This window comes from Aulonocara sp. 'chitande type north' Nkhata Bay, linkage group LG15 (genome assembly GCF_057382095.1).
Source record: "Aulonocara sp. 'chitande type north' Nkhata Bay isolate Kocher_YH1m ecotype deep benthic linkage group LG15, A_spYH_male_GT1.1, whole genome shotgun sequence".
In the NCBI taxonomy this organism is placed as follows: domain Eukaryota; kingdom Metazoa; phylum Chordata; class Actinopteri; order Cichliformes; family Cichlidae; genus Aulonocara; species Aulonocara sp. 'chitande type north' Nkhata Bay.
This window is the reverse complement of record NC_141358.1, coordinates 43,121,284-43,181,509: the sequence shown is the minus strand read 5'-3', so window position 1 is coordinate 43,181,509 and position 60,226 is coordinate 43,121,284. Positions and strand designations below refer to the sequence as shown.

The window sequence follows — 60,226 nt, the reverse complement described above, 5'->3', positions numbered from 1 at the left end:
GAGCCTGGTTCTGCTGGAGGTTTATTCCTGTTAAAAGGGAGTTTTCCCTTCCCACTGTTGCCAAAGTGCTTGCTCATAGGGGGTCATATGATTGTTGGGTTTTTCTCTGTATTTATTATTGTGCGATCTACTGTACAATATTTAGCGCCTTGAGGCGACTTTTGTTGTGATTTGGCGCTGTAGAAATAAAATTGAATTGAATTTAATTGATTTGAATACCATTACATTATATTTACTGTGCTCATGCAAAAAAAAATAATGGCGGATCAAAATGAATGTTGGTGCCAATCTTTGGCCCATCTAAAGTTCTAATTATAATAGCACCCAAATATTACTTCAAATGTATTTTATGGAAAGTTTTATGGAAGTTTTTTGTTTTTTTCGGCTAAAAAAAACAGTGCGCTCATGTAAAGAAACTGGGATTTAAAGGGTTAAAACACTGAAAATATAATTAATACTTGATATGAATATTTTAGGCAGAACTAGTTTTAAAAGACTGACTCATTTAAGGTGGAAAATATATTAAATATTAATATATAACATTTTTTAGCACTTTTTGGGGCGTGGCCATTTTTTGGCCTTAGGATCAAAGATGTGTTTTAAAGCAGCGGTCCCCAACCCCCAGACCGGTACCGGTCCGTGAGTCGTTTGGTACCGGGCCGCGAGAGTTAAGGCTCAGGTGTGAAATGTATGGTTTTCACGGTTTTTATCGGTTTTTCTGTCACGGTTCTGGGTCCGTTGGACCCAGTATTTTGAGTTTATTGTGTTTTGATTTAAGTTTGCATCAGGGATTGTGTTCTTGTTCTCTTGTCGTGTTATGGTAATGTTTATGTCTATTATTAGAGTTCCATGTTTCTGTTTATCTGGGTTTAAGATGTGGGTTTAGTTTCATATGTCATTTCAAGTCTGTCTCTGTCTAGTCTGTGTCTTAGTAAAGTGTGTTTTGTTTCCTGTTTTATTGTGAAGGTCTGCGTCTCATGTGAGTGTGTTCAGTTTTACCTTTGTCTCGTCTTGTTGATTATTCCCAGCTGTGTCCACCACCTGTGTGTAATTCCCCTGTGGTTCTCTGTGTATTTAAGTCATGTCTTCCGTCATTGTTGTTGCTGGTCCGTCTGTGTATTCCACCCTGCCTCATCTGCGTTTCTACCATGTCTCACCCGTGTGTTCTCCCTGCTGTCCGCCGTTAGTCTCTTCTGGTCGTTCTCGTTAAGGTTTGGGCTCTGTAGTTTAGTTGATTCCAGTATAGTTTAGTTCTAGCTCCATTTGCCGTTTGTATTTACTTTCATGTTCAATAAACCACCTTTACACCTTCACGACTGCCTGCATTTGGATCCTCCTTCATTTCCTCCACACGGCTCACCTCACTCACCGTGACAGTTTCAGCGTTATTTTGTTATCGTTTTTATCCTTAACTCGGTTTTTCCGGGTTTTTTCACGTGTGTTATGAAGAAATCTTCTTTTTTTCGGTACCGGTACTAGTTTTATTTTGATGTATTTATCCGTGACACCTTAAAGGCCGGTCCGTGACAATATTGTCGGGCATAAACCGGTCCGTGGCGCAAAAAAGGTTGGGGACCGCTGTCTTAGGGTTTCAAGAGGCAGTCAGACTGGATGCTGCTGGGCTGACCAGCAAGATTATTGGCTGTTTAGAAAAACATGGGCTGGACTACAGACAGAACCTTGTTGGCCAAGGGTATGATGGAGCATCTGTGATGAGTTGGTCACATTCTGGTGTACAAGCTAGGATAAAGGAGGTGGCAAAGTATGCTTTCTACATTCACTGTAGTGCCCACTGCTTAAACCTTGTCATAGTAGATGCAGTCCAAAGTGTGCCTGATGCAGGAAATTTCTTTTCTTTGCTCGAACGATTATACACATTCATATCTGGATCTTACGTCCATCAGAAATGGCTGACAGTGCAGCAGGAAATGTTTCATGGGGTACCAAGAGAACTGCAGTGCCTTAGTGAGACACGTTGGTCTTCTAGACATATAGCATGTCGCAATATCGTGAACAGGTTGCCTGCAATTTTGCGTGTACTAGAAGAGATCTCATCAGAGAACAATGCACAGAGAGCTGTAGAAGCAAAGGGCATTCTGGTTCAAATGGATCTGAATTTTGTTGGTTGCCTTGCACTCTTCAGAAAAGTATTGAGTGATTCTATTATGGTTTATTACCGAACTGAATCCTTTTTTGATGACCTGTGGACTGATATTGTAGAAACGTGAAAAAAGTGGCATTTCAACCCAACACATCCCAAAACGATCAATACAGAAAGCAAGAAAACTTCATGATTCTCTCGTTAATTCTACCCTTGGACAGCATGCAGACCCAGACAGCAAACAAATGTTCAGAATCCAAGTATTCTACCCAGTTATAGATTGTATGATGGGAGAAATGGAAAGACGCTTTTCTAGGCTGAACTGTAATATTATGAAAGGTGTTCAGGCATTAAATCCATCAAGTGGCACATTTTTGAGAGAGGAGGATGTACTACTTCTTGCCCGTGCTTATGACTCCAATACTGACGATCTGAAGCATGAAGTACCTCAGATTAGGCGAGTCTTAGAAAGACTTGCAAAGAGTGATGAAACAGTTCCTACCACTCTCCTACAGTTTGTGAGTTTCTTGGAGTCATATAATGATGTGTTTTTTGAACTGTTCCGGCTGTGCAAAATAGCTGTAGTGTAGCCTGTCAGCAGTGCATCTTGTGAAAGGACCTTTCTCTGCTTTGAGGATAATTAAAAACTATTTACGATCAACTATGACAGAGGAAACACTGTCCAATCTGTCTATACTCAGTATTGAATCCAAACACACAAAAGCATTGGATTTGGATGAGTTTGTCAGACGGTTTGCTAATCAACATGGAAATCGCCGCATTCAGTTGTTGTAGACACAGTATTCTTCAACGTGGCCTAATGTAATGAAAAATAAACTTTAATTCAATTCAATTCAATTCAATTCAATTTTATTTATATAGCGCCAAATCACAACATAAGTTGCCTCAAGGCGCTTCATAGATACAGAGAAAAACCCAACAATCATATGACCCCTATGAGCAAGCACTTTGGCAACAGTGGGAAGGGAAAACTCCCTTTTAACAGGAAGAAACCTCCAGCAAAACCAGGCTCAGGGAGGGGCGGGGCCATCTGCTGTGACCGGTTGGGGTGAGAGAAGGAAGACAGGATAAAAGACATGCTGTGGAAGAGGGACAGAGGTTAATAACAGATATGATTCAATGCAGAGAGGTCTGTTAATACATAGTGAGTGAGAAAGGTGACTGGAAAGGAAAAACTCAATGCATCATGGGAATCCCCCGGCAGCCTACGTCTATTGCAGCATAACTAAGGGAGGATTCAGGGTCACCTGGTCCAGCCCTAACTATATGCTTTAGCAAAAAGGAAAGTTTGAAGCCTAATCTTGAAAGTAGAGATAGTGTCTGTCTCCTGAATCCAAACTGGAAGCTGGTTCCACAGAAGAGGGGCCTGAAAACTGAAGGCTCTGCCTCCCATTCTACTTTTAAATACTCTAGGAACAACAAGTAGGCCTGCAGAGCGAGAGCGGAGCGCTCTAATAGGGTGATATGGTACTACAAGGTCATCAAGATAAGATGGGGCCTGATTATTTAAGACCTTGTATGTGAGGAGCAGGATTTTGAATTCAATTCTGGATTTAACAGGAAGCCAATGAAGGTAAGCCAAAAAGGGAGAAATATGCTCTCTCTTTCTAATCCCTGTCAGGACTCTTGCTGCAGCATTTTGGATTAACTCAAGGCTTTTCAGTGAGTTTTTTGGACTTCCTGATAATAATGAATTACAGTCGTCCAGCCTGGAAGTAATAAATGCATGAACTAGTTTTTCAGCTTCACTCTGAGACAGGATATTTCTAATTTTAGAGATGTTGCGCAAATGGAAGAACGCAGTCTTACATATTTGTTTAATATGTGCGTTGAAGGACATGTCCTGGTCAAAAATGACTCCAAGGTTCCTCACAGCGTTACTGGAGGCCAAGGTAATGCCATCCAGAGGCCATAAGAAGATCATTTGTAACCTTCACTAAAGCTGTTTCTGTGCTGTGATGAGCTCTGAAACCTGACTGAAACTCTTCAAATAAACCATTCCTCTGCAGATGATCTGTTAGCTGTTTGACAACTACTCTTTCAAGGATTTTTGATATGAAAGGAAGGTTGGAGATTGGCCTATAATTAGCTGAGACTGCTGGGTCTAGAGATGCTTTTTGAGTAAAGGTTTAACTACAGCCAGCTTGAAGGCCTGTGGTACATAGCCGATCATTAGAGATAGGTTGATCATATTTAAGATCGAAGAATTAATTAATGGCAGGACTTCTTTGAGCAGTTTTGTAGGAATGGGGTCTAAAAGACACGTTGATGGTTTGGAGGAAGTAATTATTGAAGTTAACTCAGAAAGATCAATTGGAGAAAAAGAGTCTAACTTAACATCAATGGTACTAAGAGTAGCTGTAGATAATATTACATCTGTGGGAAGATTATTGGTAATTTTTTCTCTAATGATTAAAATTTTATTTGTGAAGAAGTTCATGAAGTCATTACTAGTTAACGTTAAAGGGATTGTTGGCTCACAAGAGCTCTGACTGTTTGTCAGCCTGGCTACAGAGCTGAAGAGAAACCTGGGGTTGTTCTTATTTTCTTCAATCAGTGATGAATAGTAAGATGTTCTGGCTTTGCGGAGGGCTTTCTTATAAAGCAGCAAACAATTTCTCCAGGCTAAATGATGATCCTCTAAATTTGTGACACGCCATTTCCTCTCCAGATTACGAGTCATCTGCTTTAGGCTACGTGTTTGAGAATTATACCACGGAGTCAGGTACTTCTGATTAGAGACCTTAGTTTTCACCGGAGCTACAGTATCCAGAGTCGTACGTAGTGAGGAGGTGAAATTATTAACAAGATAATCGACCTCTGTTGGGGTAGCGTTCAGATAGCTGCTCTGCTCTATGTTGGTACAGGGCATTGAAGATGATAACAGTGGGTGGATTATATTCTTAAACTTAGTTACAGCGCTTTCAGAAAGACATCTACTTTGATAAAGTCTACTCTCCACTGCTGTGTAATCAATTATTGTAAATGTAAATGTTATCAGGAAATGATCAGACAGGAGAGGGTTTTCAGGAAACACTGTTAAAAGTTCAGTTTCTATGCCATATGTTAAAACATGATCTAGAGTGTGATTAAAGTGGTGGGTGGGTTCTTTTACATTTTGAGAGAAACCAATTGAGTCTAATAACAGATTAAATGCCATGTTGAGGCTGTCATTTTTAGCATCTACATGGATGTTAAAATCACCCAAAATAATTATTTTATCTGAGCTCAGAACTAAATTAGATATAAAGTCTGAGAAATCAGACAGAAACTCTGTGTAAGGCCCAGGTGGACGATAGATGATAACAAGTAAGACTGGTTTCTGAGTTTTACAGCTGGGGTGGACGAGGCTAAGCATCAGGCTTTCAAATGAATTAAAAGTCTGTCTTGGTCTTTCATTAATTAATAGGCTGGTGTGAAAAATTGCTGCCACACCGCCCCCTCGGCCTGTGCTTCGAGGTTTCTGGTAGTTAGAATGACTCGGGGGTGTTGATTCATTTAAACTAACATAATCATCCTGCTGCAACCAGGTTTCTGTAAGGCAGAGTAAATCGATTTGTTGATCAATTATTAAGTCATGTACTAACAGAGACTTGGAGGAGAGAGACCTAATATTTAATAATCCATATTTCACTGTTTTACTCTTTGGTTCAGATGTGGATACTTTATTGTTCTTTCTTTGTAATTGTTTATGTTATAATAAAGTTTATAATAAAGTTCTATCTTATCTTATCTTATGTTTAAGTTGTTTATTGCTGGTTTTTAGTTTGTTTTTTGTCTGTTTGGGAGCTGACACAGTCTCTATGGAGATGTGTTTTTGGGGGGGGGGGGTAGCAGGAGGAGAGAAGCTGCAGAGAGGCATGTAAGACTGCAACTCTGTGGACGCGGAGCATTTTCCGACAAAAACGCCATTTTCAAATTTAAGTACTTGACTAGTGAATCCTGATGGTGAAAACTGTTTTTTTCATATATTTTGTTCAGTGTTTTCTGTTAAGTGCAGATTTCTGACCTTTTGGTGTAAATGTAAGGATGTAATACACTTTTGAATGTATTTCCAACATAAAAAGAGTTTGAAACTTAATTAAAAATACAAGTCCAACTTAATCCACCTTGTATTGTGTAGGTTTCTGGATTTTGTACTTATTGGGATATATGCTTATTTGTTGTATAGGCTATGAACTGAAATATTTAGTTATTTCGGCTAATGCCAAAAAGAATGTTAGACTACGCTATATTAAACAAAAATTGATGTATTTTGACTATATATGGCATGTATTAGAAAACGTAGCACCTGCAAATGTGTAAAGAAATGGCTTCGACTTTGCCACCCTATCTGATCTCCATGCCACCCCAAAAATTTTTCTCTAGATCCGCCCCTGCCAGGATGAGGCGTACGAGTCCTGCGTCCATCTCCTGGTGGAGCGTTTGGTCAACAGCGAAAATGCAACCGTTTTTTGTTACGGGCAGACTGGATCAGGCAAGACGTACACACTGGGTGGAAGGAGCCAGCGAGTTCTCACTCGCTTTTGCGCATGCACAGGACTGGAATGTAAGCATTTTCGGCCGTTTCAATGTGGACGCACAACTCTGTGAAAACGACTGAAAATGCTAGTGTGGACGCGGAGCATTTTCCGACAAAAACGCCATTTTCAAATCTATCTGGGCTAGTGTGGACATAGCCTGAGGCTCATCGAAGGCACCATCTCACCTGAAAACAGTCTATCAGAGGGTCAGCACATCTGATGGACTGGTACAGGAAACCCACAGCACTGGGACCACCTTGGAACCAGCACGAGTGCTTTGGGTTTACTGGGCATTCTGGGTTTTGGAAAAAGCTTTGAGTGGTCAAAAAACCCACACACAAAAACAGGATTAAATTTATTACATTTTACCTATGTAGCACCAAATCACAACAACAGTCCCTTTACATTGTAAGGTAGAGGCCCTGCAATAATACAGAGGAATCCCACAATCCTGTTAAAAGGGAGCTTTTCCTTCCCACTGTCATAGGGGTCCTGTGGAAGAAAGGGGGGGGTCATTTGCTCCTGATGGAGGGAGCCTCTGTTTACTACACAATAATAATATGTAGGGCTAGTGTTACATCAGGGTTTTCTGGGTTAAACATTTCCATCTTTTTTCCTGTGAAGTTTGTTAAAACTACACGACTGATCGACGAGAAACAGTTGGGCTGATGACTGATGACAGTAGGAGGTGTGTAAGTGTGCATTACAGCAACACTTCAGAAGAAGTGAGCGTGCTCCACACTGGTTCTGTGTGAACCTATGGGAATCTGTAAATCTGCTCCTTAACGTGATTAGTTGTGGCTATCTTCTCGAGGTACACATTGGATATTTGTTGTTTCGTCCTGGTTAGTGGCTCTGACACTCACTAGTCCTTGGCCTCCTTCCTTCTTATAACCCACCACAAGGTTCAGTACTTAGTCCTTTACTTTTTATACTGTATTTAAACTAATTAGAATGTCTTGATTTAAATACCACTGTGTTTGTCAGTGAGGAAATCCTGGATCAGCTCCTGGGTACTGTAAAGGTATAAAAACTGTTTCTTATAAATGGGTTATTATAAAATTTAAGAACATCCACTATCCATTTGGAAATCAACCAATAAATCATAATAGTAAATTCAGCATAAACAATGTTGAAACTGATGATGGATCCAAAACTAAAGTTCATAGGTGTATTGTTAGATTGTAAATGAAGTTGCCCCCCACCCCCACCCCATGAAACACATCTTAACAGTTTTTTTTCTAAGAAAAAAACTTTATTACACAAAGAGGACTTGTAAATATGGATTGTCTTTAAAAACTGTACTGTATTGTATGTAGCTCCATACTTGCTCTACTGGGTCAACAGGGGGGGATTAACATAAAACAATGACAAACTCAGTATGTTTAAAAGAAAGCAGTAAGAATAGTGTACAAAGCAAGGAGTGGCGATCCCAGCACCCCACTGTTCATTCTTTAATAACATTTTATGAATCAAAAGATTTTAAAATGATACGATGATGTTATTACCATAGAGAGGGATTTGAGGGTCTCTCTGGTTACAGTGTTACTTCAGAACTCCAATAATTTGGATAAAAGGCAGACGATGGATGCCACTGTGGAGTGTCCATGCTTTGGTTTTAGGCTGCTTCTCCACAGACGTCACACATTTACTGCTTATGTCCAGAGTGGGTTTGCAGATGGTTTATTAAGTATCTTTTATGAGTAAAGGACTTTCCACACTGACCACAGCTGAACTGTTTAACCCCACTGTGGGTGAGCTGATGTCTCCGTAGGTTAGTAATCAGCGTAAAGGCCTTTCCACACTGACCACAGCTGAATGGTTTAATTCCACTGTGGAGGAGCTGGTGATTTTTTAAATCACCTTTCTGACTAAAACACTTTCCACACTGATCGCAGCTGAATGGTTTAACCCCACTGTGGGTAAACTGGTGTCTTTTCAATTCACCCATCTCAGTAAAGGCCTTTCCACACTCCCCACAGATGAATGCTTTAACCCCACTGTGGATGAGCTGATGTCTTTTTAAGCTCCTGTGGCTAACAAAACCTTTTCCACACTCCTCACAGCTGAAAGGCTTAATGTCACTGTGGGTGAACTGGTGTGTTTTTAAATCATCCCTGCGAGTGAAACACTTTCCACACTGATCACACTTGAATGGTTTAACCCCACTGTGGATCAGCTGGTGTTTCTTTAAGATCCCACTGAAAGCAAAACCCTTTCCACACTGCTCACAGGTGAATGCTGTAATTCCACTGTGGATGAGCTTATGTGTTTTTAATTTACTCGGGCAAGTAAAAGACTTTCCACACTGCTCACAGGTGAATGGTTTAACCCCACTGTGGACAAACTGGTGTCTTTTCAAATCACCCTTCTCTGTAAAAGCCTTTCCACACTCGCCGCAGACAAATGCTTTAATTCCACTGTGGGTGACCTGGTGTCGTTTTAATTTACTAATGCAAGTGAACGCCTTTCCACACTGATCACAGATGTATGGTTTAACTCCACTGTGAGTGAGCTGATGACTGTTTAAATCACTCATCTCATTAAAACTCCTTCCACACTGACCACAGCAGAATGGTTTAACCCCACTGTGGATGAGCTGGTGTCTCTGTAACTTACTAACGCAGGTAAAACCCCTTCCACAGTGGTCACAGCTGAATGGCTTAACCCCACTGTGGACGAAGTGATGCTGTTTTAAATCACTCTTCCGAATAAAACACCTCCCACACTGCTCACAGCTGAATGGTTTAACCCCACTGTGGATGAGCTGGTGCTTTTTTAAATCACTCGACTGAGTAAAACCCTTTCCACACTGCTCACAGATGAAGGGTCTGTCCCCACTGTGGATGCGTTGGTGTCTTCTGAGGTGGTCCATCTTGGCGAAAGCCTTTCCACAGACGACACAACGATGCACTCTGTTTCCCTTTGCGGCTGGTGGGTGAGCTTTGTCAGGCCCACTGCAGTGCTGAGGTCTCTGGCCATTTTTTCCTCTTTGTTCCTGTAGTGACAGAAACTAATCTGTGAACCTGCAGTCCTGAGACAATGTCACTGAATTCATGTTAGCATGTGTATGAACCTGTCTCCTCACCGCTTGTGGAGAATCAATTTCTAAACTCTTCCTTTGCTCCTCCATCTCCTCCTGTTGGGATGGAAAAGATCATCATTGATAATCAAACACAATCCAAACACTTGCTGGCAGTTACCTTTAGACCATAAAGATATTGAACTCTGAAGCTGCATATTTTTATTTAATATGGATGCATTACTCATTGGTATTGATCAATTGTCAATTTGCATATCAGCAAGCCTGTTGTTAGGCAGTGGTGTGTTGATCTCCAGGGCCAGCAACAAGTCTGGTTCAGTCATTTGGCAGGTGTTGATAAACTGTGTGGGAGGAAGGATGAAAGACCCAAATGCAGGACTCACGGGAAACCAAGGCTACGTCTACACTAATCTGGACAAATTTGAAAACTGAAAACGTCCACACTATTGTTTTCAATCAGTTTTGAACAGTTGTGCATCCACACTAAAACGACTAAAAACAATTACTTTGCTGTACTGCGCATGCGTGAAACGTAAGATGATTCGACCTGCGTTATTTCTGTCTGCCGTTTATTTACTTTCCGGCTCTTTGAAATGTCTAGGAAAAGCATCAAGTTTTTTAAATGGACTAACAATGAGGTGGAGTTGCTGCAAGTAACACAAAAGTACAAAGTTGCAAAAGTGAGTGAGAATTAAAGAATTTGAAGAAAAGCTATCTGGAGCATGTCCGAACTGATATTAATCTTTGATATGGCTGTCAAAATTGAGAGCAAACAAAATAACTGCTGTACAATGCCGTCCGCCATCTTGGTTGAATTGGTCACATGAATGCATCACATGACTAAAATTCGTCATCGTTTTCAAAAGGCCTGCGTTTTCGCAGGGCACACTGCGATGCAAAACCAGCGTTTTCAAATGTATCCACTTTGGAAAGCGTTTTCAAAAAGGTCAGTTTTCCTTGACCAAAAACACTGTCTCAGTGTAGACGGAAGGCCAAAATGGAGAGAAAAGACACGTTTTCAAACGAAAAGGCATTAGTGTGCACATGGCCCAAGGAGTAACTAAGGGAGGCAGCTTTAGTGGCTGTACGAAACCCGAACATTAACACGAGAAAACTGACCAAAAACTAGAAACAATGAACTACAGCAGAAACTGGGAAACTCGAACTGGGAATCACAAGATGCACGGAGTAAACCCACAGCACTATGAGGGAACATGATGGTGCGATGCGACAGACAGACAGATGAAAACACAGGAACGGAACCAGAAAGAAAAACAAATAGTCCAGAAGGCCGCGGCAGTGCAGATACAGTTCAGGGGCCGACCGCGTAGAAAGTGGTAGGGGCGAAGGCGAAGTGGGTCTGGAGGCCAACCTTGCGGAAAGCAGCGGCGGCGTACTGGAAGCAGCTCCGGAGGTCGACCGCGTGGGAAGAGGCGACAACGCCACAGTTCAGGAGGCCACCTTTGATGGCGAAGATCCTTGGCCAATAGATCCTGAGTACGACGATGGCAAAGGAGGGCCTTTTCTGGAACCCAATGAAGAAGATGACGGAGACAAAGAGCTTCAGGTGACTTGGATGGCAGCCATCGTTGGTGTGGTTTGGAGGATTGTGGGCATCAATGTAGTTTGGTGGATGGCCAAAATCGGTGTGATTTGGCGGATGGACGAGGATGTGCTGGCCTAATCCGACGTGGACGTATCCAGAGAACAACACTAAACACTGGTCACCAACCCAGGACCATGACAGGTACAGCAAAATCAAAATGAACCGACCCAAAATGCCTCGAGGAGCTCCAATGTATGCCCAGTCGAGTGCTGTTGTGTTATCATTGTTTTTGTTTAAAACTGCGGGCTGCGTGGGCCTGATGTGGTTACACTTTATATTCACACGCTACTCCTAAATGCATTTCTATTGCAGGTCTGTTTGTAGTCGCACATGTGGGTGAAACACGTTTACATCATTTAATGCTACAGAGCCATCCATTAAGATAAGATAAGATGACCTTTATTAGTCCCACAGGTGGGAAATTTGTTTTGTTACAGCAAAAGTGCAAAGTTATGTAGCAGAAATTAGAAAACACTGGAATGCAATAAAATACAATAGAATAAAATATAAATACAAATACTATATACAACTGAGTGGGAAAATACAAAAATACAACTTCGTCAGAAGAAGAATTGCACATATAGTAGTCTTATTGCACATGTGAGGGTTTGATCAGCTGCAAAAGTCTTTATTGTGGAGTCTGACAGCAGTGGGGAGGAAAGACCTGTGAAATCTCTCCGTCCCACACCGTGGGTGCCGCAGTCTCCCACTGAAGGAGCTGCTCAGTGCTGTCAGAGTCTCCTGCATCCTAGAACAGAGCTGGCCCTTCTGATCAGCCTGTTCAGTCTCTTCCTGTCCCCAGCAGAGATGCTGCTTCCCCAGCAGACCACACCATAGAAGATGGCTGAGGCCATCACAGAGTCATAGAAGGTCTTCAGGGGTGGGCCCTCTACTCCAAACGACCTGAGTCTCCACAGCAGGTACAGCCTGCTCTGCCCTTTCCTGTAGAGGGCGTCTGAGTTATGAGTCCAGTCCAGTTTGTTAAATGAAGCATCAAAGAATTTCTGTGGAGAATTTTTGTACTCCACTTATTCGAAGTACTCAATGAATCGTTGCAGCCCTAATCCAATCTCTCTGTTCACATGAGATCCAGCGATATAGCTACACCTTATCATCCACTCCATCTCGCTTTGAGTGCTCAGATAGAGTAGAAAAGCACTATATAAGAACCAATCCATTTACCATTTACCATCTCCAACCTTTCATCCCGGTTGAACTAAGGCAAAGGTTATTTCATTTCATGTCTTCATGTCATTTTAGCACAATCCGCTTTAAACCAGTTAGAGGAACACTTTCTCAGTAATTTACTCAGTACAACTGTTTTATGAAATCATACATTTTTAAAGTCAGACATCAGCGTGACCTGTGTGTCCGAAATGTTTCTCCCACGGAAAATGTCCAGATGAACAGAATCAACTCTCTGAGGTCAGCTGAGATGAAGGTGGCTCACATTATATCACAGACTGTTTCCCTCCCCAGGACTGCTTTGAGACAACTGACTGGCAGATATTTGAGAATGCCGCTCATAGCAACATCAATGAACTCACAGACTCTGTCATTGGATATATTGATAAATCTATAGACGATATCATCACCAAAACCACCGTCTGCAAATATACAAATCAGAAAGTCTAGGTAATTAAAGACAATCATACTAAGGTCAAGGCGTGAACCTCTGTCTTTACCTCAGGGAATCCTGACGCATATAAAGACAACAAGGAGCAGATCCTCTACCCTCAGGAGGACAGTGAGGCTATAACTGCATCCCAGGCTGGGTTCTCAGGGCGTGCGCCGACCAGCTGGCAGGGGTGTTCACCAACATCTTCAACCTCTCCCTGAGACAGTCAGTGGTCCTCACATCCTTCAAAACATCCACTGTCATTCTTGTCCCAAAGAAATCAGCGGTCTCCTGTCTGAATGACTACCGCCCTGTTGCACTGACATTGTCATTATGAAGTCCCTCGAGCGGCTAGTCAAAGGTCACATCTGCTTCTCCCTCCCTGACAGGCTGGACCCTCTTCAGTTCGCCTAACTACAGAGGATGCCATCGCCCTAACAACGCACACCAACCTCACTCACCTGGAAAAAAAAAAACATGTTCAAGAATGCTCTTCATCGACTACAGCTCGGCTTTTAACACCATCATCCCCTCAAAACTTGCCTCGAAGCTCGTCGACCTTGGGCTGGGAACACCCATCTGCAGATGGATTCTGAACTTCCTCACGAACAGGCCCCAGGTCGTGAGAGCAGGTAAGCACACCTCCTCATCACATCCTAAACACAGGAATGCCACAGGGATGTGTGCTTAGCTCCCTCCTTTATTCCCTGTTCACACACACGATTGCGTTGCTAAACATAAGTCCAACACCATTATCAAGGTTGCGGATGACACAACCAGGCCTCATCACAGGCAACGATGAGATGGCCTATCGAGAGGAGGTGATAGCGCTGTACAAATGGTGTCTGGAAAATAACCTGACTCTCAACATCAGCAAAACAAGGGAAATGATAGTGGACTACCAGAAACGACCAGTCAGGGAACACCAGTCCATCAACATCAACAGTGTCGAGGTCGAAAGTGTCACCAACTTTAAATTCCTTGGAGTCTACATCACTGAGGATCTCTCCTGGACCCTTCACACAGACATTGCTATCAGGAAAGCTCACAAGCGACTCTACTTTCTGAAAATCACTACAGAGGGTGGTGAAGGCAGCAGAGCACATCACTGGCATGAGACTTCCTGCCATTCAGGCAGGGCTCGCAAAATCGCTAGCCCAACATCCCGGGGCTAGCGATTTTTCCAGTCGGGCTACCAAAATCTATCTCTGCCCTGCCCGTCGGCCTATCGTAGGAAGGAAAAATATATGTCAATGCTTTTGCATTCTTTCGGAAATGTAGCTGGGTAATTATGTCATTGGCATCGGTGAGCCACTGTCAATATGTGACATATTGAAATCGCGTTTGAATTTGCGCTTGTTTTTTGCTTTCACTTTGCAATCGCGCGAACTGTGTATAGAGAGCGACAGCACTGATTGGTGAGTGATCATAGCAGCATTATATTAATGCTGCTATCCTGTATATATTGTACATACTATTGTTTGAGTACTTACGATTGGTTTTTTTTGTTTGTTTTTTTGTTTTTTTCTGCGGGATTTGATTCCCTGCCGTTGTAGTGTGTTACTGATGGTGACCTTTGTTACTTTGGTCCCAGCTCTCTGCAGGTCATTCACCAGGTCCCCCCGTGTGGTTCTGGGATCTTTGCTCACCGTTCTCATGATCATTTTGACCCCACGGGATGAGATCTTGCGTGGAGCCCCAGATCGAGGGAGATTATCAGTGGTCTTGTATGTCTTCCATTTTCTGATGATTGCTCCCACAGTTGATTTTTTCACACCAAGCTGCTTGCCTATTGTAGATTCACTCTTCCCAGTCTGGTGCAGGTCTACAATACTTTTCCTGGTGTCCTTCGAAAGCTCTTTGGTCTTGGCCATGGCGGAGTTTGGAGTCTGACTGTTTGAGGCTGTGGACAGGTGTCTTTTATACAGATGATGAGTTCAAACAGGTGCCATTCATACAGGTAACGAGTGGGGGACAGAAAAGCTTCTTACAGAAGATGTTACAGGTCTGTGAGAGCCAGAGATTTTCCTTGTTTGAGGTGACCAAATACTTATTTTCCACCCTAATTTACAAATAAATTCTTTACAAATCCGACCATGTGAATTCATGGATTTTTTTTTCACATTCTGTCTCTCACAGTTGAAGTGTACCTCTGGTGCAAATTACTGACCTCTGTCATCATTTTAAGTGGGGGAACTTGCACAATCGGTGGCTGACTAAATACTTTTTTGCCCCACTGTAAGATTTTCTGGAGGACAGACATTTGTTTAGAACTCTTAAAGATGTCGAAGAAGCTCCTTTAAGCAATTACTGTGATGTTCCTCCACCTCCAAAGAAATGTCAGAAGGAGTCCGAACCACAAAAGAAGCACGTATTCTCGGACAAGTAGTTGCAGGAGGTGAGCTGGCTTCAAACAAATGATGAACGCACAGAGACGTGGTGCAGGATGTGCCGTGAAAATCCCACTCTAGCGGACAAAAACACTGCCTTTTATATGGCCGCAAACGCACGTTGCAACTTCTTATCTGGTGCGCGTCTTTTATTTTGACAGCGAATGCGCACATGCGGACCACTTATGTGCACCCGTGTAAATAACATAATGTTCTGCCGGATGTGTTGTTGGTTTTCCCTCGATTTCTGAGTCGACAAGCGCCTTTGTTACTGGGACCAGTCATTTTAAGAAAGGCCCCCATTAGAACCCATGAGAAATGCAAGAAATGCATTATTGCTCAGTCTGCAATATCTTTCCCAGAACAAACACCAATTGCAAAAGGAACAGCGTACTATGTTGCAAAGAGTGAACTACCACTGGGAAAATTTATCAGTCTTTGCAAACTTCAAAAAGCAAACGTCCTCGATCTTGGTTCCACTTGCCTCTTACCCGTGACTTCAGTGGAAATTTCAAATTCAGGATCTGACAGAGACTGATTTATGTCCTACACAGTTTTTACAAGTTCATAGAAATGTCTGTTCAATTAGAACCAAGTATTTAAGTTGATGATTGTAATTTTTATACAATGTTGTAATTTGTGTTTCAACAATTGTTTTGATTAATGTTTTGTTTCCTTTACAATCTTATACTTTAATGTATAATATTGTAAAGGAAACAAAACGGGAAACAAAACATCAATCAAAAAATTGCTACCTTTTTTATTCGGGCTACTTAAATTTATTTTGGGCTACCAAAAACTGAAGAGTCCCTGCCCGAAGGGCTACCAGGGATTTTGAAATTTTGCGAGACCTGCATTCAGGACATTTATCTCCAGCGGTGCCACCATAAAGCACACAGCATCATCAAGGACCACAGCCACCCAGCACATCAGCAGTTCTCCTTGTTACCATCTGGCAGACGTTACAGGAGTCTGTCTGCTTAGACTACAAGACTTAAAAACTGTTTTTACCACCAAGCCATACGACACCTGAACCACATCTCACACACTACACACCACAGGATGCACACAGAAGCTGTCCTAAAGTTGCTCAAGTACATTCTACATTCTGCACTGGTCACTCACTTTATCAGTAATCACAAAAAAAAACAAAACCTCATTCTCCGTACTGTACTGTACTAACTGCCACTTTTAATCTTGTACTGCTCAAATCTGTACTGCTGCTCACTCCTGACACTTTATCTTATGTGCAATTATATTGTTTCCACACTTGAAGAGGGAATGCCAGGAATCGTGAACCTTGTAAACAGGTTCTATTTATGGTAAAATGGTAAATGGCCTGTATTTATATAGCGCTTTACTAGTCCCTAAGGACCCCAAAGCGCTTTACATATCCAGTCATCCACCCATTCACACACTGATGATGGCAGCTACAGTGTAGCCACAGCCACCCTGAGGCGCACTGACATAAATAGAAAAAAAATCAGCTCTGTAGCAAATCTAAAAACAAAATGGAAACTATAAGTCATCCCAACATCCTCAGACACACAAACATAATCAGATAAATCACATTACGTAACAAATGCCTATTATTAAAATATAATTATGAGTTATAATTGCCTATTTCAAATATCCCAGCTCGTCCAACATCAACATGGTTTAATTCTCTGGGTTGATTAATAAAAATTATGTTTTCCTGCCACAAATGAAATTGAAAACACTACAAAATCCCACAAAGTCTTAAAGGACCTTAGAGCTACTTCCTGACCAACCTATCGGCCCCACAGAGCAAACTCAGCCCTGGACAGACATTGAACAACAAGCATGCAAACAGCAAGATCACCACAATAAAACTCCATGTTTCACCAACATTACACACCCTCAGCTCTAACAGCTTGGACCAATGACTCAGTGTTACAGCGCCTCAGGAGAACAGCACCAACATCAACACCGACACTGGTTGAGAACTTACTGAACCTCGTAATAATCAGGACAGAAACACAGATCAAACAATAACCTTTCCAGAATTATTAGAAACCACAGAGCTTGGATGAATCTTTAATGAATCAGTACAAAGTAAGTCGACAGTGAGACAGCTGCAACCTGTGTGTTTTACAAAGTAAGAGGCAAACACAAACATGTGACTGAGGTCATGTAAAAGAAGAGTGTGTGCGCCACGTGGGTGAACATGTGGTCACTGGGAACAAAGAGCATGTTCAGTGGGAGCCTTCAGTCACGCTGAGGGTGAATTAAACAAACGCTGTTCAGCTTCCAGGAAGGTTATCAGTTAGCATGCAGGACCAAACGTTAGCCACTGACTGTGAAATACACCAACCCGCACACTGCGGTCATCAGGGTTAAAGGTCACATTCACACCGAGTCGTGCGTGCATATATTAGACCTGTGCTATTTGTGCTGCGGTGATGTGTTACCATCTGTCTGCAGAGCTGGATCCTGTCAGTTGGTACAGGAAGCCCACAGTCCTTTGTTAGCAGAGGGAGCACTGTGTGCTAACGGGTGGTGCTGCTGGTGTTCACTGCTGTGCAGCTGAGAGCAGACTCCATCAGCTCTGCAGGCTGTGCATGAAGCTGTAGGAGCCACAGCAGTGCTGTCACCTCAGAGACTGGACAGTAGTGATTAGTGATGCGCGAATCATGAACAAATCGTTCAATACTCGAGAATCACTTTACTGACTCATGAATCATGATTCACAGGCCCAACTGACTCACTGACTCATCCCTGTTGCTGTTAGCAGCAATGTATCTAGCTTATAATTAAAATTGTGGAGTATAACACAACATCCAGTATCTTAACAAAAAAAAATCTGCTCTGAACTGGAAGAAAAAACCCTGAGTAGAAGCTCACATCAAGAAAATAGCTTCTCGGTTCACAGTAGCATCGCTCTGCTAACATGCTAACAGCACATTTGAGCTACTTACCCCCTCCCTTCCTGTGCTGAATCATAAGCGTAAGCGAATCACTCAGGACTCACTAACCCCCTCCCTCCTGGCTCACAGCTTCTTCTTCTTCTTGGTTGGCAACCAATGTTAAGGCGCATTACCGCCCTCTGGCTCACAGCTCAGTGGACATTTAGATGAGAAAATATATATTTAACACATTTAAGGAAAATGCTAATAAAATAAAAATAAACCTCTGTCGCCTCTGTCAGTGCGCCCCAGAGTGGCTGTGGCTACAATGTAGCTGCCATCACCAGTGTGTGAATGTGTGTGTGAATGGGTGGATGACTGGATATGTAAAGTGCTTTGGGGTCCTTAGGGACTAGTAAAGCGCTATATAAATACAGGCCATTTACCATTTACCATAAACAAAAGAAATGTTTATTAAGCAATTTTAATAGGAAATTGCTTAATTTTAGAAATGTTTTTGCTCTTTTTTGCTCTATAAAATAGTTGTTTTTTTTTTTTTTAGAATCATTCATCTTAGCAGTAGGATTTACATGAAAAGAGAAAGAAATTAAGTTTGAGTGAAAATGTAAATTTTTTGCACTCTCTGGTCAACTGACTCTGTGAAACAATGGACTCAAAAACCCGATTCACTTTGGTGAGTGACTCATTAAATCCGATTCAGTAACAAGAATCAAATTTACCATCACTAGTAGTGATGTGTCGATCGCAAACGAAATGGCTCGTGAACGACACAAGCCGGCTCCTTATCGCAAGCCATGTTTTGTTTTTTTCCTTTCTCTCACCCTCTCTCCACTTTTTTTCCGCTTCACTCCACATGCTAGCCTTGTGCTTTGCGCTGGGAAGAGGGGGGAGGGACAGTAGTTACCAGTGTTGCCAGCTTAGAGACTTTGTCGCTATATTTAGCGACTTTTCAGACCCCCTTAGCGACGTTTTTTCTAATAAGCGACTAGTGACAAATCTGGCGACTTTTTCTGGTGTTATTGGAGACTTATTTATGACATCTTTTTGACGTGAAAGCACGTATCGCTCTTACTCTCAACAAGCAGCGGGTGCTGCCGTGGGCACCTCGCCCGTGCCAAAGCGCTCACAGGCGGAGGATAGTCCTCCCCCAGCTGCTATCAGGGCAGGAGATGTTCACACCTGTGCATCCGAACTGCAAACGAATCGCACATGAGCGAAGCTGCTGCTCCCGCACTGACTGTAACGCAGTCAGTTCTTCTTTTACTGTTATGCTGTTTTGTGGATCTGGGGCCCGTTCTTCGTACCTCGCTAAGTAAGTTAGCCGGATTTGACTGTTGACGATTTCGCGTGATCCTGGATCGTTCGGTTCTTCGAAGCCCATCCGGGACTTGCTGTCATAGCAACAGAGCCGTAAGCGTAAACCTGCTCGGGAGCAGGTTTACTTTATGTAAACAGGATTAGATCGCGGCCACTCAGGTATTTCCGCTTCATGTATACGAAAGCAACAGCGATATTTTACCACTGTTGTACCATAAATAAATAACATCAATGTAACTAAAGATAATGCAGCACTTGATCCTTTTATTGATGTCACACAGATACATACAGGTCATTTCCTAAAAAAGGGAAATGTACTATTAACATTCTATTACATGTATGTGATTATTACAGATGTAATTCAGATTTCAGAGTAGTAATTGCAATTTACTTCGTGTAATCAAGATGAGAGACCACGGCTATAAAAGCGAAGGTGGATTTGGGAAGCCTGTTGCAGCCATGTCCTGTCCGTTTACGCGAGCCACCCATTGCAGAAGGTGCAAGATTGATAAGGAGAGTCCTCAGAATTCAGCGTATATTGCGGGACAGACAGGATCCTTTAGCTCAGCGCGACAGTGTGCTCATAGAGAGATATCGATTTTCCCGTGAGGGTATTATTTACTTAACCAACTTGTTGACGAGGGGGTGCAGGACCACCACCTGTCTTTTTTTGCGCTGCCCCTTTTCTTGGTTGCTGTTATGAACAAACAAACAGATTATTCCAGGGTCTCTTTCCAAGAGACTAAAAGCAATATAAGTGATCAATATTCCCATTCTGTAGAATATTCTTATATTTCACTTTTACTTGTTCCCATGTTCTAGTGGGTCCTGTTGTGGCTCTAATGTGAAAGGGAATATAATATAACATAATGTAATATAATATAATGTAATATAATATTGGATAATATAGTGTGATATGATAAATCTACCCTACCACCTACTGGTGTTGGCCAGAGGGGCCGATGGCGCAATATGGCAGCCTGGCTTCTGTCAGTCTGCCCCAGGGCAGCTGTGACAGCTACCAGTGTGTGAATGTGAGAGTGACTGAATAGTGGCATTGTAAAACGCTTTGGGTGCCTTGAAGAGCGCTATATAGATCCACTCCATTATTATTGTTATTATTAAATTACTTACGAGTTTAATTTGTCAGCAACTTTCTGCCAGCCCTCTCTCCTTGCTTTTGCAGCCTTTGCAGTGTTCCCTTGCGTTTTAATTAGACTCTGAAACTCCTAAAATCCCTCACTCAAGAGTTCTTGCTCTGCTGCCGAAGAATACCGAGCGCGCTCCTTCGACATTTTCGCCGACCAATCAAAGGGTTGCCGATCAATGTTTCTACTATCGATGCGTAGCCCCTGTTGGGCCACCCAGTGATCTCACATTACTTCATCCAGCTATACTAATCGTCAACAACAGGTGTGTTCGGGGAACCGGAATAGCGAGCTCAGAGTTAGCGCGATGATTTGATCTTGGATGTGTCATTTGATCTTGGATGTAGTAAGCGACGTACGAAGAACGGGCCCCAGGTTTAAAACTACTTATAAACACACACACACACAAAGTAACTCCACCAGAGTGCCTATTTCAGGTCACTTTTGCCGGTCCAAGCCCAGATAAAGGAGCAGGGTTGCAATTGTGACATTACAAAAAACAATAATTGCTAAAATAAATTTAATTCGTAGTTCTAAATAAATTCTAAATGCATTTAGGACGTTTTTTACTCACTTTATGTTTCTTCCACGATGTTATTTCTCTCTCCAACAACGTAGGTTACAATTATATTAGCATGACCAAGTATGCAAATTAGGCGATGACGTCATTTAGCGACTTCTAGCGACTTTTCGGACAGCCAATAGCGATTTTCCTTACTGAGGAGTTGGCAACCCTGGTAGTTACACTCTCAGTAGCACAGGAACAGAGCGGGAGGGAGAGACAGAGAAAGAGAGCCAGGGACAACAACGTCACATTAGAAAGGTATCCGGTTCTTAAGTCTGACGTCACTAGCCATGTCTGGGACTTAACTCCGCTGCAGATCCATATATCAAATGATCACTATGGCATTACTGAGAGTTGAAAAACTGTCTAAAGTCTTTCATCTTTAATAAATGATCAGTGTTCTGCTCTACCAGGTGTAACAATTGAGTTTAACATCCAGGTATCCATGAAAACGGAATTTATGACATTTAACGGAGTTAGAAGTTAGCAGGAAGTTAGCCCACTATCTTCTATCTAAATACAATATAGCATGTCCTGACTGCGGGGTTTTGGAAACAATTTAAAACGTACAGCTCTGTTATCACTTCCAACGTAAATGAAGACAGAAAACTAAACAGCAGTGACGTTTGCAGGGTTACTGAAGTATATAATGTTGTGCTACGTTATTGCTAGCAACACAGCTATGTTAGCATAACATTAGCACAGTGAAGCTGGAGGATGAACACCAACTTTTTTTCCACTTTATAAAAGTTAACGTGAGGGATTCTGGTGGTCAGGGACAAATGCAATTGCATAGCAGGATGCTGTACACGGGGCAAACTTCAGTCAGGAGAACAACTGAGATTATTCATTCACAATACGAGGTTAGTTATTAATATACTGCAACAACATGGGAACAGAACAGCTGCGAGAGAATTCAACATTAAGGAATCAATGTTACAGAAGTGGAGGAAGCGCAGTTTTTGGCTTTCCCCATATTTCAACAGTGCTTCATCTCCTTGCTACGACTGTCGCCCGGCATAATTTGCAGATGATAATGGTTGTAGCCGCTCCGATGCTTTCGACCAATGACTGTATAAAAGATGGACGACGCGACACCGCCTCCTCCCATTGTGCAAAAATGAAGCCAAAATATCCCGCTTGTGGAGGCTGCCATCTTGCAAATTAGGAGCCAGAGTCTGCGTAGTGAGTTGAGGTGGAGCGACTGTGTAACGCTCCCGCCCACACACCTGCTGGACGTGACCGCAAACACGCCCCTCTACACTTTTTACGTAGCCCGAGTTTTTTGCTGGTTTACTGCAACTGACGACTCGTTTAATTAAGGTAAATACAACCATGTCACTGTTATAAAAAAAAAAAAACACAGCTTATCAGCTTATAGTTTGTTTGTTTTTTTTGCCTGTCCCGTTTGGCTCTTTTGCCATCAGAATTGTTGTCTAAAGGCAAAGAAAGATGCCCAACGGATTTACTTTACCAAATTGACCATCCCAGCCTTGCCGTAATGGTCCATTTGATTCACCTTTTATTGTTTATTTTATTTTCACTTACTGAACATGGGACAGACTTGACTGGGGGAAAGAAGGGGAGAAAGAAAGAGGGAAAGAGAAACAGCTGAGAAGAGGGACGGGGGAGAAGGGCAAAAACCAAAAACCAACAGAATGAGCAGAAAAAGAAAAAAAAAGAAGAAAAAAAGAAAAAAAATGCATCTATCAATCACCTGGGTCACCTGCTGAGAAAACAAGCAGAAGAGAACATCCTCATGGGCCGCGTACTTAAAGACCGCTAAGGCCGGAAATGCGAAGCTTGTGAAATGGGACGGTCTAGCCTCCGTTGCGCTGCCCAGGTTGCCTAGCAACCATGATACTAACAGCTGGAAACGTGTCATACAGCTTTGTTTGACAGAAATGAAGGAGAACATATTTTGTTCATTTGTTTGTTTCTTTCTACATGAGCTTTGATCATTCTCTGTAGGATTAAGCTCAGCTATTGAACGGCGAATATTTTAAAGTAAAGGCTTTAAAACAAAGTTAGTACAAACGTCACCAATGTCACATAACTTTGCCGACATGTGGCCAACAGTAATGTTTTAATGTTCTTCGTTATTAAACATTTGCACATAAATAAGTGACATAATATTCAGTACTTACTTTTCACAGTTTCGCATTTCGAGCAGCCTTTGAATTGGGACAGCCTTCGGCGCGCCGCTGTGACGTAATCGGCCTTGAAATGCGTACTTTAAGGCTGCAGACCCTGAATTGGGATACAGCCCATGGCTACTTCACCTGTCCCTCCTGCACTTTCTTGCTCATTGTGTCAGATGTTTAGTTACTCCTCGGCCTCCTTTAGCAGTAATGATATCTGTAACAAATGTAGCATATTTGCAGCTCTGGAGGCCAGGATTACTGAATTGGAGACTCGGCTTCGCACCCTTCATTCACCCGTAGCTAGCCAGGCCCCTATAGCTGGTGCAGCTGAAGATAGCGTAGGCCCCGCTAGCTGTTCCCCGGCAGACCCCAAGCAGCTGGGGAAAGAGGGCAGCTGGGTGACGGTGAGGAGGAAGCATAGTCCTTTTCTTCTTTTTTTTGGTTTTCTTCTTTTTTTTGGGTTGTATGGAAGCCCCAAACGCAATTTCATTGTTCTTGACAATGACAATAAATAAATAAATACTAAATACTAAATACTAAACAGAAGCCCCAGGTACACCACCAACCCGTTCATGTGTCTAACCGTTTTTCCCCACTCGCCGACACACCTGCCGGGGGTCAAACTCTGGTAATTGGGGATTCTGTTCTCAGACATGTGAAGCTAGAGACACCGGCAACCATAGTCAATTGTCTTCCAGGGGCCAGAGCAGGCGACATTGAGGGAAATTTAAAACTGCTGGCTAAGGGTAAACGTAAATTCAGTAAAATCATAATTCACGTCGGCAGTAATGACACCCGGTTACGCCAGTCAGAGGTCACTAAAATCAATATTGAATCGGTGCGCAACTTTGCCAAAACAATGTGGGACTCTGTAGTTTTCTCTGGTCCCCTCCCCAATCAGACCAGGAGTGACATGTTTAGCTGCATGTTCTCCTTAAATTGCTGGCTGTCTGAGTGGTGTCCCAGAAACGATGTGGGCTTCATAGATAATTGGCAAACCTTCTGGAGGAAACCTGGTCTTTTTAGGAGAGACGGCATCCATCCCACTTTGGATGGAGCAGCTCTCATTTCTAGAAATATGGACAAATTTATTAAACCCCCCAAAAAATGACTATCCAGAGTTGGGACCAGGAAGCAGAGTTGCAGTCTTACACGCCTCTCTGCAGCTTCTCTCCTCCTGCTACCCCCCCAAAAACCCATCTCCATAAAGACTGTGTCAGCTCCCAAACAGACAAAAAACAAACTAAAAACCAGCAACAAACAACTTAAACATAAACAATTACAAAGAAAGAACAATACAGTATCCACATCTGAACCAAAGAGTAAAACAGTGAAATGTGGATTATTAAATATTAGGTCTCTCTCCTCCAAGTCTCTGTTAGTACATGACTTAATAATTGATCAACAAATTGATTTACTCTGCCTTACAGAAACCTGGTTGCAGCAGGATGATTATGTTAGTTTAAATGAATCAACACCCCCGAGTCATTCTAACTACCAGAAATCTCGAAGCACAGGCCGAGGGGGCGGTGTGGCAGCAATTTTTCACACCAGCCTATTAATTAATGAAAGACCAAGACAGACTTTTAATTCATTTGAAAGCCTGATGCTTAGCCTCGTCCACCCCAGCTGTGAAACTCAGAAACCAGTCATCTATCGTCCACCTGGGCCTTACACAGAGTTTCTGTCTGATTTCTCAGACTTTATATCTAATTTAGTTCTGAGCTCAGATAAAATAATTATTGTGGGTGATTTTAACATCCATGTAGATGCTAAGAATGACAGCCTCAACATGGCATTTAATCTGTTATTAGACTCAATTGGTTTCTCTCAAAATGTAAAAGAACCCACCCACCACTTTAATCACACTCTAGATCTTGTTTTAACATATGGCATAGAAACTGAACATTTAACAGTGTTTCCTGAAAACCCTCTGCTGTCTGATCATTTCCTGATAACATTTACATTTACAATAATTGATTACACAGCGGTGGAGAGTAGACTTTATCACAGTAGATGTCTTTCTGAAAGTGCTGTAACTAAGTTTAAGAATATAATCCACCCACTGTTATCATCTTCAATGCCCTGTACCAACACAGAGCAGAGCAGCTATCTGAACGCTACCCCAACAGAGGTCGATTATCTTGTTAATAATTTCACCTCCTCACTACGTACGACTCTGGATACTGTAGCTCCTGTGAAAACTAAGGTCTCTAATCTAAAGTCCTCTGCTTTCCTAACGATATGGTCAACAATCTGAAGGAGAGAATTCTTCAAATTGCAGAGGAATATCCAACTGTGACAAACATTGTTCTGCATACAGGGTCAAACGATGTGTCCAAACAACAGTCGGAGGTTCTGAAACAGGACTTTACTGGATTATTAAATACTGCAAACTCTCTGAATGCAGCTGTATTCATCAGTGGACCTGTACTGCCGATCAGAGGAGGAGACGAGAGATTCAGCAGGTTGTTTACACTGAATAAATGGCTTATATCAGCATGTGCTGACCACTCAGTGCATTTTATCAACAACTTTAATATTTTTTGGGAACGCAGGCATCTGTTTAAAGCAAATGGATTTAATTTTAACAAGTCAGGGGTGAAACTGTTCACCTCCAACTTGTTTTATTCCATACGTCATCCATCTGTGCTTGGTGCCAAGGCTGAGATAAACGAGGAGTTATCTCATAAAGAGGAACAAACAGTACTCCAAGAACAGACAAAGCCCAGCAGAAACCTTGAGGAGGAGCTCCATTTGCCCCCACCCGGGAAGAGCCTCAGAAAGGAGAGACATCTAAGGCAAGAAGAGGGGTCCCTATTTGCCTCCAACTCTCTCAACAACACCAACGACCAGGACCAGGGACCACGATCTTCCCCAGTCCCCCAAACCCCTGACAGGCCATCACCCCCATCACCCTCCTCCCCCTCCCTTTCTCCCTCCTCCCCACACCTGAAATTCACTGAGGAGATGATGGAGCGGATCAATGCTGGGCTCAGATCTACCCCCCGGCCCAATCCCTTTTTGTCCCCCATAAACCCCCCACCAGAGCGGCAAAAGGTTCGCCATCGAGCCCCACCCTCAACAGAGCAATCGAAGTCACATTGCTCAGCCTCGCCCCCCTTAGTTTCTCCTTACCACCTTCATGCTCTGTCTCCGAAGTCTGATGTGTGATGTGTGGAGGGTCCGGGCTGTGAGGATTATGGCAGTGGTGACTTTTCCCAGGAGAAGCTGGGACCCTGTTTACTAGAAGGTTTTAAAATCTCTGTACTTTTAGGTGACAGGAGACATGTGGCCTGGTCAAAACACAGAGAAATGCACTCTAAAAGATCTTTAAATATATTAAACATATCTTGTGTGCCACAGACTGCTCCCAAACACGAGGGGACAAGTAATACCTCTAAAACACTTAAGGTGGCTTTATTAAATGTTATATCTTTAGCTGGGAAAACATTTTTAATTAATGGTAAATGGCCTGTATTTATATAGCGCTTTACTAGTCCCTAAGGACCCCAAAGCGCTTTACATATCCAGTCATCCACCCATTCACACACACATTCACACACTGGTGATGGCAAGCTACATTGTAGCCACAGCCACCCTGGGGCGCACTGACAGAGGCGAGGCTGCCGGACACTGGCGCCACCGGGCCCTCTGACCACCACCAGTAGGCAACGGGTGAAGTGTCTTGCCCAAGGACACAACGACCGAGACTGTCCAAGCCGGGGCTCGAACCGGCAACCTTCCGATTACAAGGCAAACTCCCAACTCTTGAGCCACGATCACCCACAATTAATGATGTGTCAGTCTGTGTTCCTCCGTGTCAGTCTGTGTAACTCCGTGTCAGTCTGTTACCCTGCGTTCCACGGTGTCCTGTTCCTCGTCTGCGTCTCTCTGCTATTCATCATCCGTTGTCATATGCTCCCAGGTCTGTTATTTTTAGTTCTCCCAGTTTAGGTGTCTTTAGTTATTTGTTATGCCCCACTGTTTGTTTGCCACTACACCTCTGTAAATAAAGCCACCAGTATCTCATCCACTGCCTGCATCTTGGGTCCTCCTTCTAAATCCACACGGCTCGCCTCGGCAGCCGTGACAAGGAGTCCTGATAGGGACTAGAAAGAGAGAGCAGATTTCTCCTGTTTTGGCTTCCCTTCATTGGCTTCCTGTTAAATCCAGAATTGAATTCAAAATCCTGCTCCTCACATACAAGGTCTTAACTCATTCACTGCCAGCCATTGGCAGTGAATGAGTTAAACCCATTGACTCATGCACTGCAATTGACGGCTATAGACGTCAATGGCAGTGAATGAGTTAAATAATCAAGCCCCATCTTATCTTAATGACCCTGTAGTACCATATCACCCTATTAGAGCACTTCGCTCTCGCTCTGCAGGCCTACTTGTTGTTCCTAGAGTATTTAAAAGTAGAATGGGAGGCAGAGCCTTCAGTTTTCAGGCCCCTCTTCTGTGGAACCAGCTTCCAGTTTGGATTCAGGAGACAGACACTATCTCTACTTTCAAGATTAGGCTTCAAACTTTCCTTTTTGCTAAAGCATATAGTTAGGGCTGGACCAGGTGACCCTGAATCCTCCCTTAGTTATGCTGCAATAGACGTAGGCTGCCGGGGGATTCCCATGATGCATTGAGTTTTTCCTTTCCAGTCACCTTTCTCACTCACTATGTATTAACAGACCTCTCTGCATTGAATCATATCTGTTATTAACCTCTGTCTCTCTTCCACAGCATGTCTTTATCCTGTCTTCCTTCTCTCACCCCAACCGGTCGCAGCAGATGGCCCCGCCCCTCCCTGAGCCTGGTTCTGCCGGAGGTTTCTTCCTGTTAAAAGGGAGTTTTTCCTTCCCACTGTTGTCAAAGTGCTTGCTCATAGGGGGTCATATGATTGTTGGGTTTTTCTCTGTATCTATGAAGCGCCTTGAGGCGACTTATGTTGTGATTTGGCGCTATATAAATAAAATGAATTGAATTGAATTGAATTGAATTGAATTGAATGTGGTTAGATGTTCCAAAGCAATAATTTAAGCCACTGAAACTGTATCTATAATAAAATGTTTATTTTTCAAACGATTGATCGTGGTGATTGATTCTGACATCAGATGAATATTTAAATGATCCTCGGACTCGGCCCCATCAATCAGTTTAAACCATATCACTGACATCACTGTCTTTTAGCTGCTTTGCTTTGGTCCGCTCTGAGCACGTGCAGACTCCTTAGGCTGAACCAGGACTGGAGCAGCAGCAGGACTGGGACCAGGACCCAGACTCCATTAAATAAGACCAGGTAGACCCATAGGTAGAGCAAGGAGGATGTGTTCAGGTGAGGGCTGCCCATCAGCCAATCGGGACAGAAGGTCATCCAGCCGCCGTATAGCTCGCACACACTCAGAGCGATCTGCAGGAAGTGTCTGACAGATTGGTTCACCATTAACATCAGTACCAAGCAGTACCAGCAACACAGTAACTGCAGTACAGGAAGTGTTACCTGTAGTACTTGTCCTTCAGTACTGCGTGTATAAGCAGGAGAGCTAGCAGCGAGTCGAGGACGACGGTCAGGATCTCGATGGAGACGATCGTCGGATCAGAAACCAGCCAGCGACTGTCGGCTTTCCCGTACTCCTTCCCTACAGGTAAGACAGGTGAGAAGAAGTCAAACATCCCAAATGACGTACCAAATAGTGTGTTTTTACAGTATCTGTGAGTAAAAGTACTTCATTACTTTGTTCTCATACTGGACTTCAGATCAAACTAACACTGCCTGGAAATACTGCAGTGTATTTACAAAATACTCACAGAGCTCAGCCAGTGGCCCTTCAGAAGCCTCCACTGTCCCAACCAGAGACATGTAAACAAACGGACCCTCCTAAAAAAACAAAAATCAGAGACATGGAAACAAATGGATCTTCCTAAAAACCTTTAGGTTTAGAATAAAAAATAAACAAGAATAAACAAAAACTAAGTGTTTATGAAATGAGTCTAATTTTGAAGATGAGCTGAAACTTGAATAACGTTTTTTGTCATCATGATGAAGATGGGAATAACTAAGAATAAAGCACCGCCTACCAGCGTCAGATGGACAATGACATCATAAAAGAGCCACAACAAGATCCACCAGTTCTGTGTAGAGCTCCGCCCACAATACCTGCGTGTTAGCAGGACAGCTGCCAACAGCTGGCCACTGCATGCTAACAGAGACAAGACGGAGACCAGAGAGAGGCCAGGAGGCGCCGATGAGTCCATCTGCAACCACAGAAGAAAAAGGAAGAGAAGGAACAGCATATAGAAGAGGTACCAGTACTACAGACTGTACTTCAAATATGCCACAGTAAAATTATTTTAGGATTAGTGTAGTAATATTGCAGAAATGCTGTATGCAGTCGTTCTGTGTAGGCTCACCACTGCTCTGTGTGAAAATGGACGTCTCAGGCTCCGCCCCCTGGCATTCCCTATTGAACTGCTGTTTCTAAATCCCGCCCCACACTCTCCCATTCACTGGTGAGGAGAACACTCCACTCCCTGTTCCCGCCTCCTCCCTCACAAACGGCTGAGGTCAAAGGTCAGCAGCAGATGAACATCATGTTTATCTGAAGCTAAACGTTAACATTCATTCTGACCACAGAAGAAGAAAATGAGGAGCTCAGTGTTTAAAACAAGCAAACAAACAAACAGGGGAATAAAACCCAAATCTCATTAAAAAAATACAAACAGTACTTCAGCAGTTCTTTGGTACATCCAATTCAATTTTATTGATATAGCGCCAAATCACAACAACAGTCGCCTCAAGGCGCTTTATATTGTACAGTAGATAAAAGCCCAACAATCATATGAACCCCTATGCGCAGCGGTGGGTTTTTTTCTGTTCTCAAACTGATCTCCCTGTTGGAGCGCAGTCTGGGGGGAGTTCTTTTTTTCCTCATTGTCTTTCCTGATGTTTTGTATTTTCAATTGTTCGGTTCTGGGTCGCTGTTCGTGCGGCTGACCTGCCAGCTACGTAGCCTGACCTGTCTCCCCAATATGATGTTTGTATATTGTATGTACGGTCGGCAAGGTCAGTATCTCAATTGCCCCTCGGGGATAAATAAAGTCTTCTGAATCTGAATCTGAATGAGCAAGCACTTTGGCAACAGTGGGAAGGAAAAAATCCCTTTTAGCAGGAAGAAACCTCCGGCAGAACCAGGCTCAGGGAGGGGCGGGGCCATCTGCTGCGATTGGTTGGGTTGAGAGAAGGAAAACAGAATAAAGACATGCTGTGGAAGAGAGACAGAGATTAATAACAAATATGATTCAATGCAGAGAGATCTATTAACAGACCTTCCCAAAGTGTGGGGCCCGCCCCCTAGGGGGGGCACAGAGCCATTGCAGGGGGAGCGCGGTATGAAAAGGGAAAAAAACACAAAGAACGCTTGGACACTGCTAGCACGGTGCGCCCACACAAACGCAAAGCAGGAGATGAAGCACCGCTGACTATGTTTCCAAACCAACTTCATTCTAAGCCAAAGACTAGAAAATATGGTGAAGCAAATCTTCCCTTTGTTTCACCTGCACAAGTGCCGAGGTAGGTCTCTGTGACAGAATTAGTTTCCCCTGCGTTGGGAGCAGCGCTGGGCTCTCCAAATTACGGACAAACAGTATCCCACATTCTTGATTTTTAGTTCACAAACACTTGTTGTAATGACTAACTACTCCTGACATTTTGGAGATGTTAGCTCTTTATACAGTAAAGTTACAGTGGGATACAAATAACATCAGGCTGATCCTGCCACAATTTGCCTGGTTCAAATCACTGACAAACAGTATCCCATCGTTGATTATGTTTTTAAACCCATTTTGCACAGAGAGGCATTTTTTGAAAAATGTAAAGTAATAATGTAAACAGAATTGGTCCTAGAACTGAACCCTGTGGAACTCCATAATTGGCCTTAGTGTGTGAAGAGGACTCTTCATTTACATGCACAAACTGGAGTCTATTAGATAGATGTGATACAAACCACTGCAGCACAGTACCTGTAATACCTACAGCATGTTCTAATCGCTCTAATAGGATATTAAAAAAAATCCAAGATGGCGGCAGTCAATTGTTGTCTGCCGCCATGAAGAGGAGGTAGACTTCCACCGTAACCTCCGTGCGGATCTGTGATATTTTGCTCGGCTAAAAGTTATCAAGGCTGACGAAAGCTTGGTTTTGCATTTGCTGGATATTGATCTGAAAACTCTTTTCTTGCTGCGTCACGACTGACTTTTTAGCTAACGTAAGCTAAAGTGGCAGTGTCTGTTTTTGTTTTTGACGCTGTCGCCGGTACGAGATTCCGGAATGGCACCACTTACCTCAACATCCAGCTGTGAAAGCTGCATCAACCTGAGCCAAAAAGTGATCGAGCTGGAACAATGGATATCCACGCTATACCAAATCCAGGGGGCTGAATGCGAACTTGACACGATCCTCCTTGGCAAAGCTCAAACCACCGCTACTAGCGCTGAGCTAGCCGACACAGTGCACCATCCAGCTGCTGTGTCCCAAGATCCCGCCAACAGTCAACACAGGCTCTCAACTTGCGTCGCTGGTGCTTCTGCCAAGGACGAGAACTCCTGGTTTCAGCTAGGGGCCAGACCCAAGGCTCTGGTCAGCTCTACTCCACTCCAACCAGCGCCATGGACCATGGTTGAGACGCGTGGTGGCTGCAGAGGGGGCAGGAGGATCTGTCTCTCGCACCCTCACCCCTCCGGTGCGGTAGTATTGGAGAATAAATTCAATGTCCTGGATCCTGTGGACTTTCCTCCTCTGACCGCTAGCCCTCGCCATCCCGCTGTGTCGCTGAGGTCTGCGCCATCTCCACCACTACGCCCCCGGAGCCGCGGCGGGCAACCCGACGCTGTGGTGCAAACTCACCGCGGAGAGCTGTGCTTTACCCCGGCTCCTCGGAGAAGAGGACCCACGGCGCGGCTACCTGGGAGTCACTCACGCAGTCCGGCTGGCGCATCTCCATCTGAACACCCCCGGTGTCACGGCGCGGGCGTCTCAGATGGCCAACAGCCCTCGGTGGCACCTCCTCTCTCCACGCTGGTCCTCGGGGATTCCATCGTCAGGAACGTGCGGATGAGGGGGGCGCTCACGCTGTCGTTCCCGGGAGCCACTGTTGTTGACATAGTGGACAGAATTCCCAACATTCTGGCATCCCACCCACAGGTTAACCGGCTCATCATCCACATCGGCACCAATGACATCCCCAAACAGCAATCTGAGCTGCTGAAGTTGGACTTCCTCGAACTCTTCAGCCTCCTTGGTCAGTTGCAGGTGAGTGCTTTTATCTCTGGGCCCACCCCCACCTGTGGCAGAGGGATAGGCCGTTTCAGCCGGCTGCTCAGCCTTAACACCTGGCTTTCCTCTGCCTGTATCTCCCACGGCGTGGGTTTTATTAACAACTTTGATGCCTTCTGGGAGAGGAGGCATCTTTTTGGGGCAGACGGGCTCCACCTCAACGCCTGGGGACGCCGTTTGCTGTCCGCCAATTTGGCATTTGGCGTACAGCACTCCCGCACATCGCCACTGTCTGCCACTGACTGATGTTCCCCTGGTCCCAGCTCCTATATTTGTTCCACTTTTAACAGTAATACACAAAACTCTGGACTAGGACCTTTCTCTCCCACAGTCAACACAATACCCGTCATAATCACAAACAGAGAGCAACAGAATTATCATAAATCCAGTAACTCCAAAAACATTTATAACCTCCGGCCTCTTCAAAAATATCAACATCCATTCAACTCTATTGTCAATAATCCACCAGTCTCAATCAGTATGGCACTTTTAAATGTACGCTCTCTGTCGAACAAGTCTTTTATTATTAATGATTTAATTTTAGATAATAAACTTGACTGTTTATTTTTAACTGAAACATGGCTGGGCTCGGATGCACCAGTTGTTCTCACTGAGGCCTCCCCACCAAATTTTAATTTCTCTTTTTCTATTAGAAGTGGTGAGAGAGGTGGTGGGACTGCATCTTTAGCCAACAACACACTCACCACCAAACACATTTTATTTGATCATTTTACCACTTTTGAATTCCATGCTATTGTTTTCAGCAGCCCTCCAGTTTTATCTGTCACAATTTATAGACCACCTAAAGACAGCGCTGCTTTTATCAAGGAATTCTCAGAATTTTTAACAAACATACATTCAAAATACACTCAACAAAAATATAAACGCAACACTTTTGTTACTGCTCCCATTCCCCATGGGATGGACGTAGAGACCTAAAATTCATTCCAGATACACAATATAACCATCCCTCCCAAACAGTGGTCACAAATCAGTCCAAATGTGTGGTAGTGGGCACATCTGCCATATTGAGATAATCCATCCCACCTCACAGGTGTGCCACATCAGGATGCTGATCTGACATCATGAGTAGTGCACAGGTGTACCTCAGACTGCCCACAACAAAAGGCCACCCTGGAATGTGCAGTTTTGTCTCACAGCAAAATGCCACAGATGCCACAAGCAATGAGGGAGCGTGCAATTGGCATGCTGACAGCAGGAATGTCAACCAGATCTGTCGCCCGTGCATTGAATGTTCATTTCTCAACCATAAGCCGTCTCCACAGGCGTTTCAGAGAATATGGCAGCACATCCAACCGGCCTCACAACCGCAGACCTCGTGTAACCACACCAGCCCAGGACCTCCACATCCAGCAGGTTCACCTCCAAGATCGTCTGAGACCAGCCACCCAGACAGCTGCTGGAACAATTGGTTTGCACAACCAAACAATTTCTGCACAAACTGTCAGAAACCGTCTCAGGGACGCTCAACTGCATGCCCGTCGTCCTCATCGGGGTCTTGACCTGACTCCAGCTCGTCGCCGTAACAGACTTGTGTGGGCAAATGCTCACATTCGATGGCGTCTGGCACGTTGGAGAGGTGTGCGCTTCACGGATGAATCATGGTTCACATTGTTCAGGGCAGATGGCAGCTGAGAATGTCCCAGTTCTTGCATGGCCAGCATACTCACCGGACATGTCACCCATTGAGCATGTTCGGGATGTGCTTGACCGGTGTATACGACAGCGTGTACCAGTTCCCACGAATATCCAACAACCTCGCACAGCCATTGAAGTGGAGTGGACCAACATTCCACAGGCCACAATTGACAATCTGATAGACTCCATGCGACGATGTGTTGCACTGCATGAGGCAAATGGTGGTCACACCAGATACTGACCGGTTCTGGGTCCCCAGACCCCCAATAGCGCAAAAAACTGCACATTCCAGGGTGGCCTTTTGTTGTGGGCAGTCTGAGGTACACCTGTGCACTACTCATGATGTCAGATCAGCATCCTGATGTGGCACACCTGTGAGGTGGGATGGATTATCTCAATATGGCAGATGTGCCCACTACCACACATTTGGACTGATTTGTGACCACTGTTTGGGAGGGATGGTTATATTGTGTATCTGGAATGAATTTTAGGTCTCTACGTCCATCCCATGGGGAATGGGAGCAGTAACAAAGGTGTTGCGTTTATATTTTTGTTGAGTGTATAATATGATAATTTTAACCGGTGACTTTAACCTGCACATAGATAATCCTTCTGACCCTGCAACAAAAGAATTCTTAAACATTCTTCACTGTTTGGATTTTATCCAGCACGTCACGCAGCCGACTCACAACAGAGGACACACCCTGGACCTGGTCATCACCCATGGGCTGTCCACCAGCGTGTCCTCTGTTGTTGACTTGGCTGTCTCTGACCACTACTGTGTGTTTTTTAACATCACCGGTTTTATTCAGCGGGAGACCTCGGTGCAAACTGTGAGGAGGCACTATCTAACCTCTGAAGTGGCTGCAAATTTTACCAGGGTTTTAGTCAAATGCCCCCCTGTGATTTTACCTGCACCCTGCGATTTGATTTTTAGTTATTTTAACAGCAAACTGAAGAAAAGCCTTGACTCCGTTGCTCCACTCACCACCAAAAAGATTAACGTAAAACATGCATCACCCTGGCGAAACGAAGAAGTCAAAAAACTCAAAAGAAATTGCAGGGCAGCAGAAAGGAGATGGAGGAAAAATAAAAATAATATCAACCATCAAATATTTTCCGAGCAACTTAAAATGTACAATAATACATTAAGGAACTCAAGAAACTCATACTTCGCCAAAATAATCAGTAATAACAAAAATAATCCCAAGGTCCTCTTTTCCACCATAGATCATTTATTTAACCCTGATTTTAAAAGCTCCAAAAGAACCCCCACAGACTCGCTCTGTGAGCAGTTTGCAGACCACTTCAGGGGAAAGATCAGCGCCATCAGATCTGATATTTTATCTAATCGCGATATGATTGTAAACACATCTGAGGGCTCGATTGTACCTGAGGAGACACTGGACAGCTTTGTCCTGGTTAATGCTGAGAACTTTCAGAAGGTTTTCTCCACAGTGAGACCCACCACATGTCTTTTAGATCCAATTCCTTCTTCACTCTTTAAAACACTTTATGGATTTTTTGAGGCTGAGCTTTTATACATGATGAATTGCTCTCTTCAGTTGGGTGTCTTCCCTGCTGCCTTTAAAACGGCGGTGGTGAGGCCCCTTCTGAAGAAGAGCAATTTGGATTGTAATGATTTTAATAACTACAGACCTGTATCCAACTTACCATTTTTAAGTAAAGTCTTAGAAAAACTTGTTTTTACTCAGATTACTGATTTTCTCAATGATAGACAGATCCTGGAGATATTCCAGTCTGGATTTAGGGTGAACCACAGCACAGAGACGGCTCTCCTAAAGGTTTTAAATGATCTTAGATGTAACTGGGACGCCCAAAAGCTCTCAGTCCTGGTGCTACTGGATCTAAGCGCAGCCTTTGATACAGTAGACCACGCTATTCTTTTAAACAGACTGAAACACATGGTGGGCCTCTCTGGTGCTGTACACAACTGGTTCACTTCCTGTCTCTCTGACAGATCTTTTATGGTGAGTATGGATACATGCTCCTCTAAGATCCATAAAATGACATGTGGTGTGCCTCAAGGGTCTGTTCTAGGCCCTGTACTTTTTAATTTGTATATGCTCCCTCTCGGCGGTGTCATCAGGAGGCATGGAGTGAACTTCCACAGTTACGCTGATGACACGCAGCTGTACATCTCCGTGTCTCCTGATGACACCAGACCAATGGATGCCCTTTTTAACTGTATCTTGGATATAAGATCTTGGATGGCAGAAAACTTTTTACAGCTTAACCAGGACAAGACTGAAGTTTTAATTGTCGGTCCTGAGGCTCAGAGAGAGAAACTCTTGTCTAAATTAGAGGCATTTTCACTATGTCCTTCGCTACAAGTGAAAAACCTGGGTGTTATTTTTGACTCTGAGCTTGGTTTTATCCCACATGTTAAACATGTAACTAAAATTGGATTTTATCATCTAAAAAATATAGCCAGAGTCACCCTATTCTCTCTCGGGCCAACACGGAGATGCTGATGCATGCTTTTATTACCAGTCGCATTGATTACTGTAATGCCCTGCTCTCTGGTCTTCCTAAGAAGAATATTTCAACTTTACAACTCTTGCAAAACTCGGCAGCTCGTGTGCTGACGAAGACCAGAGGGCGGGCCCACATTACACCGGTTTTAGAATCGCTGCACTGGCTCCCCGTGTGTTTCAGGATCGATTTTAAAGTTCTTTTATTGGTTTTTAAATGTCTTAATGGTCTTGGGCCTTCTTATCTCTCAGATCTGCTTTTACCATACGAACCCTCGCGGACCCTGAGGTCCTCTGGTACTGGCCTTTTGATTGTCCCTAAAGTCAGGACACATACTCACGGAGAGGCAGCTTTTCAGTGGTATGGTCCTCGTCTGTGGAACAGCCTGCCGGAGGAGCTCAGGGCCGCAGAGAACGTACATGTTTTTAAGAACAGGCTCAAGACCACCTTTTTAATTTAGCTTTTACTTAGCGTTTATTTATTTTTTATGCTTATTTATTCTATCCTGTTATTCTATTATTAATTTAGGATTTACCTAATATTTCTTGATTTTATTCTTATTCATTTTTTAATCTTCTTACTCTATTTATATTTATATTTATATTGTATCCTGTTCTTATTTATTTTATCATTTTACCCTGTATACATCGTATTGCGTCATATCTCCAGTGTTTCCTCGGAGGGCACCGGGGCTGTTATTGACCGTGGCTGCTGGGTCTCTGGGGTCCTCTCAGCCTGGTTGGGGGGCTCCTTTGCCTCCCTCCGGCTGTGTGCCCAGCCCGGAGGCTGCAGTCTGTGACCGGCTCCCGGTGCAGACGGCTCTCTGTTATAATGTTTCCTCACTTGGCTCATGCGAGCCCAGCCCAATTTTTACTCTTTAAGTGTGCGCGTGTGTGTATGTGTGTGTGGGGGTGGGGGGATATATGTGTATTGAGAGTGTGGGGAGTGAGTTGGAGGGTGGGGTGGGCTGCTTTTAACTATATAAAGCACTTTGTGCTACATTTTTTCTGTATGAAAAGTGCTTTATAAATAAAGATTGATTGATTGATTGATTGATTGATTGATTGATTGATTGATTGATTGATTGATTGATTGATATTATGGTCGACAGTATCGAACGCTGCACTGAGGTCTAGCAGGACAAGCACAGAGATGAGTCCACTGTCAGAGGCCATAAGAAGATCATTTGTAACCTTCACTAAAGCTGTTTCTGTGCTGTGATGAGCTCTGAAACCTGACTGAAACTCTTCAAATAAACCATTCCTCTGCAGATGATCTGTTAGCTGTTTGACAACTACTCTTTCAAGGATGTTTGATATGAAAGGAAGGTTGGAGATTGGCCTATAATTAGCTAAGACTGCTGGGTCTAGAGATGCTTTTTGAGTAAAGGTTTAACTACAGCCAGCTTGAAGGGCTGTGGTACATAGCCGATCATTAGAGATAGGTTGATCATATTTAAGATCGAAGCATTAATTAATGGTAGGACTTCTTTGAGCAGTTTTGTAGGAATGGGGTCTAAAAGACACGTTGAAGGTTTGGAGGAAGTAATTATTGAAGTTAACTCAGAAAGATCAATTAGAGAAAAAGAGTCTAACTTAACATCAATGGTACTAAGAGTAGCTGTAGATAATATTACATCTGTGGGATGATTACTGGTAATTTTTTCTCTAATGATAAAAATGTTATTTGTGAAGAAGTTCATGAAGTCATTACTAGTTAACGTTAAAGGGATTGTTGGCTCAACAGAGCTCTGACTGTTTGTCAGCCTGGCTACAGAGCTGAAGAGAAACCTGGGGTTGTTCTTATTTTCTTCAATCAGTGATGAATAGTAAGATGTTCTGGCTTTGCGGAGGGCTTTCTTATAAAGCAGCAAACTATTTCTCCAGGCTAAATGATGATCCTCTAAATTTGTGACACGCCATTTCCTCTCCAGATTACGAGTCATCTGCTTTAGGCTACGTGTTTGAGAATCATACCACGGAGTCAGGTACTTCTGATTTGAGGCCTTAGTTTTCACTGGAGCTACAGTATCCAGAGTCGTACGTAGTGAGGAGGTGAAATTATTAACAAGATGATCGACCTCTGTTGGAGTAGCGTTCAGATAGCTGCTCTGCTCTATGTTGGTACAGGGCATTGAAGATGATAACAGTGGGTGGATTATATTCTTAAACTTAGTTACAGCACTTTCAGAAAGACAAGTTGATTCATTTAAACTAACATAATCATCCTGCTGCAACCAGGTTTCTGTAAGGCAGAGTAGATCAATTTGTTGATCAATTATTAAGTCATGTACTAACAGAGACTTGGAGGAGAGAGATCTAATATTTAATAATCCACATTTCACTGTTTTACTCTTTGGTTCAGATGTGGATACTGTATTGTTCTTTCTTTGTAATTGTTTATGTTTAAGTTGTTTGTTGCTGGTTTTTAGTTAGTTTTTTGTCTGTTTGGGAGCTGACACAGTCTCTATGGAGATGGGTTTTTTAGCAGGAGGAGAGAAGCTGCAGAGAGGCGTGTAACGGTGTGTTCACACCAAACGCGATGGACGTGAACAAAACACCCCAAATGCCCCTAATTTGACGCGTGCACATTCGCGTCTCAACGCTGCGTTATCCTTGTCTTATTAAATGCACGCACACACCGATCTCTGCTCCGATTCCCACTTTATTTCCTATTCTCTTTTTTTTTTCTGGGGCTTCTTGCTCGCCAGTGAATTACACACCTTGCAGCAACACAGTGCCATCTCGTGGCTGATACAAACATAGGTCAACATGTTACATCTCCCTTCTTAAAAAAAACAACAACAACAAAACAACTCAGGCTTGTAAAATTTCTAAGGCAACTGAAATTACAGGAATAACATCCTGAGCAACATCAATTACTATCATAGCATTCGACTCAATACTCGCTACATCATAACCATAATATACAGATGCATTTAGTGACATCATTGGAACAACAAACATGTAAACAGCCCCCCCTTTTTTTTTTCTTTTTTTTTTAGGGCAGCGATCCGCCTGCACCCTTTACCTTTACAATATTACAGGTCCAAGACCTGTCTTGGTTTAGTAACATGCCCATATCGAGTCGTGTATCCGGGTGTTGTAATGTCTTTATCAGGGGGCTCCACAGGCGGGGGCTGAGAAACCACAGAGCTGTCATCGCTGTTGACTGTTGTTTGAATGAACTCCTCACCTCCTACGCTGTTTCTGCCTTCACGGAGGTTACGGCGATAAACTTGTCCTGTATCTGTGGTTATGTTGTAGCTTCTGGACGTGTCGGCACAACTTGTGACTGCAGCTGGTTTCCAGGAACCAGCTTGTTGCCGGAACCGGACCGGTGTGCCAGGATATAGTTGAGGCAGAGGTCGGGCGGCTCTGTTGAAATGAGTCTGCTGGCGCTGCTGGCAGGCTTCTCTCCTTTCACGCACTGTTTGCTGGCAAACTACTTGGGGTTCCAGCTGTTTTGGTGTTGCAGGGAGGATGGAGTGGAGTCTCCGGCTCATGAGTAGTTGTGCAGGTGACTTTAAGTTGTCCACAGGGGTGTTCCGGTATTCTAATAGGCTCAAGTAGGGATCCTTATGTTCAGCTTTGGCCTTGTACAGAAGTTTTTTTGCTGTCTGGACCGTTTTCTCGGCTAGGCCGTTGCTCTGTGGGTAATGGGGGCTAGTAGTGGTGTGGGTGAAACTCCATGACTTTGCAAACTGTTGGAACTTACTTGAAGCATAGCACGGGCCGTTATCACTAATCACTGACTCTGGAATACCATACCTAGCCATGGCTGACTTTAGTTTGTGGATCACTGCTTCTGCAGTGCAGCTGTGCAGTCTTTCCAACTCGAAGAATCTACTGTAGTAATCTACGATGATGATGTAGTCTTCCGAGTTCCAAGTGAACAGATCGACCTGCCACGGTCATTCTGGTATTGCATGTGACAACAGCGGTTCCTTGGGGTTAGCAGCTTGTCTCTCCTGGCATGTGCTGCAGGCTCCGACTGCTTCCTCAATCTGCTTTCCCATGCCTGGCCAAAACAGAAGGTCTCTGGCTCTGTTTTTACTCTTTTCTATGCCCATATGGCTGGAATGAATCCGATCTATCATGTCCTTTCTGAGCCTTTTTGGGATGATCATTTTCTCTCCTTTAAACATGATCCCGTCTATCAGTGAGATCTCATCCCTGTGGTTCCAAAACTCCTGGATGTCAGGCGGACATTGAGACCTTTTATCCAGCCATCCACTCAATGTGGTCCTTCTCCGAGTGTTGAGCTGAGGATCCTGGGCTGTTTCGTTTCTTATCTCTGAGAGTCTCTGATCACTGACAGGCATGTTGCTGAGGACTGAGTGGATCTGCGCATCCATCCCGTCACATAGTGATTTATCGTGGAACTCTATGGATTTCCGGGAGAGCGTGTCGGCTACCGGGATGTCTTTCCCTGGTTTGTGGATGATGCTGATGTCGTACTTTTGCAGCTGTAGTATCATCCTCTGTAGCCGTGGTAGTGCTGATGCTAGTGGGTTTTTGAGTATGGACTCAGGTGGCTTGTGGTCCGATTCAATGGTTACATGTCGACCGTACATGTACTCGTGGAACCGCTTGCAGCCAAAGAGAACAGCATACAGCTCTTTTTCTATTTGGGCATAGTTCTGCTCAGTGCTGATAAGTGACTTGGATGCGTAGGCGACTGGCTTGCCGTCCTGCAGCATCACAGCACTGGGGCCACTTTTGGATGCATCGACCTGGAGTCGTAGCGCTTTCTTGGGGTTGAAGAAGGAGAGAACTGGGCCTGGTCCTCTAGTGATCAGGTCCTTCATTCATTGAAAGGATCTGTCATGGTTCTTGTCCCATACAAACTCACTGTCCTGCTTTAACAGCTGGCAGAGCGGTGCGTTTATCTCTGACAGGTGTGGGGCAAATCTTGCTAAATAATTAACCATCCCCAGCACTGTTTCCAGTTCTGCCCTGTTCTGTGGGGGCGCCATATCTTGGACTGCTTTAACTTTTTGTGGATCTGGTTTTAGTCCTTCGTGTGACAATGTGTGACCGAAGTAACTGACCTCTTTGACGCAGATGGTGCACTTGTCAGGGTTCAGTTTTACACCGCTCTCCCTGCTGCGCTGCAGCATGGCCCTCAGGTAGTCATCATGCTCCTGTTTGGTTTCTCCGAAGACCAATACGTCGTCCACAATGGCTGCCACGCCCCTCAGGCCCTCGTAGGTCTCATCCACGCGTCGCTGGAACTCATCCTGGGCTGAGATTATGCCGAATGGCAGCCTGAGGAAGCGGTACCTGCCAAACACAGTATTAAATGTGGTTAACAGAGATGATTCGTGGCTTAGCTTAATGGCCCAGTAGCCTGATCTGGCGTCCAAAACACTGAAATACTTGGCCCCAGCAAGTTTTGTGGTGACATCCTCCAAGGTGGGTAGAGGGTAATGGGGTCTTTGTATAGCCTTGTTGAGGGGTCTGGGGTCCAGACATACTCTGAGTCTGCCTGTCTTGGGTTTTTCCACGACAACAAGTGCATTCACCCAGTCCGTAGGATCTGTGACCTTGCATATGATTTGATTCCTTTCCATGTTGTCGAGCTCGTCTTTGAGTCGGGCTCGCAGAGCGATAGGAATCCGACGAGGTGGGCTGACTGTGGGTGCAACGTCTGGGTTTACATGGAAACTGCATTCACCAGGAAATTCTCCTATCCCTTTAAATACGTCAGCATACTCGTCTAGTATTGCCTGTGAACTGTTGGTTGTCTTGTCTCTTTCCTCCGTCACTGCCATCACGATGCTTACCAGGTTAAGGTCACGGCAAGCTTTCATTGCTAATACAGGTGGGGCGCTTGTGTTAACAACATGGAATTCCAACGTGCAGGTTTTGTCTTCATGTTTGCATTTTCGCTGGCATTTCCCTTCCACATGTGGGAAGAGTGTCTGGAACATGTTGGCTGGAATTGTGTTTGCTTGCGCCCCAGTGTCAACTTTAAACCTCACTGTCTGTGGGGGGGAACCGAGTTGCATGTCTGCATATGCTTGCTCATCATTTCTTCTTTCATTTTCTATGGTGATGCTATCAATGTAGAAACAGTCTTGCTCCTCATCTGTGTCCTTAGTTATCATTTCTATGTTCTCTCTCACAGTGTGTACTGATTTGAGGTGGGCTTTTGTCTGCGAAGAGAGTCTTGACCTGCATGCTCTTGCAAAATGGTTCATTTTCTTGCATTTTGCACATTGCTTCCCTTTTGCTGGGCAGGTGTCTTTATTACTCTGTTGTCCGGCACAATAGCTGCACGTTTTTAGTGTTGCATTAGCGTGTTCTTTTGGTTTCACGCTTCTTGTTTGATTTTCTTGTCTGTGCGGTTTCCTGCCGATGGCGTGCATAGTTTCTTGGCCCCTGGAGTGACCCATAGATTTTAGCTGTTGCTTTGCTAGCTCGTGTGATCGTGCTTTCTCTAGCGTGAGCTCTGCGCCTTGGCTGAGTAGCTTTTCTCGGACGTGTGGCGAGTTAGTGGCAAATACCATGCGATCCCTGACCATTTCATCTGTATTTGGGTACCCACAGTCTTTAGCAAGCAGTTTCAGTTCCGTAATAAACTGTTCAAACGCCTCATTTTCACCCTGCATCTTTTCATGGAACTTATATCTGGCGTAGATTGGGTTACCTTTAGGTATGATGTAATCAGTGTACTTATCGTAGTACGTCTGAAGCTTTCGGGAGTCGTCTGCGGTGAGTGTCCACGTGTTGTAGACGTCCCGTCCTTTCTCACCGACCCATAGAAGAAGGTAGCTGCACTTGTCTGCCTCCTCCTTCCCCCGAAGAGGACCAGCGAACATTAGCTCGGCGTGCTGCTTGAAACGCCGCCATGCCTCAGGCAGGTTGCTGGAGTCCCAATCCATGCGCGGTGTGGGAACGCCGTAAGCCTCCATGTCTGCGCTGTCCGATGGCGAGGGATTGCGTAGAAAACCGCTACTCTGACACCATGCGTTATCCTTGTCTGTATACCGAGCTTCTTATTAAATGCACGCACACACCAATCTCTGCTCCGATTCCCACTTTATTTCCTATTCTCATTTTTTTTTCTGGGGCTTCTTGCTCGCCAGTGAATTACACACCTTGCAGCAACACAGTGCCATCTCGTGGCTGATACAAACATAGGTCAACATGTTACAAACGCGACCGGAAATGTGGGAGGAATGTGTGAGGAAGTTGTGCCAGACGGAATCTTTGCAAGATGGCAGCTGTCGAGCTAGCGCTTGAAGAGAGAGTCTCCCTTCTCTATTTACTGTGGAGAGCAGAGCAGCGGCGTAAAAGACGTCCTCGCCGTACCTGGGTCCATCAGGTCCTTCAGACGCGTGAGCAGTTTGGTGAGTTTCACCATTTGCTCCAGGAGCTGTCACTCGGCCAGTTTGAGGACCTGCTTTCCCGCGTCAGTCCCAGCATCGCCCGCCTAGACACCAACTACAGGCGCTCAATCGCACCTGCAGAGCGCCTGTCCATCTGCCTGAGGTTAGTAAAAGTGTTTAATACGGTAGTCCTTTGTTGATACCTGTGCTAATATATGCTAAACTATCCATTTATACACTGCTAACATGGATGTGCTATGCTAACAGTGAATGCTGTCGGCGTTTACTGAAAGCAAACTGTGGTACGGAGATGACTGTTTATAATATTTCTAGTGATACTCAGAAGCTCTCATCAAGTCCCGATTTAATTCGATTTATGCTGTTATCTGTGTTTGCAATGACAGCATGGCTGTGGTGTCTATCAGTGTATGCTCTCGGTGTTTGCTGATATCAAACTGGTATTAGGACCACTGTGGGTTAATCTTTGTAGTGATACTCACTCCTTTTTTTATTTAGACCTGGTTTAATTCTGGGATAGTTGAATATTTGTATATAATCACCGCAGACTGTTTTAGATTATATCTAATATATATATCATGTAATTATCCTTATAATTACAAAATGTTTTATGGAAGATTTATGTTTTGTAATTTGTAATTTTTGAATTTCAATAATGTATTTTGTAACTGCAGTACACATAATACTCATTTTAAAGAATTTTGTCCAGGTTCCTTGCCACCGGGGACTCCTTCAGGACCATCGCATTCAGTTTTCGAGTCGGTGTGTCCACGGTAAGCCAGATCATCCCCCAGGTAGCGACAGCCATCTGGGACTGTCTAGTGGATTTCATGGCTGTGCCTTCAACTGAAGACTGGCGGTCCATCGCAGAGGGATTCCAGGAGCGCTGGAACTTCCCTCTCTGCTGTGGAGCTCTGGATGGGAAGCACATCCAGACGAAGGCACCCCCCAACTCAGGATCCATGTTCCACAACTACAAGGAAACTTTTTCCATTGTTCTCCTTGCGGTTGTGGATGCAGAGCATCACTTCCGGACAAGAGGGGCACCTGCTGTGAGGGGTGTGGCACCTGCTGTGAGGGGTGTGGCACCTGCTGTGGTGGAGCCATTGCAAGGTCTGGGTCGTATGGCAGCAAACAACTCCTCCAGAGAGGCTGTCCTGGTGAGGGAGAAATTCATGGCTCACTTCTCGGCGGAGGGAGCTGTGTCTTGGCAACCAAAGGAGTAGCCTGTTTGAAGTCTGAGTGACTTCCCCACAACGGCTCTTTTAAGAGCCACCCACAAACCTCTAAAGAGTGTTCCTGTCTTTTAAAAATTTTCATAATAAATGCAGCTCTACTCCAAAATAAACTAACCTCTTTTTACTCTCTTAAGTACAGTACATCTTCCTATTCAGAAGGCAGAATTTCTGAGTTCTGAGTATAATCGAAAGCACCACGACTGCAGTTTTTGTGTTGGATGTAAAAAGCGCACATGACGCTGTGACGTAGGCTAGAATCATGGCGGCGGTCAACGACGGTCCAGGCGTGGGATTTCTCTCGTGGAAATATGCACATTATCTTTTCCTTTCTATTGGTAGGTGGCACAGTGCACTTGTGGCAAGTAAGCAAGCCAGAAGACTGGCAAAGTTATGGAAGCAACACATTAACAAGAGAAGTCTGAGTAAAACCAAAGTTACTTTCCCTGGTAACTAGTTACTTTGAAAGTAACGAGTAACTTGAAGTAACTGAGTTACTTTTGATGGAAGTAACTAGTAATTTAACTAAGTTACTCGTTTTAAGTAACTTACCCAACCCTGCTTGTTCGTCCTCGAGCAAACTGTGGTTTTTTGAATTCAATTCTGGATTTAACAGGAAGCCAATGAAGGGAAGCCAAAACAGGAGAAATCTGCTCTCTCTTTCTAGTCCCTGTCAGGACTCTTGCTGCAGCATTTTGGATTAGCTGAAGGCTTTTCAGTGAGTTTTTTGGACATCCTGATAATAATGAATTACAGTCGTCCAGCCTGGAAGTAATACAGTAAATGCATGAACTAGTTTTTCAGCGTCACTCTGAGACAGGATATTTCTAACTTTAGAGATGTTGCGCAAATGGAAGAAAGCAGTCTTACATATTTGTTTAATATGTGCGTTGAAGGACATGTCCTGGTCAAAAATGACTCCAAGGTTCCTCACAGCGTTACTGGAGGCCAAGGTAATGCCATCCAGAGTAAGAATCTGGTTAGATACCATATTTCTAGGCTTTTCAGGGCCGAGTACAATAACCTCAGTTTTATCTGAATTAAGAAGCAGAAAGTTAGCGGCCATCCAGGTCTTTATGTCTTTAAGACATTCCTGCAGTTTAACTCATTGGTGTGTGTTATCTGGCTTCATGGACAGATAGAGCTGGGTGTCATCTGCATAGCAGTGTAAATGTATGCTATGTCTTCTAATGATGCTGCCTAAGGGAAGCATGTATAATGTAAACAGAATTGGTCCTAGCACTGAACCCTGTGGAACTTTATAATTAACCTCAGTGTGTGAAGAGGACTCTCCATTTACATGCACAAACTGGAGTCTATTAGATAGATATGATACAAACCACTGCAGCACAGTACCTGTAATACCTACAGCATGTTCTAATCGCTCTAATAGATATTATGGTCGACAGTATCGAACGCTGCACTGAGGTCTAGCAGGACAAGCACAGAGATGAGTCCACTGTCAGAGGCCATAAGAAGATCATTTGTAACCTTCACTAAAGCTGTTTCTGTGCTGTGATGAGCTCTGAAACCTGACTGAAACTCTTCAAATAAGCCTCTGCAGATGATCTGTTAGCTGTTTGACAACTACTCTATCAAGGATGTTTGATATAAAGGAAGGTTGGAGATTGGCCTATAATTAGCTAAGACTGCTGGGTCTAGAGATGCTTTTTGAGTAAAGGTTTAACTACAGCCAGCTTGAAGGCCTGTGGTACATAGCCGATTATTAGAGATAGGTTGATCATATTTAAGATCGAAGAATTAATTAATGGCAGGACTTCTTTGAGCAGTTTTGTAGGAATGGGGTCTAAAAGACACGTTGATGGTTTGGAGGAAGTAATTATTGAAGTTAACTCAGAAAGATCAATTAGAGAAAAAGAGTCTAACTTAACATCAATGGTACTAAGAGTAGCTGTAGATAATATTACATCTGTGGGATGATTATTGGTAATTTTTTCTCTAATGATAACAATTTTATTTGTGAAGAAGTTCATGAAGTCATTACTAGTTAACGTTAAAGGGATTGTTGGCTCAACAGAGCTCTGACTTTTTGTCAGTCTGGCTACAGAGCTGAAGAGAAACCTGGGGTTGTTCTTATTTTCTTCAATCAGTGATGAATAGTAAGATGCTCTGGCTTTGCGGAGGGCTTTCTTATAAAGCAGCAAACTATTTCTCCAGGCTAAATGATGATCCTCTAAATTTGTGACACGCCATTTCCTCTCCAGATTACGAGTCATCTGCTTTAGGGTACGTGTTTGAGAATCATACCACGGAGTCAGGTACTTCTGATTAGAGACCTTAGTTTTCACCGGAGCTACAGTATCCAGAGTCGTACGCAGTGAGGAGGTGAAATTATTAACAAGATAATCGACCTCTGTTGGGGTAGCGTTCAGATAGCTGCTCTGCTCTGTGTTGGTACAGGGCATTGAAGATGATAACAGTGGGTGGATTATATTCTTAAACTTAGTTACAGCACTTTCAGAAAGACATCTACTTTGATAAAGTCTACTCTCCACCGCTGTGTAATCAATTATTGTAAATGTAAATGTTATCAGGAAATGATCAGACAGCAGAGGGTTTTCAGGAAACACTGTTAAATGTTCAGTTTCTATGCCATATGTTAAAACAAGATCTAGAGTGTGATTAAAGTGGTGGGTGGGTTCTTTTACATTTTGAGAGAAACCAATTGAGTCTAATAACAGATTAAATGCCATGTTGAGGCTGTCATTTTTAGCATCTACATGGATGTTAAAATCACCCACAATAATTATTTTATCTGAGCTCAGAACTAAATTAGATATAAAGTCTGAGAAATCAGACAGAAACTCTGTGTAAGGCCCAGGTGGACGATAGATGACTGGTTTCTGAGTTTCACAGCTGGGGTGGACGAGGCTAAGCATCAGGCTTTCAAATGAATTAAAAGTCTGTCTTGGTCTTTCATTAATTAATAGGCTGGTGTGAAAAATTGCTGCCACACCGCCCCCTCGGCCTGTGCTTCGAGATTTCTGGTAGTTAGAATGACTCGGGGGTGTTGATTCATTTAAACTAACATAATCATCCTGCTGCAACCAGGTTTCTGTAAGGCAGAGTAAATCAATTTGTTGATCAATTATTAAGTCATGTACTAACAGAGACTTGGAGGAGAGAGACCTAATATTTAATAATCCACATTTCACTGTTTTACTCTTTGGTTCAGATGTGGATACTGTATTGTTCTTTCTTTGTAATTGTTTATGTTTAAGTTGTTTGTTGCTGGTTTTTAGTTTGTTTTTTGTCTGTTTGGGAGCTGACACAGTCTCTATGGAGATGGGTTTTTGGGGGGGTAGCAGGAGGAGAGAAGCTGCAGAGAGGCGTGTAAGACTGCAACTCTGCTTCCTGGTCCCAACTCTGGATAGTCATTTTTTGGGGGGTTTAATAAATTTGTCCATATTTCTAGAAATGAGAGCTGCTCCATCCAAAGTGGGATGGATGCCGTCTCTCCTAACAAGACCAGGTTTCCTCCAGAAGGTTTGCCAATTATCTATGAAGCCCACATCGTTTCTGGGACACCACAAAGACAGCCATGCAAATAAACCTTTGAAATGAATGATATGATATCATGTATCTATTTTGGACCACATCTGTAAAAAATTCCAAATTATATACACAAAGTCATAGGAATCACCACCCCTGTTCATCATGATCTTAATATTTTTGCCCATAAGAAAAACGTCTTGAACAAAAATGACACATCAATATTTCATTAGTGTTGTCACATCACATCCTGTAAGCATAGTCTGTCTGTATCTTTTCTCTGCAAACAAACATTTTAGAGTTGGTAGTTCTATACAGTCTGTATAAGTGTGGTTAATCCAATAAACATTTGTAAGGAGATGGCAGTTACTGTGAATTTACAGCAGTTACACAGTGATTAGTAATAAACAGTCCCCAAAACTTGCATATGATCTTCAATTTGGAATCCATCTACTGACTACCACATAGCAGCTGGAGCAGTCTCTAATGGAGGTGAGTCCACTGCTGCCACCTGTGGCCAAGAACCACAGCCTACTACTAGATTAACTTGTGACACACATCTGCACCTGCTTCTATGATCACATTGAGTAGAGGCTGAGTGGCTGCACTTACACCTGGTGCATTCAAATCCACCTACAAACATGTTGAAAGATGCAATGCCAGCAATGTGGATTGACAACACTAAAAGCAATATTTCTGCTTCAAAATTGTTGGATATCACCCAGAAGGGTTAAATGTGGCACATTATATCCCAAACAGTCTCCAAGAACCGCTAAATAACTTGTACAAGAACAATAACACTGATAATATGCCATTTTCAAGCTGCCAAAAAGTGGTTGTGGCCTATAACTTGTCACTGAAACAATATTTCTGCTTCAAACTTGTTGGGCATCATCAAGAAGGGTTAAATGTGGCACATCATATCCCAAACAGTCTCCAAGAACTGCTGAATAACTTGTACAAGAACAATAACACTGATAATATGCCATTTTCAAGCGTCAAATTTCAAAAATGTTGTAATTCAAAAATAATACAAAAAAAGGATAATGGCCAAATGGAAACAGGTGGGAGGAGATCTGCTTTAACACATTAGGAACACTAAGTAATAGGAAAGTGAAAACAAACGGTAATAAAAATGTCATTCCAATACAGCACTTATTAATTGAAACGAAAACCAAAAACGAATAACAATTACATCCAATTAAAGAAGAAACCACTAGTTAAAATAAACTAACAAATAAACCAGAAACAGGGGGTATAGCGGAAGCTCAACACCAGTAAACCATGGAACAACATGTATATTAATTCTTTTCCTACAGTAACTATAATGCTAACATGTTAGGAAACACAAAATAATTGAATAATCCTACAAACAAATTGCAATCAAAGCTGAACTCTAATGTTGTGAACAACACAGAAACACACACAGCAACACGAACATAAATTAATGAATTAATAAACAAATAAAAAACCAATTTGACGTTGACGTCACATTAAATACACCCTTTCTACTTCCACAGGAATTATGTGACTAAGTAGCAGCCAGATACTAATCAAATGGACTTGATTTACTGATTATCTGGAAGTGTAAAAGCAGAAGTTTTCACAGTTTGTGTTAAAACAATGCAACAGTCTTTCCAAGAGTGGATTTCCAGTTCAGACTGTGCAGTGCTCAGAGAAACTGCCAAAAGCTCAAAACCTTCAGATTCTGCAGACTTCGGTTAACAAATTCAATGTTTAAGTTCATGACAGTACAGTTAGAAGAAGACTGAACAAATATAACTTGTTTGGAAGTATTAACTTATGAATAAGAACTTCAGCACTCACAATTTCATGTATAAAATCTTTAATATTACTAGATAATAAGAAAAAAACAAATGCAATTTAGCACAAGGCTTTCCTCAGCAGTTCTAATGCACATGTCGGCGCAGCCATCCACAAAACACTACCTGGACCTAATCCCTAATAGGCACAGGTGGTAACAATTAATAGTTTGTCAGCATGCAACACTGGCTGTGCACTCCAACCACAGACCTAAATCACTGAAACGTGTACAAAACAACACGCTCCATTAACACTGTCTGAGACACACAGTTGAGCCTGTTGGTTTTCTTATTTGCAAGGGCTGCCAGGAGAAAACCTCTTCTCTATAAAAAGGTCATGGCAGCACAGCTTAGGCATTTAAATAAACCACAAAACTTTTTGAACAATATCCTTTTGACACACCACACCAAAGTGGAGATGTTATAATTTAATAATGCACACACAAGCATATCAGGACAAACACCTCATATCAACAGTGGCAGAGGGGTGATGAATTGGACTTATTTTCACCTGGACATCACCTTCATGGGTACTTTGCATTCATCACATCGACCATGAACTTCTCTGTAAACCAAAGTATTCTAGAGTCAAATATGAGTCCCTCAGAAAATCTACAGCTGAATAGTTGGAAAAGAAAAGAATCAAGGTGGTTCAAGCTGACTAAATACTGTATAATGAACTTAAGAAAACTGTGCACAAACAAGTGCACACAGAACTCAATAAAGTGAAGCTGTAAAGAGGAGTGGAACACAATTTCTCCACAACAATGTGAGAGACTGACAAAGTCACATGGAAAAGTATTACTTCAAGTTACTGCTGCAAAAAGTGCTTCTTTAAGCTACTAAATCACAGGACTGCACGGAGTCCTCTGATGATTTTCCACAGATCGTTCCATAGCAGAGCACAGCCACTGTCTACGTGCTAAATCATTACTATACATAAAAAGAATTCATGAAAAACAACAACAAATCTGCATCAAAAACACCTCTATCATGTTGCCACTGTCTCACTGACACCAAAATGTTGTGACTACACCAAAAAGATGTAGTTCTGATAGAAAGATTGAATTTGTTGTTTCCATGACAGAAAAAACAAATAGCCAGAAATGTTCCCATATTTATTTGATTTGCCAAGCAGCTACTTTAACACAAGCTTAGAACGTTTGTCGATATTTCAGAAAGCCTCTTGTAAATCTTATTTAATTGTGTAACATATCGTACCAAATCTAGCTTTTTCTGTTAGTGTGTGTGTGTGTGTGTGTGTGTGTGTGTGTGTGTGTGTGTGTGTGTTTAGGGAGGGCATGCATTACAGGCTGATCAGGAGTCTAAGAATTTAAAAATAAAATAAAAAAAGAACCCTGATTTCGATCAATAGTGGGAATATTCTTCAGGGGTTTCTTCATTTGTTTATTTCATTTTGTTTTCAGGCATTTTCCATCTGCCTCTGATCCTTACTTGCCTTTCTTGTTTCCCTGTGAAACAGAAAATTGCAGAAAGGACACAATTATTTATGGTTATCAGGAGGTCTACTACAGAAACTGTTCCTGACATCTCCATAAATACATCACCTGTCTACCAGAACCTTTTCTATATTTTTCTTCATGTAGAAAAACTGAGACATGCTATATAAGATATATCATGGATTAAATATGTCATTAAAAAGCTTTACACTAACAAAAAGCTTCACTCACCCAGACCCACTTAAGAGCGGGCAGTACACGTCATCTTTTTCCTCGATTTCAGCCAGCACGAGTTGGCCATGGATTTTAAAAGCTGCCATTACCCTCTCCAGTCTATAGGCACACTTTTTAGGATCACGGATAATAAAAGTCACAAAAAAACCCCATTATAACAGACCAAACAAAAACAACAACAACAAAAAAAACCCTCACTTATGGACATCAACCTAACCCACACACTACCCACTGCTTCCTACCTTCCTGGGAGGCCTCCACATGCAGCTGTGTGTGATCAGAGGGACACTGGGGGGTCTCTTGCCTGAGTACTCAGACCCCCCCACTTCCACTGTTGCCCCTGAGGCTGTCCCCCGAAAGGTCATGAGTTCGCCACGAAGGCGATCAATCATTATCTGCTGGTTCACCAGTTGTTCTGCACAGAGGCGCACATTTAAAGAACAAATGATAACACAGCAGACATGCATTAAATTCATCTTTTAATTTTTTCCCCGTAAATAAAATATACTGATTTCTGCATCACAGAGCAGCTCTTTATTGCACTGTTCTCCTCCTCACCTGTATGCGTGATCGCTGCTTTTCTTCCTCTAACAACATAAGGTGAGTTTTCTTCTCTTGAAGGAGTTTCTCGAGTTCCTCTTTTACCCGTCTCAGTTCTGCATCTTTCTGCTCCAACAGTTGCTTGTCTATGTGGAGAGCTTCCTAAGCATACAAAAGAGAAACTGGATAGGATAGCAAGCCTATAAAATTGTACAACTTGGCTTTTGTCTATGTAAACAGTTTGATCCATTTGAGCCATGCTGCGTTTATTCACATCATCTTCTCATAAGCTCTCAGAGGATAAGATGTTCCAGACAAAATGTTGACAACTTGTAACGGAAACAAAAGAATAACCAATGATATACCCATGGCTTTATTTCTTTCTACAGCCTCAAATCTAAACGGGATGCAGTCATTCTTAGTTTACATTAGCTATATCTGTGGTTTTTAAAAAAAAATCCATATTACACTTCAGTTCTTTAACGGCAATTCCATCAGCAGTTTGAAATGATTTCAGTCTGAATACACTTCTCCTATTCTGAATAGCAGGTATCTAAGAGGGTACAGTAATATATAAATAAAACACCAAGCTCATTTGTTGTTGTTTAATGTGTCAGGCATGTCCACATGTTGGAGACACTAACCATCTTTTACACTTCAAGGCAACCAAATAAAAATCTCAGAGTTTTTTTGCTTTACTTTTTATCAATTGATTGTAATCAAAGTGTTTGTGATCTCTTAATGGCAACATCCCTTTTAAAATCTTTTATAGTTACCTGGCATTTTTTTTAGCTCTTCTCTGAGGTTTAATGGAGCAAAATGGTCTCCCTCCTCCTTTGAACACTCCATACGAGTTGGAGGTGAGTGACTGACAGCTCTGAGTCTCTCCTGCAGCCACTGCCTGAAAGAAGGACTTGGACGGTTCTGAACGTATCGGGCAATGGATGCAAACTGCAGGACGGCCAGGGTCTCAGCTACAAAGTGGTGGGAGGGGCTTACACTCGCCACCATTAGCGTGTGGGCGCTGCCTCCTCAGGGGCGGATCTAGAGAAGATTTTTTGGGGTGGAAATTTGCTCTGATTTACTGACATCTTTAGTCTCATCTACAATGACTGAAAATTGTGCACTGTCTTTAACTTCTCGCATGATCTCCTCAGCAACCATTTCAGCCAAACATGAAACAATTTCATTCTGGATGGTTTTACTGGTATACAAAGCATTTTTGGCTTGTTGTTCCAGTCTCCTTTTAACCACAGGATCATGATTGCCTACCATGTTCAACATTTCTAGGAAAATGCTCCTTTTATGTGCCTCCTAATGAGTCACGAAGGAGTCGAGTGATCTTGGGATTACGGTATGGTACGTGTGCACTGCCGGAGTTGTTACTGTGCCCATTTTGACTTCGGTTTGAAAGTGCACGGATAACGTTGCACAGTGCAAACAGGCCTGTGTTGATATGAGCAGACTCTTTCAGTTGTGTCCTGGTGTTCCCAGTTTTTCTAGCACGTTCCGAGCCTGCCAGGTCAACCAGACAGAGCTTAGAGGAGCGGACAGACTTAAAGGAAGAGTTCTTGCTGTTGTGGCAGGATAACACGACCTGAAGGGTGAGGATGGTATGAGAGCGACTGGAGCGCTCGTTCATTCCTGTGGTGCTGGTGTGCCGCAAAGCATTTCCCATCTTTACAATGCTGAGCAGCTCCTCTGCTGAGGTGATAACAACCTCTTCAGCTCCCACCACCACTGGAATCACACAGAGACTTTTTAGTCAATGAAACAAGACTGTTGCTTCCCCTGTAGGCAGACATTCACACAAAATGCCTAATCTCACTGGATCATTTATCATTCACTCATTAAATGAGCTAAAAACAATTTTACATATTATTACAAGTAGGTGCACCACAGAGCCGCTGACTGTAAATGATTACACAGTATATAATATCTTTTGCGGTACTTGTGATTTCTCCAGTGCGCTCTCTCAAACTTTTTATCCTGAAATACATAAGTGTTAATAATATCACAACGGTCTATCAATAGGATGATACTCAGATGGATGGTCGAAAATATAGGACGCAGTTTGTCATCTCTGAAGGTGTATGGTTTCTACTTTTTTATTTTCACTCTGAATACTAAAATATAAGTAAAGTAAAGGTAGAAAAAGTTGATTACCCGTGTTTCCCCTCTCATCTTCCCTGATATGAAGCTCTTTGTGGGTGGTCTGCCGCTGCAACAGGTCTCGTAGTTCCTCCTTGTACACCTCAATGTAGGAAACCTTCACTGTGACATCCACAACATCACTTTCCTTCGTCTTCTCCGCCAGGTATATGAACAGATCCTGGGCTGCACGGTCAATAATTCCCCCCTCTTCATGTATGGAAGGGTTTGGAAAAAGAGAATTACGGTTATGAAGTTAGAAAGTTCAGATGATTAATGGGCCTTAGAGAGCACAAACACTCCTTGAACTTATCAGTCACAGAGTGGTTAAGCTCTGTGTTGGAGCTTAACCACATTTTTTGGTTAAACTTCACATTTGAAGAAAAGCTATCTGGAGCATGTACAAACTGATCTTAATCTCTTTTAGGGCTGTCAAAATTGAGAGCAATCAAAACAACTGCTGTATAATGCCCTCCGCTATCTTTGTTTATAGCATGACTAAAATGCGTCATCGTTTTAGAAAGTCTGTGTTTTCGAGTGTCCACACTGCGACGGGACAGCTCCGTTTTGAAATGTATGCATTTTCGAGAGTGTTTTCCCTTGGGGAAAGCACCGTCTCAGTGTGGACAAGAGGCCAAAACGGAGAGAAAACAATGCGTTTTCAAACAAAAACACATTAGTGTGGACGTAGCCTCAGTGTGTCCTATACCACCCCATCAGTGGAATCACCTTCCTGCAGGGGTCTCAGACAAATCATCCTCCGGGTACTTCTGGGTAGCTCTTCAAAGATTCAGACATGGCTGTGTTATTATTTCACACATCGTAACATGGCGTGATTGGTAAACAGAAGCCTGTCCTGGAAACCAACTAAAACTAACGTAAAAATACGAACTGTAAATCTAATCTGTCAAAAAAATTGTCAGAGGAAAGTGTTCTTCCTTGAAGATTTGAGTAGTTTTTATTGTATCTTTGGAAAAGAGTAACTCTGACTTCACCCTGAGGTCTAATCTAGTCACTAATCCATCAACAACACTTTGATTTCCTGTGGAGAACACAAAATCAGGAGAGTGCACTGAAGGCTGATGATTGTCCAAGTAGAGAACTTCCTAATGTGATTTTTCTCATGAAGATTTTCCCCATAAACCGCGGTAGCGATGTGGCAATATGTATGCGTGATGTGATCAAAACCAGACTTCCTCTGTGATCCATAAAAGGACCACTTCCTCGGTGACAGCAGGTAGTCACTCAGCTCCTCCAGCCTGTAGCATATATAAGAGCTTCTCGACCACCAGCCTGAGACATGAGGAAGCATGAAGATTTTGAGCCTGAGTGCTCTGCTGAGCCTGGCACTCAGTTTACTGTGTGCCGATATCTCAGCCCAGAAAGATGCAAGTTTGGCAAAGGTACTATATACCTGACATGTCTGTGGCGAAGGTGGATGACTCCATAGAGAAAGCTCTGCAGGTGTGGGCCAAAGTCACGCCCCTGAGGTTCAGAAGAATCTATAGCAGCATTGCTGACATCATGATCTCCTTCAGCCGCAGTGGTGAGTCCACAAAGCACACAGTAATATTATCCCATAAAGACCAATGCAATCTTAGGTGTGTGTGTTTAGTCTACCCTGATTACCCTCCAACAGGTCATGGTGACGGCAGCCCCTTGGATGGCCCCGATGGCAATCTCCCCCACGCCTTTGGCCAGGCACTTGGGATTGGAGGAGATGCCCATATTGATGATGATGAAACCTTCACATTCCACTCAAACACAGGTGACTCTGTGACTTTGTTCCTGATTACTGCTCAGGATGTGGCCTGACTACCTTAAACTGTGACCTGTGGTTCTGAGTTTCTGCTCTAGGCTACGTCCTGTTCATGGTCGCTGCTCACGAGTTTGGTCACTCTCTGGGCTTGTCTCACTCTGATGACCCTGGCGCTCTCATGTATTCAATGTACTCATACAGTAACCTGGACACCTTTGTTCTGCCCTGGGATCTTAAAGGTATCAAGTCCCTTTACAGTGAGTCTTCACTTCTTCCTTTATGAAAAACTTTCAATTTGACCAAAACTTGTGGTAACACTCTACAACACAGTCTACAACTAAGGGCATAATTTCCCTGTAATTTTATTGAATGGATGCCATCAATTATATTTATCTATAAATAATTAAAAAACACTGTACTTTTTCGGGGTCATATTATGGAGTGACTTAACCTTGGCTAACTTGAAGGTATTTTATTACAAAGTTTAGACTTGCTCTGTCATTGTGAAGCTAGATGGGCCTACAAATGTTGAGTCATTATTTGATTAAGCGAACTTGTGCACTAGTTTGTGCACTAGCTTGTCTGTGATGTCACATTGATGAAATGACCTCCAGGTCCAAATGATGACCCCTAGGGCGCCCGTCAAGCCCGACGCCTGCGACTTGACCCTGGTTTTGGACTGCGAGGAGAGATGCTCTTCTTCAAGGGCAGGAAAGTAAAACAAATCCATGTGGAGCGTTTTTCTCCATGGTGTTGCTGAGATGATCATTTGTGTGTGATCAGGTTCTTCTGGTGTAGCCACCCTCAGCTTGTGACCCCTCAGCAGGCTGTCATCACAAACTTTTGGCCCGACGCATCAGTTATCATCGACGCTGCATACGAGAGCCCACAGTCAGACCGAGTCCTTCTTTTTAAAGGTCTGTGTCCATCTGCTGAAGCACGCTTCATCCCTCCCTCACACAGGTCCGCGATGAAATCCTCTTTACATCTGTTTGCAGGCTGCTGCGTCTGGGCGTTCAGCGGCTATGACCTCATGACCGGGTATCCTAAATCCATACCCAGCTTTGGTCTACCCACAGCAGTGGAAAAGGATGCCGCCCCCAAATGACCCACAGACCAGGAAGACTCTTTTCTTTGTAGGCAGCAGTTACTACAGGTATGTTCAGGTCACACCTGGGGAATATCTTGCCTAATCCCATTTCTCTTCCAGCTGTGACGAGGCCAGGGTGGACATGGACGACGGAAACCCCAAACAAGTGGATGACACCTTCCTGGAAATGAGCTCCGGAGTGACAGCGGCTCTGTTGTACAGAGGTGAGCATCTGTCCAGCTGTTTTCAGGGTCTTTGGGCTGTAATGCAGAACAAACAGGTGACGTGTGTCCCGCAGGTTTCTTCTACCTGTACAGTGGACCATACATGTACGAGTTCAGCCAGAGGACGGGGAAGCTGCTCCGTGTGCTGAGGAACAGCTACTTCCTGTCCTGCTTCAAACTCTAGACCCATTGACAAGTTCACACAAAATCCCAAATTAAAGGAGAAGAAGAGCCAATCATTTTTTAATGATTTCACTGAGCTCAGGTGTTTCTGTAACGTCACTGCTTTATAAAGTTTTCAATATAAATTTCCCTGTGGCACAGTCGTCCTTGTTTATTTGCTGCAAGTCAACCTGTGAACATCACACACATCAAACACAAACCAGTTACCGTATTTCCCGGACTACAAAGCGCACCTGAATATTAGCCGCACAAGCTAAAATCAGGGGGAAATCCTGTTTTGTACATACATTAGCCGCACCTGACTAAAAGTCGCAGGTGTTTCAATGTTGACTTATCATATGTAAGAGAATATGCACAAAGGGAATTGTCAGGAAAGAGATGGCTGTTTGGAGACACACCCCTTTTATTAATATTTTGAAAAACAAGTTACGGGTACATATTTGCATAACTTTTTAGGTATATGTACAAGTAGCGGTAATTACAAGTACGAAACATGTACTGTGCTTCATAAATGAGTAACAAATGTAGTACATAACAATAACCTACAGCACACCAGAAAAATAGATTCGGACTACCTTTTAGGCTCAGGTGCAGCGACACGGCTTTAACAAGAAGAAAAGTCAGTCATTCACCACCATCTTTCTCTTCTTCCCGCGCACTAAAACCACCAAAGTCCTCTTCTCCAGTGTCGGAAACGAACAGGCTCAGGATGGCTTCGTCATCCACTCTCGGCTCCTTTCCTTCGTTGTCACTTTCAAAACCAGTGTCAGAGTCGAACACCCTCAGAAGGGCCGTGGCGGTGTCCTCTCCATCATGCAGCAGTCCAGCCCTTCGAAATCCGTAGGTGATCATGGATGTTTTCACACTTTTCCACGCTGTCAGAATCCACCAGTGGAGTTGAGCATAACTTGCTTTTCGCAAGTTTATCGCTGCTCGTCATCCACGCCTCCCGTTGAACGCGTAGCGCTACTTTGAAGTTTGTTTTTCGCGCTACTTGTACGGCACTATGTTGCCTGGCGGACGGACATGTGACCAACATACCACTCTTGAACCCCGATACTGTGTGTCTGATCACATGCCCTTCTGCCAGGCAACGTAGTGCCGTACAACAGCGGAACAAACAAAACAAATCACCTTACGATATCACAAAAATCATGGACAATCCATAGAAAAGCCGCACCTGACTAAAAGCCGCAGGGTTCAAAGCTTGTGCAAAAAGTAGCGGCTTATAGCCCGACAATTACGGTAAATACATCATGTCTAGGTGTGTTACAGCCTGAGTTGACACAGGTACACACTACGGTATTTAAGGGACAAGTACAACTTTACTTGAATAAAGGGGCAAAAATACTTAGAGTACAAAACCAGTACCTGTACGTTTCAGGTGATACTCATATCAGAATATGGTAACACAAACTTTATTTAAACTGAGGGTCTGACTGAACATCTGTATTTACTGCTGCCTCCACACTTGGACAGGTAAACGAGAGTGTACAGTGGGGTTTGGCAGATGGAAGAACCACAGAACTGGTAGTAGTGGTGCATCATGGGAAAGAGAGTCAGTCAGAATTAAATTAATGAAATAAATAAAAGTTTGTTTTAGCAGGTTGGTCAATATGTAGAGTGGAATGAGAGTGCCCTCTCCTGGACCTGTGAACAAACTGCAAGCAGCTGCTGATCTTACTTTGAATGGAAACACTGAGTTTGAACCACACAGACAGCCAATGAAAGTGAAGCTGGACAGGTGTGAGTCACACCTGTGGGTAACCCTGGGACAGGTGACAGAAACATCTGCTTTCATATGTCGGTTT

At 43.3% G+C, this 60,226-nt stretch overlaps 4 protein-coding genes and 1 pseudogene across 5 annotated transcripts; 3 read left to right on the top strand and 2 right to left on the bottom strand.

Annotated features, from left to right (window-relative positions):
- Positions 1-7,860: 7,860 nt before the first annotated feature.
- On the bottom strand, positions 7,861-18,257 carry LOC147313782 (uncharacterized). 2 transcript variants are annotated; one of them, XM_086263581.1, is made up of 3 exons: positions 18,242-18,257; positions 9,734-9,784; positions 7,861-9,643 (listed from the first exon to the last, which is right to left on the bottom strand). In XM_086263581.1, exons 2-3 carry the CDS (start codon positions 9,776-9,778, stop codon positions 8,294-8,296), a joined length of 1,395 nt encoding a protein of 464 aa, XP_086119707.1. In that variant the 5' UTR covers positions 9,779-9,784; positions 18,242-18,257; the 3' UTR covers positions 7,861-8,293. The 2 variants fall into 2 exon arrangements, with proteins under 2 accessions (XP_086119707.1, XP_086119706.1); XM_086263580.1 differs by lacking the exon at positions 18,242-18,257 and adding an exon at positions 17,735-18,231.
- A 5,232-nt stretch (positions 18,258-23,489) lies between these two features.
- Positions 23,490-24,475, top strand: LOC147313781 (uncharacterized). The gene is made up of 2 exons (XM_086262965.1): positions 23,490-23,787; positions 23,901-24,475. Exons 1-2 carry the CDS (start codon positions 23,490-23,492, stop codon positions 24,473-24,475), a joined length of 873 nt encoding a protein of 290 aa, XP_086119091.1.
- A 1,109-nt stretch (positions 24,476-25,584) lies between these two features.
- On the top strand, positions 25,585-26,538 carry LOC147313780 (uncharacterized; the record flags this gene model as incomplete). Its single annotated transcript, XM_086262964.1, has 1 exon — positions 25,585-26,538. A coding segment is annotated over one exon (954 nt), but the record flags the coding sequence as incomplete, so codon positions are not given.
- Positions 26,539-28,413: 1,875 nt separating this feature from the next.
- Positions 28,414-29,904, bottom strand: ebpl (EBP like). The gene is made up of 5 exons (XM_086264777.1): positions 29,775-29,904; positions 29,442-29,618; positions 29,172-29,241; positions 28,864-29,002; positions 28,414-28,786 (listed from the first exon to the last, which is right to left on the bottom strand). The coding sequence occupies exons 1-5, from the start codon at positions 29,865-29,867 to the stop codon at positions 28,540-28,542; spliced, it is 726 nt and encodes a 241-aa protein (XP_086120903.1). The 5' UTR covers positions 29,868-29,904; the 3' UTR covers positions 28,414-28,539.
- A 26,641-nt stretch (positions 29,905-56,545) lies between these two features.
- LOC147313778 (collagenase 3-like) lies at positions 56,546-58,416 on the top strand (annotated as a pseudogene).
- The last annotated feature ends 1,810 nt before the right edge of the window (positions 58,417-60,226 follow it).

What these genes read in the sequence shown, in the direction of transcription:
- LOC147313782 (XM_086263580.1), bottom strand. An exon ending in AAATTGATTCTCCACAAGCG is followed by an intron (nt 9,644 to 9,733) that starts GTGAGGAGACAG and finishes CTGTCACTACAG; the next exon opens with GAACAAAGAGGAAAAAATGG.
- LOC147313781 (XM_086262965.1), top strand. Translation starts at nt 23,490, where the DNA reads ATGGCTACTTCACCTGTCCCTCCTGCACTTTCTTGCTCATTGTGTCAG. An exon ending in GGTGAGGAGGAAGCATAGTC is followed by an intron (nt 23,788 to 23,900) that starts CTTTTCTTCTTT and finishes AAATACTAAATA; the next exon opens with CTAAACAGAAGCCCCAGGTA.
- ebpl (XM_086264777.1), bottom strand. Translation starts at nt 29,867, where the DNA reads ATGGGAGAGTGTGGGGCGGGATTTAGAAACAGCAGTTCAATAGGGAAT. An exon ending in CATTTTCACACAGAGCAGTG is followed by an intron (nt 29,619 to 29,774) that starts GTGAGCCTACAC and finishes CTGTGGTTGCAG; the next exon opens with ATGGACTCATCGGCGCCTCC. An exon ending in AGGGCCACTGGCTGAGCTCT is followed by an intron (nt 29,003 to 29,171) that starts GTGAGTATTTTG and finishes TCTTACCTGTAG; the next exon opens with GGAAGGAGTACGGGAAAGCC.